The sequence below is a fragment of the Aedes aegypti genome, chromosome 1 (assembly GCF_002204515.2).
Source record: "Aedes aegypti strain LVP_AGWG chromosome 1, AaegL5.0 Primary Assembly, whole genome shotgun sequence".
Taxonomy (NCBI): domain Eukaryota; kingdom Metazoa; phylum Arthropoda; class Insecta; order Diptera; family Culicidae; genus Aedes; species Aedes aegypti.
Window position 1 is genome coordinate 40,095,982 of NC_035107.1, and position 72,089 is coordinate 40,168,070.

General features: G+C 37.6%; 1 protein-coding gene across 2 annotated transcripts; it reads right to left on the bottom strand.

Annotated features, from left to right (window-relative positions):
- Positions 1-506: 506 nt before the first annotated feature.
- On the bottom strand, positions 507-29,438 carry LOC5572129 (transient receptor potential cation channel protein painless). Of its 2 annotated transcripts, XM_021839474.1 has the most exons (5): positions 29,284-29,438; positions 29,090-29,187; positions 10,021-10,698; positions 9,242-9,962; positions 507-2,728 (listed from the first exon to the last, which is right to left on the bottom strand). In XM_021839474.1, exons 1-5 carry the CDS (start codon positions 29,309-29,311, stop codon positions 954-956), a joined length of 3,300 nt encoding a protein of 1,099 aa, XP_021695166.1. In that variant the 5' UTR covers positions 29,312-29,438; the 3' UTR covers positions 507-953. The 2 variants fall into 2 exon arrangements, with proteins under 2 accessions (XP_021695166.1, XP_021695165.1); XM_021839473.1 differs by lacking the exon at positions 507-2,728 and having other exon boundaries at positions 7,020-9,962.
- Positions 29,439-72,089: the final 42,651 nt, after the last annotated feature.

Below are 72,089 nucleotides of genomic sequence, written 5' to 3' on the forward strand. Positions count from 1 at the left end.
TGTATTAAAAAAAATATTTGGATCCATTAGAGAACGTAATCCAATAACAATTTTATTAGTAAATTTTACACCAACTTGGGCTGCTTCAGTCATTGTGGTGATTTTGGTATCGCTGGGATTAGCTGGAATCCATTCACATGTTTTCGTCGATGCATGGCAATCAGTCGTCTATTGTACGTCATGTAATGATTAAGACCCGGTAGATCCGGAGGGGAAACATAAATTATAGGACAGGTCCTTACCTTGGACTCAAGGAATTTGGGCCTTGTATGATTTTATTGCTCTATCTGCTCCGCAATGGATCTGGACTCTCGGCTATCTGGGCCCCTTCTCACTTCTATCTAGGTTTGAATCTCACTCAATTCTTTATGTTAAATTTTTCAACCAATTTTATTGATTGCTAGACCCCAAGTTTTGACTGTTTTCGGATAGTTTGTGACAGTACTGACTGATGTGTGTTCAGTTTCTTTTTTGCCGGTATTTATTCAATCAAATACATCATATCATGGTTTTTGAAATAAACTATATTTTCTGTTTTGATTAAAGATAATTTGTCGTAAGTACGTTTTATTAAATTCAAATATTTTACAAATGCTTCATCCTGAGGTAGAATAAATATAATCTCAGTTAACCTAAATACGTTTTTAAGTTTATAAAATGTTTTGCTATGCAACACATCTCACATAGATGTTTATTGTGTTCATTAAATTACACTATGACAAGCATTTACGTTTGCTTCACTAAATGCAACCTTCTCCAAATTTTAACTTTTGCAATGCATATTGATCCTGATTTTGATTAATGTATGCTACAAAAATTTTACAATTAACAAGTTTCCCTAAGACTGACGAAGACCTCTATCGAAATTATACCTGCATGTGTAAATATCTAGTTGTACAAGTAAAAGCTATAGAACAGTTAGGGCTGGTTGCTCATATTTTGCTCCAATTTTCCTATACTGTCGACCTTCTAGGGTTGGTTCTTTGGTTGATGATAGTTGTATTCTGATTACCGATGAGCAGTAATTCTTCCGCTATAGAATCATTAAGTTTTGCCACAAAAGTATCCAGTCCCGGAATCCTTGGAAGGGTTTTCCAGCAATTTTTGGGCGATTCTTCCGATTCCTTCGCTGTATTGTTTAATGCTGCCGATGATTGAGTAGCATGTTTGTTCAATTTCGAATGTAAAGGTTTGATCATGATCTTTGCGCCGTCGTCAATGGATATCTTAATTTTACTTGAAAAGGTGCGGAAAAATTGAACCGGCGATAGTTTTTGCAACTGATCGAGGACCTTCCGAACAGGTTTGTATGTGGTACGTGATAAACCTGCTTCAAACTGAGCAAGGAGTTGAACTTTTTCCATCAGACTGATCGATTCGGATTGGCTCCGTATTTCGGCAACATCACTTATGGCCAAACCGTTGATCAGGTTCTGGATAACCATTGGTACGCAGAAGAGGAAGAGCAGGAAGATGATCATTGATTTTCCGTCGATGTTCATCTCGGCTGCTTCGAATTCTCCGGTGGCCATGACCAGTATTTTGACTCCGGCAGTAGAGGCCGAACCAAATTTATTGAATTGCGAATTGTCGCTTGCATTTCCAGTGGTTGAATTTTTGGAGGACTTGGTGTCGTTGTATGTCACATAAAAGCTATATGCAAATGCTATTAAGAGAGGGCAGAAGAGTGCCAAACTTTTGATAACGTTGAGAGCCACCATTCGGAACATGGTACGATAGGTAGAGATCGTATTGAAAGGCAGTGATCCGATTAGCTGTATTAATTGTATAGCAAGAATGATTATGGAAAGTGCTGAGACTACCGAACTACAGAAGAATGTTAGAACAAGGATCATCCCTAGAATGTTTGCAATATCCAACCAATTCTGAAGGGTCCAGAGGTACTGCTTGCCAAACACTGCCCACTGAAGTAATTCTCTTATGAATACGCAAGCAACACCACACCAACTGAAAACGTAGAAAAGTAATGAGAAATGGCCATTGCAAATGTAATCCAATGAATAGTAGCCAAATGTGATGCATGTTGAAAAAGTTAACAGTAGATTTGCAATGTGCCAGCTGCTATATCTGAACCATTCAATTAAGATAAAAGTGTAGATAACAGGGTGATACAGAAGTTGTCTGTGATCCTTAGAATCTGCGATGCTCTTGACACAGTCCATTGAGGAGAACGACCTTCTGTCACTGTCATGCGCTGCACCATGTTTTGGTAAAATCACATCTTTCTTTTCTTTAGATTTTTTAATTGCGAATGGATTGATTCCCTCCAAATCAATTAAAACATCTCCTTTAGGACCTGAGCCTGGCACAGTTTTGATACATCCGTCGAGATAGGCCTTGTAGAATTCGTAAGTCGCATAAGTCATCGGCGTCTCACTTTTATTGTTTCTAACTCCTAAGTATACAAACTTCGAGTTTGAAAGGAGCGACTTGGCCACATCTATGAATTCATATTTCAACGCTACATGCAGAGCTGTGTTTCCATAGCAATCCGTTCTGGACTGGAATACCCTTCTATCAGAAGCCATCCATTGAGCACATTCTAGCAAGTTGCTCTTTGTTTTATCATCGGACAGAGTTTTACATCGGTTTAGTGTGTACACTAGGATACACTCATCGTTGATCAGCATCCTGTCTTTATCCATACAGTTCACTAGCCGTGCAAGTGTATCTTTGTTTGCACTATCACAAGCTTTGTGTAGTAGACCTTAGCTTTCCAAGACGGTGTCCAAGAAGTATTACCACCGCTAGCTTTCGCCAACCGACTTTCAACTTCCAAAAGCAAAAAGAATTCGTGTACGCACAGCACGAAGGTACGATGCGCACTATATGATTCTGGTATTACGCTGGACAAATAAAGATCTTGAGAACTCTGAAAAAAACCTCTTATCGTAATTTTCAGATATCTCCATGAATACTGAACCGATTTGTATGATTTTTCAGAGTAGCTCCTTGTTACCTGGCATTGTATAGTACACATTTTATTTTTGATAATTTGACCAAAAACGAAATGGCCAGCGATAACATTTTTTATCAAGTTTTTTATGAAGAATGTCGGTCCCCGGTCGGTTGTTCAACATAGCGTTAGAAGGAGCGATAAGGAGAGCTTGCGTGCATAGGAATGGCACTATTATCACACGTTCGTATATGCTCCTTGGTTTTGCGGACGATATCGACATAATCGGGATTGATTGCCGAGCCGTGGAAGAGGCATACGTGCCTTTTAAAAGGGAGACAACGCGAATTGGGCTCATTATCAATACCACGAAGACATGGTCGCTGGTAGACATCGTGGACCCATAGGTGATGTTGGTAGTGAGGTGGTGATAGGTGGTGATATTTTTGAAGTAGTTGAAGAATTTGTGTACCTTGGGACTCTAGTAACTTGCGATAATGATGTTACCCGCGAGGTTAAAAGGCGTATTGCAGCTGCGAGTCGGGCTTTTTACGGACTTCGTAATCAGCTAAAGTCCCGCAGCTTACAGACGAAGACCAAACTCGTGTTGTACAAGACTCTAATTCTTCCGGTAGCTCTGTACGGCCACGAATCTTGGACTTTGAAAGAGGTCGACCGGAGAGCTTTTGGGGTCTTTGAACGTAAAGTGCTGCGAACAATACTCGGCGGTAAATTGGACAATGGCATCTGGCGGCGTCGCATGAATCACGAGTTATACCAAGTCTATAATGAAATGGATATTGTTAAGCGTATAAAACACGGCAGGCTGCGGTGGGCTGGACATGTAGCTCGCATGTCGGAGGAACGTCAAGCTAAACTAATATTCAGCAGAGAACCAGGGAGAGGCCGTCACCTCCGTGGAAGGCCGCGTACCTGATGGATTTTTGCAGTTGAGGAGGATTTAAGGTCGCTTAACGTTCAGGGCGACTGGAAGCGATTGGCCCAGGACCGGGTCCAATGGAGAAGGCTTCTTCATTCGGCGTAGATTCAACGCAATAGCAAGGAATTGTTGCCCATCAAGTATCAAGTAAGTCGGTCCCCAAGGAACATCAGAATATCTTCAAAACTAGTTCTTCTTCTTCTTCTTCTTGGCATTTACGTCCTCACTTGGACAGAGCCTGCTTCTCAGCGTAGTGTTCTTATGAGCATTTCCACAGTTATTAACTGAAAGCTTTCTTTGCCTAAGTTGCCATTTTCGCATTTCTATATCGTGTGGCAGGTACGATGATACTCTATGCCCAGGGAAGTCAAGGAAATTTCCTTTACGAAAAGATCATGGACCGACAGGGATTCGAACCCAGACACCTTCAGCATGGCTTTGCTTTGTGGCCGCGGACTCTAACCACTCGGCTAAGGCAGGCCCCTAGATCATCAATGATTAATATCGACAAGGATTCTTAAACTAGAACAGTTTTTTGAGATTTTGAGAAAAAAACGGTGCAAAAATATCGAAAAACAAAAAATGTTATCGCGATTTGATTTATTTTTAGCTGTAAAAAATAAAGCTGGCGATAGAGGGGTTAAGCGTGCAGCCGAACAGTTTACAGCTAGGGTTTTTATCTACTTCGTCTTAACCGCTATTATTCGTCACAACGGCGGATATTCAAATTTACCTGCAACATAGATTCATTATCCAAGTGTAATTTTGTGAAAGCTGTTATGGTTCGTACAATTGTACACCAAAAATGCAATAAAACTACTGTATTTCGGTAAATAACTTCAGTTCAATTATCCACTTTGCACTTTTTCACCGAAATCGCATGGACAAACACGATTTGAGAGAAATGCTTAGCGATCAACTGAGCCACAACACTTTCCAACATAAGTTTCTTCCCGCCTCCGTGGGTGACTTACTTCACCGGGCACTTATTTTCACTATGGAAAACCTTCGTACCTCTTCACTGAAGGATTTCATTCCAAACACTCGCCGTAAAACTTCAATATACCATGCCCACACAGTTACGGATCACTTTGGCGTTCAATATCGGATAACTCGCTCAAAACATAAACGTTGACGTGAAACATATTTTTCCCATGTTATACTATTCGTCTTCTACCATTTGTAATGTTGTGCACAACATTCAACCACTAAATAACGGTGTATTTGACAAATGTTTAGTTGGTATCACACAGCTACCATTATATGGTCGTTTTCTGTAAGAAGTGCCGTCAGCATTCATAAGCTCCAACAAGTGGTAAAATTCAAATGTTATAGCATAACACATGCTCGTTCACTTCGATTTAGTATGAATTCATCTTTAGAAAACATTTTTCTTGATTGTTGATTCTAAATAACGAATACGAGCACTTCTAACTAGTGATCCATAATATGGACCATGAAATGATTGTTTACCACAGTTATGGATCACTTCCAAAGAATGTAGATTTCTTATATTTTAAGCATTGAATTCGACATTTTCAAACAATAGCACTAAAAATAAAACTCATAAAACATCAAGGATTGTAAATTTCATTTTTAGCAGGCAAAAATGGGTGGAAAACTTGATGTGTAGTGAAAACAGTTCATGTCTCAGTTACTACAATGCAGTATCACACAAAAAAGGGCATTTACCCTTGTTTCCAGCTCTAACACTGCTGTTTTTTGCAGTAATATGTGACACATTGTTAACTTTCGCCAAATCATGCAATACAGATGCATTGAGTTGAAAATCTCTCGATTTTGCGCACTGATCCGTAATATGTCACAATTTGATCCATAATATGAAAATTGATCCATAATATGGTTTTCAGAAACCGATACAATTTTTAATTTTTATGCAATCCTATGTAAATATTACACTCAAAACAGTTTGCTAGCCAAAGTTCCAATTTGAAACTATTCAAATCGTGCTTTTAAATTACAATTTTATGTTTTCCATGTCGTTTTATTGAATTTTATAGGTTGGACACCACACTATTTGATCCATAACTGTGGAGTCATGGTATCACCAAATTTTACGAAATTTCCTCAATCGCCGCGTATAATTGAGAATGTAAACAAAGTTCAATCCGTCGTACTGAGAAAAAAAGCTTGTGCGTATCAATGTGTGTGCGATGCTCGACGTAAATATACGGTTCCTTTGATTGTGTTGTTTTCGCTGTACTGTGAGCAAATGCCATAATTGTACGGTCAAAAAGAATTGTGTTCATATGTTTGGGCTGAATTTTGATGACGAACAATCAATTTTAAAGGAAATTAGTATATTTCATCATGCTGAAGGAATGGAGGGAGATGCCCATAGATCTATATATTCTAGTAAAACATTTTATTATAGCGTTGATATGTTGTGTTTTAATTACTCAATACAACACGGTGAGCCGTAAGTTGTGAGACGAATCTGAAAACTGATTGCAACGGAGTTTAAAACGATACGACGGATTGAGAATACGGTAAGATGCATTTTCTTTGTATTATTTCCGAAAAGAGATCAAGATTTATCAAAATGTTATTGATCATTTATAAAACCGGTCGTTAATCTGAATTTCGGTCGCAAAAAAGTGGTCGTAAAAGGATCCATCGTAAAAATAGGCTGGAGTGTATTAAAAAAAATATTTGGATCCATTAGAGAACGTAATCCAATAACAATTTTATTAGTAAATTTTACACCAACTTGGGCTGCTTCAGTCATTGTGGTGATTTTGGTATCGCTGGGATTAGCTGGAATCCATTCACATGTTTTCGTCGATGCATGGCAATCAGTCGTCTATTGTACGTCATGTAATGATTAAGACCCGGTAGATCCGGAGGGGAAACATAAATTATAGGACAGGTCCTTACCTTGGACTCAAGGAATTTGGGCCTTGTATGATTTTATTGCTCTATCTGCTCCGCAATGGATCTGGACTCTCGGCTATCTGGGCCCCTTCTCACTTCTATCTAGGTTTGAATCTCACTCAATTCTTTATGTTAAATTTTTCAACCAATTTTATTGATTGCTAGACCCCAAGTTTTGACTGTTTTCGGATAGTTTGTGACAGTACTGACTGATGTGTGTTCAGTTTCTTTTTTGCCGGTATTTATTCAATCAAATACATCATATCATGGTTTTTGAAATAAACTATATTTTCTGTTTTGATTAAAGATAATTTGTCGTAAGTACGTTTTATTAAATTCAAATATTTTACAAATGCTTCATCCTGAGGTAGAATAAATATAATCTCAGTTAACCTAAATACGTTTTTAAGTTTATAAAATGTTTTGCTATGCAACACATCTCACATAGATGTTTATTGTGTTCATTAAATTACACTATGACAAGCATTTACGTTTGCTTCACTAAATGCAACCTTCTCCAAATTTTAACTTTTGCAATGCATATTGATCCTGATTTTGATTAATGTATGCTACAAAAATTTTACAATTAACAAGTTTCCCTAAGACTGACGAAGACCTCTATCGAAATTATACCTGCATGTGTAAATATCTAGTTGTACAAGTAAAAGCTATAGAACAGTTAGGGCTGGTTGCTCATATTTTGCTCCAATTTTCCTATACTGTCGACCTTCTAGGGTTGGTTCTTTGGTTGATGATAGTTGTATTCTGATTACCGATGAGCAGTAATTCTTCCGCTATAGAATCATTAAGTTTTGCCACAAAAGTATCCAGTCCCGGAATCCTTGGAAGGGTTTTCCAGCAATTTTTGGGCGATTCTTCCGATTCCTTCGCTGTATTGTTTAATGCTGCCGATGATTGAGTAGCATGTTTGTTCAATTTCGAATGTAAAGGTTTGATCATGATCTTTGCGCCGTCGTCAATGGATATCTTAATTTTACTTGAAAAGGTGCGGAAAAATTGAACCGGCGATAGTTTTTGCAACTGATCGAGGACCTTCCGAACAGGTTTGTATGTGGTACGTGATAAACCTGCTTCAAACTGAGCAAGGAGTTGAACTTTTTCCATCAGACTGATCGATTCGGATTGGCTCCGTATTTCGGCAACATCACTTATGGCCAAACCGTTGATCAGGTTCTGGATAACCATTGGTACGCAGAAGAGGAAGAGCAGGAAGATGATCATTGATTTTCCGTCGATGTTCATCTCGGCTGCTTCGAATTCTCCGGTGGCCATGACCAGTATTTTGACTCCGGCAGTAGAGGCCGAACCAAATTTATTGAATTGCGAATTGTCGCTTGCATTTCCAGTGGTTGAATTTTTGGAGGACTTGGTGTCGTTGTATGTCACATAAAAGCTATATGCAAATGCTATTAAGAGAGGGCAGAAGAGTGCCAAACTTTTGATAACGTTGAGAGCCACCATTCGGAACATGGTACGATAGGTAGAGATCGTATTGAAAGGCAGTGATCCGATTAGCTGTATTAATTGTATAGCAAGAATGATTATGGAAAGTGCTGAGACTACCGAACTACAGAAGAATGTTAGAACAAGGATCATCCCTAGAATGTTTGCAATATCCAACCAATTCTGAAGGGTCCAGAGGTACTGCTTGCCAAACACTGCCCACTGAAGTAATTCTCTTATGAATACGCAAGCAACACCACACCAACTGAAAACGTAGAAAAGTAATGAGAAATGGCCATTGCAAATGTAATCCAATGAATAGTAGCCAAATGTGATGCATGTTGAAAAAGTTAACAGTAGATTTGCAATGTGCCAGCTGCTATATCTGAACCATTCAATTAAGATAAAAGTGTAGATAACAGGGTGATACAGAAGTTGTCTGTGATCCTTAGAATCTGCGATGCTCTTGACACAGTCCATTGAGGAGAACGACCTTCTGTCACTGTCATGCGCTGCACCATGTTTTGGTAAAATCACATCTTTCTTTTCTTTAGATTTTTTAATTGCGAATGGATTGATTCCCTCCAAATCAATTAAAACATCTCCTTTAGGACCTGAGCCTGGCACAGTTTTGATACATCCGTCGAGATAGGCCTTGTAGAATTCGTAAGTCGCATAAGTCATCGGCGTCTCACTTTTATTGTTTCTAACTCCTAAGTATACAAACTTCGAGTTTGAAAGGAGCGACTTGGCCACATCTATGAATTCATATTTCAACGCTACATGCAGAGCTGTGTTTCCATAGCAATCCGTTCTGGACTGGAATACCCTTCTATCAGAAGCCATCCATTGAGCACATTCTAGCAAGTTGCTCTTTGTTTTATCATCGGACAGAGTTTTACATCGGTTTAGTGTGTACACTAGGATACACTCATCGTTGATCAGCATCCTGTCTTTATCCATACAGTTCACTAGCCGTGCAAGTGTATCTTTGTTTGCACTATCACAAGCTTTGTGTAGTAGACCTTTCAATTCGACACGATATTTCAGTTCCGATGATTTATCCTCTGCTGGTGCGAATATCTGTTTTCCACAGTGTTTCAATATTTCCTCAACGGATTTACTCATATTCTGTTCAACTGCTGGATGCAACAAAAATCTTATCACCTTCCTTTCATCGACTTCTTTCAGTTTCAATTCATGAAGTTGGTCTTTAAACAAAGCTTCCTCTTTGAATCGCAAGAAAATTTCCAGTAATTCAACCGTGATTTCTCCAAAATTTTCGATTGGAAACTCTTTGCTTTTACCAAATCTCTTCAAAACTACATGGTTGCCAGTCCGTTGCCAAAGTTGGTCACATCTTCTGAAAAATTCCTGCTCCTGAAGGACCAGTTGATTCCCTATGCTGGTCACACCAAAATTGCGACCAGTCAATAACTCGTACGGCAAAAGGGCCTTACTGCTGCAAATGTTCATATTCGCTCCGTGTTCAAGAAGGTTTTTAATAAAACTTCGGTATTTTAGTAGCGTTTCGTATAGCTTATCTTGGTCATCGTTTTTCCCATGGTTTTTAATCTTTTGTCTCACTGAATCGTACTGTTCACAAAGAAAGAACAGTACAGTTTTCTTTTGTTTGTTTCGGATGTTGATATCCAGGGATTGCTGCTTCAGTAGCCACTGTAAGAAACTGTCATCCAAATTCCGAACGGCGTAGTGAAGTGGACTATCCAAATCATGTTGAATTTGCTGTAAAAATAAATGGGAATCAATTCAGTTTTACGAAAACAAAAATGATCTTTTCAACCTCATTAAAAGCGTTGAACTGCTCTAGGATAACTTTTAAAAAGGGCCTGAAGATGTCACTCCTTTTTAGCATAATAGCGAGAGCTCCATGAGTTTTCGCATTTTGAAGCAACGTCTTCGGTTCGGCAATCGTTCGCGAATCATCTCTTTTGTTCAGCTCTTCAAACAATTCATGTACTTGAGTTATGTCTGAGCGAGCGCACCACTCTTCCAGGTGCTTTTGGAGGCTTACAATCAACCTATTGGCAGCTTCATGCCATTGTTCAACATCAGACACTTCCAGATCTTCTGAACCCAGTTGTATCCATGGTTTGAATGCTTCGATAATTAGTACAAATTTCGTTCTTAATTCGTTCAGCTCAGCTGGCTGATCTTCCTTTTTCTTCCTCAAAAAAGATGATGCCTGCTTCCGTAGTTCCTCAAGCTTTCTCTGTTGCATGGGTTGATCCTCATCGTTGGCCGCCCTGTTTGGATTCTGTCTGGAGAAATAATTCAACTTCGTCAAGATGGAGCCGGGAGTCTTTGGGCATTGTTGTGGAATCTTACAGCGCATAAAGGTTTTCAACAACTGCAACAGAGTGTCGAATGAACCGTTTTTGATAGCTCCATGAAGGTCGGCAAGGGTGACACATATGATGGGAGGCAGTACGATGCTGTGGAACGTTTCGAAGAGAACACCCTGAAAATAGAAATAAATAAAATGTTAAATATTAGTGCAACACCGAAGAGCTATCTGAAAGAAGCTTTCCAAGCTCCCTGGTAAAAGCATTGCAAACTTCCCAGAAGAAGATTTCCAAGGTTTTTGGAACAAATTTTCCAAGCTTCCTGAAAGAATCTTTCAAAGCTGCCATGGAAGAGGCTTTCCAAGCTCCTAGCGAAGAAGCTTTATAAGCTTCCGGGACGAAGCTTCCAGTGTGAAACCTTTCCAAGCTTCCAGGGAAAAATTTCTCCAAGCTTCTAGGGAATACAGGGGATAGGCAAAATGATTGAGATAGGTAAAATTTTGCCTAAATTCAAATGCTTATAACTTCATGAAAAATGGATGAAATTGAATGCATCTGAAAGCATTCTACGGCAAATTTGGTCTAGTTTCAGGAACTTGCTTGGGCATGCCTATTGGCCACCGGACACCGGAGATATTCCGGACTTTCCGAGGTCATGTCCAAATGTCATTTTTTCTGTCGCTTGTATTTTTGTGCGATGTGAAGTTGTATAGAAGTTTACAATTTTCCTAGAAACTAGAACTAATAGGCAGTTGAATCCCGGTCAACGCATTAAGATTCGTTAAAAATCTTCAGAAATATGGCCATTTCCGTAAAACTGGTTACGGAAAAAATGGTCAGTCATGTTTGTATTACCAATCATGTCAATATTATTCGGAGCTTTAGCCAAGTGGCATCAATCTTCATAATGATGCTTCCAGAAGTATTTTCAGAACTATTAGAGGCACTGACCACTCTATAGTAGGTTCCACGTGCCTTTGAGAAAGTGGCCAATTAGGTCCATATCTGGAACCATATCAATATGGGCATCAAACTTCAATATTTTCAAAGATGATGCTTCTGGAAGTATTTTCAGTACCACTGGTAGCCATGACCACTCTTAAGTAGGTTTCATGTGCCCCTGGGGATGTGGCCAATTCAAAACTTTCCCGGAAACACATCAATACAGTGGTGCGGGAAGTGCGTAGGACAGGTAGGACATATACTACGCACAAAAACATCTGGGTCGGGCAGTCAAAGGATTGTCCTACCCATGATCCAACAAAAACTAATAAAAAAATCAGCAGAATGCTTGAAAAATCATCTCAAGCGTGTGCTAGAATTAGGCCGAATGTAACATGATCAATTTTCTAACAATCAATCCTCTCTTCTGTAAAAAAAAGGTGACAAGATGCAATTTTGTTGACATGTTTCCACCTCAGGATGCAAGATTACTTCGCTGACTAGTGTCTGAAATGAAAAAAAAAATCTAAGAGACTTGCATCTCGCAGAAGAAAAAATCGACGAAGAAAAACCGATCATATTACTTACGCCCTTATTTTAGCACACGCTTGATCTGTTCAATAAACATATAGACTCGATCTAGGTCGTACTTATCCTATGCGGGATGGAAGACACGATACGGTTTTTCATGGGTTTCTTTAGAGTGCCTATAAATAAGAGTGATGTCATGTTCCAGTTTTGATAGGTCTTCTGCTCGATGGGAACGCGGATTTGTATGGAAATGACAGCTCGCCGGTGTTCCAATTTGGACTTTGACGCCGCTCTTATTTAAATCCACTCTGGTTTTCTCCAACGTTAACGCCCAAGGTATCCCACAATTGTGCTTTAATCCCGAAATTGTTATCAATAGTAATTTTCCCATAAAGTAAACACAGTTTCAGCAAAAAAAAAATAAAGTCTATGGTAAGGATCAAAAAAAAAAAACTTAGGAAGTGTGTCGTCGATATCTGATAGCTCTATTCAAAATGTATTTAAAAAGATAGAAAACCCTATTTTTTGAGCAAAAGATGCTTCTTAGTATTATCTTTTACGGATTTGTGGCACAAATTAGGCAATGTAACAATATTTAGGCTTAATCTTAATTTTCCGGCAACGCAGTCTTTATTAAGATAAAACTAGGTGCTTAACAAATTTTATAACACAAATAGTATAATAATTAAATTACAGTACCCCCTGAGGAATACGCAATACCCGTGTCGAAACGTCGGGCAAATAAGCACCTTGTTTTATCTTAATAAAGACTGCGTTGCCGGAAAATTAAGATTAAAACATACAGTTGATACTTAAAAAAGCAATATATGAGGTGATAAATTATGGTTTTCTTGGTAAAAAATATGTCCCGGAACCACAATTCACATGTTTGGGTTGAATTATAAATTTTTGATTACACTCAAAATTTAATATACTCAAAAAACCTCGAAAACCCCTATTTTTTAAACTTTTTTTCCTTTAAATCAAAATTTAACCCGGTGACATGTAGGTTTTTCTAGATGCATTTGATTACAGAAGCCCTGCAAACATGTTTGGGCAGAAATATAAAATTTTGATTACACTCAAAATATCTTTTTTTTAACACTGATTGCCTATGAAGCGAAATTCAAAGCAATAACTGGTGGATTTATTGACTTAAACTGAATATATTTGGGCAGAAATATGTTTTTTTTTTTATTACTGTGACGCCCCTCGGACGATGCGCACCTACCATATCAACACCATGCTTCGGTCGACCTAGTCATAGTCGACGAATGGTTTGACATTGAAGCGACAGACGTTGTGTTTTATTGGCACAATAGATTGCAAATTGCTGATTCATCAAAAGCGAGCCTATTTGCAAATGAATTATTGTAGAATTATCGTGATACAAGTGAACTATTAAATATCCATTTTCAACATAAATAATAATAATAATTGATTACACTAGTAATCAACCAGCAGTGAAGTAATTATAGTGGTTATAGAAAGTAGAAAGTTTAAAACTAATCGTTTTCATCCAATTTAGATTATAAACATACCTATCTCTATTGTTATGAGTGAGTGCAGCTCTGAAAGTTATAATACTTAAATTGATTATCCTAAGGGTAAGAATTAAAACCTAAACATGCAACGAATTAGTTAAAACCTATCCTTAATTTGTTAAAACTACAGGTCTATGTGCAAGCAAATTTTTACCGAAACCAGAAAATATCAGGATAGTGGTAAACGAAGTCGAAGGAGGCACTAAACGTAAGAGAGTTGTTGTATAATTTGGTTCTTATTACTAATTGTGTTCTCATTAAAGGAAATTTTTACCAACCAAAAAATCCTTGCGGTGGTTCATCATTTCGGAAACCTTTACCTCCAGTTGGCGTGGCCAATATATTAAAATTTCGTTTACCTCGGAGCGATGTCAGATCCAGGTATGAACGTGGCGAGTAAGGCCAAAGGTACCTCAGGTAAGCTACACAAGACACCTCCTAGTACAAAATCAGACAATATAGAACCCCCTGAAGATCCATCTAAGCAGACCCATAATAAATGCACCAAAAGCGACATCGTCGCTAGTTCAAATCCCAATCTCTTAAATCCCCCCAATCTCGTGCACCAATGCAAACCTGTGGCACGAACGGGTTGTGTGTTATGCGGTAACCCTGCACGGCGTGTATATGGGAAAGGTTTATCACAAAAAAATAGGCATCGCTAAATCTTTCACCAATCGAAAGTATAGGTTTTCAGCTTTCATTTGACGGGTTCCCCAAAAAAATCCACCGAGGGATCCCGAACATTTTTTTTATATACAATTTTTGTTCTTTAGAGTACATTATTTTTAAATGTAATCATTGCAAAAGACAGTAATCGTTTTATCGTTGGATAAAAGTTTTATTTCCATATAAAAGTTCATAAAATAAATATATATATATACAAATCTATTGAGTTTCATTTTGTAAAAAACAAAACGGTCCTATGTGATTTTGAGGATTTATTGAGCTATAGGGCACTTATTCGGATAGATATGTTGTAAGTTCGACTGTTCACTTATTCATACTGTGAAAGTATATCTAACCGAGCACTGTTTCTTTTCATGGTTAGAATACATTAAATTTATTCTTCTTCTGTCTGGCATTACACCTCTGCTGGGACATAGCCAGCTTCCCAGCTTACAGTTCGTTGAGTACTTAGGTATTGATTGAGAATTTTCTTTGCCAATCAACCGTTAAAGATCAAAAGTAGAATGGATCAACATTACAACGGCCTACGAAAGTAAATGGAATATGTTTAAACGCCCTGTTACCCAAGCCTTAGCAAAAAGCTTAAATAATCCTCATTAAGAATATTATCCAGGCACCCGGAGTAAGTGACACTACACAGTCTTTTTTTATAGTATTGAAGTTATTTTGATGTTTTTAGCTTGGAATTTCAAAATTTAATAAGAATATAGTGGAAGATATTTCCTGTTAAATCAAATCATGAAAATAATTCCACCGTGAAAGTGGTTTTCTGACAAGCAGAACAACAATAATACAATTTTCACAATTACTGCTGTAATTAAAACACGTAAGTAGCTTACAAACAAGAAAGTTTTACCATTTTATACTCCTTTTAGATTGACATCATACTCATATAATATATGTTTTCAACATGAAATATGGTTAATTATGTGATTATTGGCAACGGTAAGTGTTATGAGGAAGAATAAAAAGTGAAATTTCATGTGCCCACTTGCCCCGTAGAGTTGAGTAACTGCAATTTACAGTAGATTTTTATGACTTTCTTCTAAGGGTTTCAATATCTCGAAAAGATACCTTCCCATTCGTGCGGACATCAGCGAATACAGGGTGCAACTTTTGCAATTTTTTGGGCCATTTCATGAAAGGAACATCAATCAAGTGGCTGCATTTATTGGTCGTAGTAAAATGAGCTCCATACAGCATGTATTTTACATTACCTTTTGGAGCTTTTTGGGGGGTTTTGCCGCTATCATCGGCAAGAGTCTGCCTTGAGCTCTGCCTCTGTTTTTACAGTAGCTCCATAAACTTAAGTCAGGAGGAGTCAAATTAGGATCTCCAAATTCAAATCATGTGTCCCTTTTTTATGTCAGATGTCCATGGAATTTCCGTTGCAGAGACATAATGAACAAACTTCCAAAGATATCGAATTTATCGACAGTTTCGTACTGATTGAAAAAAAATTGACTCAATGATTCTTTTGGTCTGGTCCAAACTGTTAGTACTTACTTGGTCATGGAATGGCGTTTCTTGAATCTTGAATAGATTTTCTGTTCCTCAAATGTGGCATTTTTGCTTATTTATGAAGCCAGATTGTGCCTGTTGACCACGATATTTTCAAGGATTTAACAGTTGAGTTAACACAACTGCAAGACTTTTTTCAATTCAAAGAGTCACTATTTTGGCATGTTGTTTTTTTATATCATATTAATTGTGTAAAATATGACAATATTAACCCAGCAGCAAGTGATATTGATTTGTAAAAATGGTTCAAAAGAGCTCTATTTCGTATCAATCGTTTGGCAGCGTCCATTTATTACGTAACGCTGAAATCGGAAATTTTTGACCACCTCACCCCATCCCCCTCCGTAACTTTTTTTTGTATGGAAAAAATAAACGCAATTTCCCCCTCCCCCTAGAGCGTTACGTAGTTTGTGGAATTTTCAGGATGGTTGATTAGATCTCATCGGTCGAGTATATTTTTCTACACACAATATAAAAAAATTAAACCATCATGATAGGCGAATCAAATTCTCAGTTAATGAGTAACCGAAGAACTCTTATTTGAGAACTTGGCTTTGTCTCAATAGGGGTGTAATTCCAGAAAGAAGAAAAAGAAAATTAATCTTTTCTAAATATGAACAGAAACAGTTATATACTAGAATCAAATACACACTTAAATCCGAATGCCGATCTCAGCTGTGCAAATCTCGGTAAAAGGTCGTTTGTTGACATCTTAGTAAAAGTGACGTTTGGTAACGGCACCCAAAGGTGCTGTTTTAAGTAAACTTGATGTTGGGCTGACATATCAGTTAAAATTAATTTGCTTACCGCTCAGCTGTGCGGATATTGGTAAAAGAATGAAAATTAGTTGAACTCAACTGAGTGTGTCCTCCACTGTACGAGTAAGTGTCGTATCCCCAAGATCACATAGGACAGTTGTGTCTATTACAATATGTAATCTTATATATCTATGTTATATCAACTTTCATTTGAAATTTGGACTACCATCGAGCTTGAGAGAAAAAAAAAACTGTCTTTTACCATGATTATATTTGAAAATATTGTACTTCAAGGAACAAAAATTTAAAATAAAAAAAAAAATGTTCGGGATCCCTCGGTGGATTTTTTTTGGGGAACCCGTCAAATGAAAGCTAAAAACCTATATTTTCGAATGCTGAAAGATTTAGCGATGCCTATTTTTTTGTGATAATATTGTTCTACCCGACACGCCGTGCCTGACGATGATTATATGGTGCAGTGCGATACTTGTGACGAGTGGTACCATTACTCGTGCGCGGGTGTATCCGAGGGCTTCAAGGACTATAGTTGGACCTGCTTGAAATGCGTGAATGTGGAGGCGACCAAAGGTGCAACTGTACGAAAGATGACGACTCGAGCTGCAGCGGCAAAAGGTGCAAAGAGGGCGACATCCAGGACAACGAAGAAAAAGAACGTTGAAGATTCCATCAAGAAGGATGTCGTGGAGGCTGAAGGGCGCGTAAAAGATGCAAAGTCAACGGTGGACGCAAAGTTTAGCAAGGCCGCTTCCGTAACATCGGGAGCGACGCGAAGGCACGATTGGACGTTGAGCTACAGCAGATCGAGGCTGAAGAGGCATTAATGCGCGAACAAATGCAACGAAAGAGAGAACTAGCGAAGAAGAAGTTTGAGGTTCTTAAAGAGATGGCTGACTTGCAAGGTAGTGGAGAATCCGCCGTCGATCAGCCGTATGCTGTTCATAAAGTGGAACATTGGTTGAAGCATCATGGCGAAGATCACACAAAAAGCAAGCGATTGCCAAATAAGGAAGCAAGTTCGTCTGACTCCGACGACGAAGTAGACACGGAAACGTCGAGCGAAGGAACCGAAAACGAATTGGATAGCGAAGAAGAAACATCATCCGAAAGCGAAGTTTACTGCGACAGAGTGGAAGAGCGATCCGTCGGAGAGCTTGAAGCGCGCAGACACTATGGGATGAAGATGACCACGACCAGCAAGTGTGGAAGCAGCAAACCGTCCGGTACAGAGCGGCAACAGTCTTTTCGGAGCGATAAGAGACTTTCTAAGGATGAGTTAGCAGCACGTCAGGTTGTCCCCCGCGAGCTGCCGAAAATCAGTGGTAATCCAGAGGAATGGCCCATGTCCCTGTCGACGTATGAAGACACCTCGGCTATGTGTGGATACACCGACGCCGAAAACATGATTCGGCTGAGAAATTGTTTGAAGGGAGATGCGTTTAATGCTGTTCGGAGTTTTTTAATGCGGCCTGAAACCGTAGGAAGGGCAATTCGTGCTTTGAAACTGAGGTTTGGCAGACCGGAGACCATCATCGAGTATTTGAAGGAGAAAATCATAGCGATGCCATTCATTAGACCAGACGCAATGGACAAGCTGGTGGACTTTGCACTGGAAGTGCAAAACCTTTGTGCCACCATAGAAGCTTGTGGTGAAAAGCAGTATATGTGCGATACGACACTACTGAAGGAGTTTGAGAAGAAGTTGCCGCCACAAATCAGGCTTGACTGGGCGCGATACAAAAGGAAGTTGTCTACCTTTAGTCGGTGGATATACAATCTAGCAGAGGATGTGAACGTGGTTTTCGAGCCGCAGAACCGTGGAAGTAAGGCTCCGGAATTTCGAGGACTTCGGAAGGAGAAATATGTGAATACTCATGCAGAAGTTGCCGTCAAGGATAGGAGTCAGCAAGTTTACCCAGCTCAGAATAGTCTGTCGGTGACTGTAACGAGTGGAGAGAGCAAGCCATGCCCGGCCTGTAAAGGTGATTGCAAATTTCTGGGAAAATGCAAGCGATTTCTAGATTTGTCGTATGAAGCGAGATGGGCGACAGTTCGTGGCTTCAATTTCTGCCGTAAATGCCTTCGGCAACACAGACGTGGCTGTAATTCAGGAGAATGCGGAAAGAACGGGTGCACATTCAAGCATCATGTGCTGCTCCACAAAGATATGGCTGCACCAACTGCTTCGAGCAGTGGCGTGTCCAACAAAGGAGGATTTCCGAAGCAGAATGAGAAACGCAACGTTAATACTCACCAATCTGCAACTGGTCCCGGTTCGTTTCGCTATCTGCCTGTGACGTTGTTTGGCGATGGAATACAAGTGAATTGGCACGCCTTTTTAGACGACGGATCAGAGCTAACACTCATCGATCAGCAGCTTGCGGAAGACCTGAAGCTTTCTGGACCGGTTCTCCCGCTTTGCATGGGCGTAAATAGCCATCAGACTTGAGGGGGGCCAATGCCCCTTCTCATGAGAGATAAAAGTCGTAAAGGATTTAGATAACTTAACAATGCTTGTTTCGATAATATTTGTGAACCGATTTTAGTAGCGCACTTTCATACAGAGGTAGATCAAAACCTAAAAATCGCCCAAAACCGACTGATCAACTTTCTTAGATACCAAATGTTTTATGGAAAAATAGTAAAAATTTATTTAAAAATCTATGTTTACATTTTATATTGCCAAGATGACGTATTCAACCCAATCTTATAGATCTCGAATAGAATACAATAATTGAAAAGCAGATTATAACCAGGATTTACCTTTCCAATTCGATTTAAGCTAGATGTTTGCAAAGTTATAAAACAAGGTAAAGATTTAATTGTATCACCCAAGCCTTTAAAAAAATGCTTGCTAGTTTGAAAATATGAATTATTGTTGCTCAGCATTTCTGTTGCAAATGATTCATTTCTCTAAACCCCTCGAAACCAAAATTTGTACATAGGATTGAATAATACCTTTTTTGTTAGATTTAAATCCTATTTTAAATCCTAAAGCTGCTTGGCTACCATCATATTGAACGAATGAAGTTTTTTTTGTATTCAAATAAAGCTGTCATCAGCAAATTCGTTCGATAACAGTTGTTTGAAGAAAACAGGATGGAAGGTATTTTGCTCATGGATTTATTAATATCCAATCATAGTAAGGCAGTTCGACCTTAGTGGTATAATCAAAATTTTTATAAAAACAATAGAAATTGAAAATAAAAACCTACCTTCAACATATTTGCTATTATTTCGCTGATTGTCTTTTACAAACTTTTGCGCCATCGGTGGGGTTCGACACTTTTACGACAGACATACTTTATATAAACTTATGTTTACAGATAAAAACACTCTAATTTTTCATGAAAAAATTGCCCAAAGCAAAAAAAATCGTTGTTCGCAAAACTAGGTGAAAATGTGAAATGTTGGTGACTTTTTTCGCACGATCAGGCAAATTTCGCCAAACTTGAAGACAATATGTGAATTTGGGGTAATTTGTAAATTTCTCTGCTAGATTATATTTGCCGCACTATGGGCCAGAAATAGATTCCAAGCAATTATGTAGTAACTAATACACTTCAAAGCACCCTTATGATGCATAAAAACGCCATTACATAAACAAATCAAAGAAGTTTTTATCCTTATTTTTTTTCATGCAATGAAAGTTTGATCAAAAATTATAAATTTTACGTAAAAAAAAACAAATAGCAATTACTTTTCCAAATCTCAATCGATTCTTATGATATTTGTAATAAAAGTCTCTTACTTGAACACTATGGCATTTATAAGCTTTGATTTGATTTGAGCTAGAAATCCTAGACATTCGATATCTTATCATTTATCAAGAAACAAGTTTTATCTATTTTTTTACAAATAACGCAACGTCTTCTATTTACAGAAATTTTACACGAATGCATATATATTTATAACGAATAAAAAACATCTCTGAACCGAATTGATGTGACGGACCTGGTGTAGAACACACGTCGGGGACCTGGGATCGAATCCCATTCTGGAGGTAGTCACTAATGATTCAAAAAGTTCTAGTGGCGACTTCATTTGGAAGGGAAGTGAAGCTGTTGGTCTCGAAATGAACTAGCCCAGGGTAAGAAATCTCGTTAACAAAGACAGGGTATCAGAAGGCCGGCTCCAAAGGCACGTTCCCCACCAGTTGGGAGATTTGTGCCATTGCCATATTTGAGCCTATTTCATCATCTACCCGATGGGAGAGGAAAGGAAAGGGAAAGATGGGAGGAAATAGGAGTGGGGTCCCTTGAAGAGGGAAAATCGCATAAGCGAAATGAGAGCATGTAGCTCCATACCACAATGGGTTCGAACAGCGCCCTAAAAAGGGCACTGCAAAACGCATGAGCGTAAAGAGAGCCTATAGCTCATTACCACAGCTGGTTAAAAATAACAGAATGTCCTGAAGATTCAGGCTTCTGTATTCAGTTTCACTTAATAAGTGTTTACCAAGTAATTGGAATCGCATTTGCGCAAAAACTGGACAGTTACATATCAGGTGATACGAAGTTCCATAATCGGAGTCACAACTATCACACACAAATGAGTCAGCACGCTCTGACCAAGAGACTGCAATTCTGCTTTGACAGATTTGTTAGATACTTCGCCACCTTTGGAGATGGCTCAGTAACGTACAATTTTGTTTGACGACACGACTCCAAACTATTCCAATATTGCTTGTGCTGAGTTGCCGCCCAAGAGTTTATCTGAAGCTTCACCCAGCACTTCGAAATTGGAATAGCCGGCTCAGGACCAATGAAGTCATGCGATGCTCCATCGCGAGCTAGCTCATCAGCCAATTCATTTCCAGCGATGGAAGAATGGCCAGGTACCCATACAAGGTTTACAGAGTTGACTGAATTCAGTTCCTCAATTTGAGTTCGACATGCGATAACAAGCTTCGACCTTGAGTTGGCCGAAGCGACAGCTTTTATGGCAGCCTGACTATCTGAACAGAAGTATATGACTTTACCCATTACGCGCTGTTGAAGTGCTGATTGCACTCCACACATAAGAGCAAATATTTCCGCCTGAAAAACGGTGCAGTTTCTACCAAGTGAGTAAAACTGAGATGGCCCAATTTTGATTGGATTATTCTCACTTCGCCCTTTTGCCACCACACAAGACATCCATATGCCAATATTGGTCGAACAACTGTTGTGTAAATCCATTTGATATATTTGGGTTTGAGGCCCCAAGTTTTACCAAAGGTTCGCCGGCATTGACCGAAGGCCATACAAGCTTTTTTGACTCTGAAATCAATGTGAGCTGTCCATAAAAGTTTGGAATCTAGAATGACTCCGACATACTTTACTTGATCAGTCACATTAATCTCAGTGCCAAAAAGACGTAAAGGTCGAATTCCATCGCGGTTTCGTCTTTCCGTAAAAAGAACAATAGATGTTTTACTCGGGTTAACCGAAAGGCCATATTGGCGACATCAACTCTCGACTACCTGAAGAGCACTTTGCATCAGGTCGAATAGGGTGCTTATGCACATACCAACTATCAGAGCTAGATAGTCGTCGGCAAATCCATATGTTGGAAAACCGCTATTATTGAGTTGCCTCAATAGCGTATCTGCTACGAGATTCCACAAAAGTGGTGACAAGACTCCCCCTTGGGGGTATCCGCAAACACTCAATTTTCGAATCGCTGCTTGACGCAATGTCGAGAACAGATGTCGGTTTTTGAGCATTTGATGAATCCAATTGGTAATCATTGTAGGTAGCCCATGGTTTCGTGCGGCTTCCAATATGGCATCGAAAGACACGTTATCAAAGGCACCCTCAATATCCAAGAAAACACCCAAGCACGATTGCTTCTGAGCGAATGCTTTCTCGATATTGTATACAACTTTGTGTAAAAGAGTCACAGTGGACTTTCCAGATTGGTAAGCATGTTGATTCACATGAAGAGGCATGTTTGCCAAATAAACATCACGGATGTGATGATCGATAATGCGTTCCAGACATTTCAGAAGAAAAGAGGTCAGACTGATTGGTCTAAAACTCTTCGCTTCCTCATACGACGCACGTCCTCCTTTTGGGATAAACTTTACAGTAATATCACGCCAGGATTTGGGAATGTACCCGGTAGCAAAACTGCTTACAAGTAGCTTTTTCAAAACATGTTTGATAGACTCAAATCCCTTTTGGAGCAGAACAGGATAAATCCCATCCGCTCCTGGAGATTTGAAAGGAGCAAAACTATTAAGTGCCCATTGAATCGATTCAGTAGTTACGATACTGCGAGCCGAGGCCAGAGACTCGTAACTACATGAAAAGACATTTGGTTCATCCGTAGATGCTATGTCCACACATCCGGGGAAGTGTGTATTGAATAAACATTCTAAAACTTCTTCATCGGAAGAAGTAAAGTCACCATTAGGTAAGCGAATTTCGTTCACTTGGAAATCCTTAGATTTTGCAAGAATTTTGTTCAACCGACTGACTTCACTCAAACTGGAAACATTTGTACAAAGGTTTTTCCAGCCGGATCGTTCAGCAGAACGAAGAGCCTTCTTGTAAGCCTTGCGAGCCGACTTGAACGACTCTGATCCAGCTGAACGGCGTCTGTTCCAACTCCTTCTACATTGTTTCCTGAGTCTAGTCAGATCGGAATTCCACCATGGGGTCCCTCTTGTAGTCTTTACAAACCGCAGAGGACATGCTTCTTCAAAAGCTTCCATAATGTAGGATGTTGTAGTATCAACGGCATCATCTAGATCACTTGGATTTTCAATGGACGGAGAATATCCATGAAATTTGGTCGCAACCAATTCAATATAGAGTTCCCAGTTTGTTGACCGGGGATTCCTAAAACGCAAAGTCTGCGCAGTTACATTTGAATGTTCAAAGAAGATGTAGCGATGATCAGATAATGATTCCTCATCTGATACATGCCAATTCGTCAACTCGTGACTGATTCTATTCGAGCAGAGCGTTATGTCTAACACTTCTTCTCTATTAGAAACCATGAAGGTTGGGCGATTGCCTATGTTAAGTAATCCAAGGTCTGTACTACTTAAGTATTCCATCAGACTGGAGCCTCTCAAATTGATATCCGAGCTGCCCCAGATGATGTGATGAGCATTGGCATCACTGCCTACAATCAGCGGAAGGCCTTTTGTTACGCAGTGTATGACAACTCGTTTGAAGTCATCCGTTGGGGATGGTTTATCATGTGGTAAATATACCGAACAATAGACGTATTTCCTGTTGAGGTCACCAACAGAAACATCGATTGTGACAGCACATACATCTCTGGTAGTTAACTCAGAAATGAGTGTAGCAACGATTGCTTTATTAACGAGCACGCATGCGCGGGGCATGGAGCGCGAGTTTGCCATTTCAAGTTTGCTAAAAGTAGCAAAAACTGGGTCCACAAGGTTACCTAGATAGAAGTTCCCTCTACGAAAGTAGGGTTCTTGAACTAGCGCCACTTGGGCTGCACCATTTTGCATGAGTCTGCAAAGATTGATCGTTGCTGTTCTTTTATGCTGAAGATTGATCTGAGCTAACCTAACCGTAGCCACTACCCAAACTAGGCAGGATTAAGCTTTTTGCAATCTCAGCACGAAAAAGACCAGCAACGAAAAAACCAGATCGGTATCTATTTAAAGTCGCCAAAGGCGAAAGAGCACAGAATACACTGTGTAAAATGCATAATGCGAATCCATATAGGTGATAATTTAAATTAAATGTCAACATATTCATAATCCCACCCTTATTAAGCCTCAGGATAGAGACTGAAGAAGGGCAGCCGATTATCTCGGAGAAACACAAGGTCACCTGCACCATTGCTCCGGGTAGCACAGGAAGGACTCAATACTGTGGAGGGCGCCCTGGTACCCCACAGGCTCCGTTTGCGGTTAGGTTTTATTTAGACCCCCCTAACCATTCATTCTTAGGCACGGTACGCATCACACCATAAATTAGGGGTCACCTGTGAGGTGGACTTTTACCACCGGAACAGGCAGTCCGTAGTGTTAATTCTTAGCCAGTTGAAACAACCGCTACCGACACTACGCGGCTATCTAGGCTGCTCGGGAAAAGGAGGTTAATATTGATGATTAACTCCTGACGTGCCCAAGCAGCCGTTCTAGTGGCGACTTCATTTGGAAGGGAAGTGAAGCTGTTGGTCTCGAAATGAACTAGCCCAGGGTAAGAAATCTCGTTAACAAAGACAAACAAAAATAATTGATGTAATATCCATATAAACTACGTAAGACGCCAAAAAATTTGGCGCAAGAAAAAATAATAAAATAAATAAAATAAAGGGTCTAATTATAAACACTTATAGAAGAATTAAAAACGTGTCTTAAAACAATCTTCAGAATGAATAAAGTTTTACGTTTATTCTACAGAAACAAATAGCAACATGGTCTTATTATCTTTTCAATCTAAAAACTTTAGAAAATTAGTGTCAACATAACATTGAAAAAAATGGTTTATATCTGTTCCCGACTTCCCGGAGACAAATTTATCGAATGGCTCATAAATTTGAATACGAAACATTAGAAAGTTCGTGAAAAATGTATGCAAACAAAAGTTCGCTTACTGCACCATTGTTTATCTACGAGTTTTTTGTAAAACTTCACCATAACTCTCATACAGAAACATTTCCCAGTAAGTATTCGTTCTAGATAATTGATCACAAAATATCGCAGCTTGTTTTAAAATATGAAAAAACTTTGGTTTTCTAATTAACAATACCACTACAAATGGACCAAGCCAGTTCTTCTAATTCTAAAACATGCTTCAATTAATTTCAATATCGGGAAAAGCAAAAAGGAAACAGTATGGCAGTATGTAACATTTTAAAATTACATGTTGCTTTTGCCTCTCAAACAATGATCATCCATAAATTTATATTCAAAATGCATTCAATGCATCCAGTATCATATGTGTTTGATACTAAAAACTAGTCATTTCTTCTCAATTTTTTTTCGGGGGGGCCAAGCCCATAGTTCGGGGGGCCAGGCCCCCCCTGGCCCCTCCCTATTTACGCCAATGCAGCTCTGTTTAAAGTGGACGGAAGGGACCCATCGCTACGAATCTGATTCACAGAGCATCAATGTTGAAATATCCGGACAGGATGGGAAACGAACTTTGCTTCAGGATGTAAGAACAGTTGAAGAGCTACAATTACCCTTCCAGTCACTGGATATGGACCATCTGGTAGAAAAGCATAAATACCTGCATGGACTGCCCGTGGAATCATACCATAACGTTCGCCCACGAATACTGATTGGTTTCAAGCATGCGAACCTCATGCTGGTGCGCAAAAGTCGCGAAGGAAAGATGGGCGAGCCGATCGCCGTTAAAACCAATCTCGGCTGGACTGTATACGGTGGCTGGACATCACAAACTTTTTCGAGTACAGCCAGTCACACGTATCACATTTGTTCATGCAATGAAAAGGATTCTGTTCATCTGAACCAGATGGTAAAAGACTACTTTTCCATCGATAGTTTAGTGGTTCAGTAAAACCAGATCGAAAAGCTTTCTAAGGATGATGAGCGAGCAATGTCTCTACTTCAATCTCGAACATACTTCGACGGCGAGCGGTCTGCAACAGGACTATTGTGGCGGTCTGATAAAATCCGTCTACCGGACAACAAAGCAGTTGCAGTTCGTCCTTGGAGATGCTTGGAGAAGCGCATGGGGAAAGATCCTGAGTTGTCAAGGACTTTGAACGACAAGATCGCGGAATACAGGTCAAAGAACTACCTCCGTAAACTGACGTCAGATGAGTTGTCACAAAGACGCGAACGAATATGGTTTCTGCCTATTTTCCCGGTGTACAACCCAAATAAACCAGGGAAGATCAGAATTGTGTGGGATGCTGCTGCCGAAGCGTATGGTGTATCCTTGAGCTCCGCATTACTGACCAGTCCTGATCAGTTGGCATCACTAGTAGGTATACTGTACCAGTTTCGTGAGCATCGAATAGGCCTGTGTGCTGACATGCGAGAGATGTTTCACCAGGTCAGGATTGTTCCTGAAGACCAGCATTGTCAGCGATTTCTATGGCACGATCGCGATGAGCATGGTGAGCCGAACACTTATATAATGCAGGTAATGACGTTCGGAGCAAGCTGTTCTCCTGCAACTGCTCAATTTGTGAAGAACAGGAACGCCGATAGATTCGAAGAAGAATCTCCAGCTGCGGTGGCGATCATGTCGATGACATGGTATTTAGCGTTGAAACGGAAGCAGAAGCAGTCGAACTGGCTGAGTCAGTGCGTTTTATCCACATGCAGGGAGGATTTGAAATCCGCAATTGGGTGTCTAACTCTCCAATGGTGTTTTCAAAAATGAGCGGAGAAGTTACGTCAGAAAAGGACCTGAACATTACAGCGGAGCTAGCGAATCAATAACTGATTAATCTCGAGTTGCAACAATTTTGCCTGTGATTGTTATGACATTTGTTTTTATTGTATCCCAATCCGCAAAAGTTGGGACAAACGATTGTGAGCGCGCTTGCTGTATATATGGCAGCCCTGACACTCATATTCGGCTGTATACAATAATAAACGATTTCTGAGAAACTGCCCGAGATAATTTCGTCTCTCTCCCCTTTATTAGAGTGGTATTTCGTACACGCTTAAATTGGCGTCTAAATTCCGACTCGACTTAGTGATATTCGTACTGCGTTCAGCTGGTACTCTCGTATTACAGAATATGTGTTCCGTTTTGGTTTTTCTCAAGAGATCTATCGTTAAATGAATTTCCCTCTGAGAGTATTAACATCTCGCGAGAATATGCTATGGAGAGAACGAGCCACTTGCTTTCGACGCTTAGTTCTGCAATACAGTTGGAGAGTGGTGATTCATGATTTTTCTTTCAAAAAGGTACGCTCGGTCTTATCGGGGAATCCCGAAGCAGTAACCGATTAGAATTAACTACTACTATTTATAGATTGATATGTTGGTTCCATACCATATTAGATCAATGGAATGGTCTTAACTCAAGATCAGCATCACTTTTCTGGTTCTCAAATATCGAATTTTTTCGCCAATATGATCGACTACAAATTTATTTTTAGAATCAAAACACAGTCAAAATTTGCGATGTTCAAAGCTGCAGGGCTGGTAGCGAATCACTTTTAAGTGATTCGGTATTTTTTGGAGCCATTATAAAGTCAATGTTTAAGGTATTTTAAATAAAATTTCTTTTCACAAATGCTTACTGCTTCTAACTACCCAAGTAACAATAAGTGCTAGTAAAAAGCATCATTAATGCATATAGGCATTATAACAGCACTACAATTCACGTGCATGGTCTACAATATGATTTTTGTGTATGTGCTCTTGAAGACATCATTTCTAAAAGTTGAAAAGTCGGTTCAACAATGACTTAATAAGTTAATAATGAAAGCGTTAAACCTAATAGCAAAACAGTTTGCAGGCAATATCTAGAAATTTAGATGGTGCAACATATTGAATCTAAAGATCATTTCAATTTTTTTATCATAACACAGTGAAATCAAACTGTTAAGTTTTGAATCTTAAGCCACTATTAGTCATTCGACTTATGCGAATCGTTAGTCACTATTCTCACAATTCTGGTCACTACAATAACTTTTTGTGGCAACACTTTACGCTACCAGCCCTGAAGCTGGTTTATCAATGAAATGACTTGGGTGGTGCAGATAAATGAATGAACCTAGTACCACAGACGAGCAGATGTTACGTTGTTTTAAATTATCCACTAAAATTTCGCTCAATTCTAACATTTCTCGAAAACTTATTCAAACAGACTTAAGTCAGAAAAGTAAACAAAGCAATTTTATCAATCCTACGTGTTTCACAGACGAAATTCTAAACATTCCGCGCTAAAGCAACTCGATTTTTACTTTTAGACCGTTCATTTTCAGGATTTACAAAACGACGTAAGATTATCAACTTTCGCAACCTAACCATTACTTTCATTGCTCTGTTAAATGGAGAGACAAAGTGACTTAACCACGGATCAATACAAAACACTACTTGAGCCGATTTTGCACTGGTACAAAAACACCGTAGGTAACTGAATCAAACGGTTTACCCTTTTGTCATTCAATTTTTGTGGGAAACGATGAGAACTAGGTACCTAGTATTGAAACGCGAGCTGATCGCAGAAGTTTAGAAGACAGGTTGTGATTCTTCTTAATAAATTTTCTCAAAATCGTATGAAAGTTACTTTCGTCGATTTGAAAAAATAATTAAGATTTGGTAGTTGACTAACGGCTCACTCGTGGCGCTCGCATCGCGTTTGCCCGAGTTTGACGTTTGCACACTACTGTCGCCTAGTCCGCGGTTGGCCAAATGCAATGTTTTTTTTTGCAGTGGGCGTAAATATTCACTTTGCTATGTTTTCAATTGATAATTGTTCTAACTGTATGCGTCTGTTTGTCTGTGGTTTTGTGTTCTTGATGTCTTTTAACGTAAACGAACTTGTTTACAAAGCACTTCATTATAAATAGGTTATACTCGATATACTTTTCACGCAATTAGTTAGATATCACAATCTTCAGCTATGGAACACTACCTAAAAACTGGCACTAACCTGTTGTTTGAAGAACTTTGCCTTCAGTATGTGTAACTCTTCCCGTTTTGAGGATTTTTTCGTCGCATTGTCTGCTACAGCAACAGTCTGCAGTAGTCCTGAAAAATAAAACAAAAACGTGTTAAAAATTACTCTATTTAACTCTACTGAAAGACGATATAAAGCTGAGTACTACAATTTAGGCCAAAGCTCACCTTCTTCGATTTCTTCAGTAGAGTCCATGGCGGTCGAATGCTATCACGGCGATAATCGAATCACCCCTAATCTAGCCGGAACCGAAGCGAGTTTGCCGATTGACCTTGAAAAACTGCGAGGATGATTTGACTAAGACGTCCGCGACACGACTAGTGGTACGTGCAAAACTTACGAGTGACTTTATTATGACGAGGAGAGACTCGCTCAGAGTACAATATTGGCAAATGGAATAATTCTACTCTTCTCTCGCTTAAGCCTTTGCTTTGTATGATTGGCTGTTCGTCGCGAGCGATAAGAAGCGGTAGGTATCTGCCTTTCACTTTGATCGAACACGATTGAAGATTTCGCCTGCGTAAGTTTCTTAGAGTAATTTAAAAAAATATTTATATTGCGTATATTTTGTGTAAATATCGAATACTACACTGGGGTTTGAAGTTGTTGATTTTGGACATCATGTCTCTTGTGTGAAAGTAACTGTAGGGTTCAACCCTGGGTTTCATTAACGATTAGATTATGATACGATCAGAGTAGGCATAGACTGGGCAAAGGGGGAGTTTAGTTAGAAACAGTGTACGACAGGACAGAACATGGCAGCAAGAGTAAAGCGTAGTGCGTTGTTTAGCAGTGAAACCAGTGGCTATCCTGCATGCTCCAAATCTCCAAATACCCATATTCTACAACTGGCAGTGAGGATAAAGGTAGAAGAACAGAAAAAAAAGATAAAAACAGTGAACGGATGAAGTGCAGATAAATTGTGGAATTTTGGAGCGAATTTTACCTGAATTATGAATAATTAATTGATCAATGTTACTAAAATGTAATATTCCCAAATGCAGCAGTACTATGCATAGAATTAAAAAAAAATGAAGAGGCCAAATTGGTGATTGAGCAGCACAAAATCAGCTGTTCCTATGGTAATAGAATCACCCTCTACCTCCCGCTTACGTACCAGAAAAAAAAACTTGCCGTCGTCTTCCCCGCACTTTACAGAGTTGGCTATTTTTGTTCACTTAGTATTCCTTTTCAAGAGCAACACCAAAGACAAATTAAAGACCCCCATGTCCCTTGCAGTTGCCCAAAATTTTATGGCTCATAAGGTAATCTAGAATGCCGTTCAAAGTGTACTGCGATCTGTCAAACTTGGGTACCTTTTGTACTACCGACCGAGGGATCAAATGCAGTACTAGAAGTGGTACCTAATCTGAGCTCGAGTGGGACGGACCTGGCAACACCTCACGCTTAGAACTGTATTATTCAGTAGAAAAATATTCAAAAAAATGTTGTAGTCTATTATTGATTGACGAAAATTGTTTATAAATTTCAAGGAGGCGAACGGCAAGTCGACAGCGTTCGTGTTTTTTCTGGATATATGTGATGTATGTTTCTCCTCGATCTGTCATATATGGACTTGATTGTGTTGATGGTTTCTAAACAACGCATCAGAAACTGCCATTCATATAAAATACTCAAAACAAAACAGATTCGGCTCAGAATTTTCTATGGAAAATTAAGATGGATAGAATCATGAATGAAAGGTCCCGCTAGTTGACACCAAGTTATGTTTGGAAAATAGTGATAGAAAACTATACAGAACAAATGTCGCTGGTGTTCCCTTTGTTCTCGCTCGGGAACATGTCGGGTACATAACTGTTAAACTGCATACATTTTTGCGTTGACATTTATAGTCCCGCCTATATCTGCCAGCAAGAGATGTTCCGACAGCGACGCCAGCGACATTCTTCCTCTATGGTTTATTACCTCTACCTCTATTGCTTGGAAGAATAACGCTCGATAACTTATTCAAATTCGGGACTACGAAGCTGCTGATGTTTTCTTCGGTTTTCTGTGAGAAAAACAAGGAGAGATATATTTTTTGCTTTTTTTCACGCACACGATGACAGTTCCTTACGCGGTTTTCCCTAAGTGCTAGTGCTTTGTAAATCTCTTTTTGTTTCGTAGTCGCGAATAGTGTCAAGTCATATAAGTAATCAAACTTACTTTATCGATTCTACTTGTTTTGCAGACGAAATTCTACATGTTTCGCTCTGAACCAACTCAATTTTTCACTTCAGAACGTTTAATTTCCGGATTTACAAAACGACGGAAGTAAGATTTTCAACTTTCGAAACCTTACCATTACTTTCGCCGCTCCGCTGTATTGAGAGACAAAGTGACTTAACCACGAATCAACACAAAACACTACTTGAGTCGATTTTACACTGGTACAAAAACGTCGCAAGTAACTGAATGAAACGGCTTATCAATTTGTCATTTTGTTGGAAATAATAGGAACTCCCTAGTTTTTGAACGCGAACTCATTGTGTGCAAAATTAAAGCAATGTACACGGCGAAAAAATGTTAAAAATGTGATTCATTTTAAAACAGTTTAGAAGACAGCTTGTTATACTTATGAATTAATTTTCTCAAAACCGTACACGCAAAAAAATTGTGCGGTAAGAACTACTATTTTAGGGGGTTAACTTAAGCGCTCGCACCGGCAATTTTCAGAAGACCAGAAACGCGCTTGATTTTACCATGTTTGTAGTCGAAATCAGATTGTTGTAAATTATTTCTGCCGAATGTACCAGTTATATGGTGGGATGTACCGAAAACATAGTAAATTTGTCTAAAATTCCATGGTAGTTTCAAGAATGGGCGTAGTCAGCTACAATAGTAATTATTACCATAGAATTTTTTCCCGTGTATGGGAGTTACTTACGTCGATTAGAAAAAGTAATCGAGATTCGTTATTCTCATGAGCTGTTCGCAGCTCGAATCAAAGTGCCCGGAATATGAGACAAAAATAAGGAAGCGTCCGGAATAAGCATCATGAATGTCGGAGGTTAGGGCAGTGAAATCCGCTTAACAGAATGATAATGTATCGGGAAAACGTTCGATAAAACAACTTTAAAAAAGTTGAAAAAGGCACTTTAAAAAAACTTTAAAAAAGTTGAAAAAGGCACATCGACATTAGTACACAATGGGTTTGCAAGCCGCTGTTGAGCCCCATTCAACTCGATCTTGCTCACCAATACCACTATCAAGAAAAGTTAACATTGATCTTGATCAAGACCTTTTGGGCCCTTTTCTAATGTTTGTCCAGTTTTCTACAAGCAAATGGGCCAGCGCTGTAGCATCGCACTATATGCCCAGTAGTGTGGGACAAAATTTAGATTCTCGCTCCAGTCCACTTTTTGGATTGCATTTAGGTCCCATAATAACTGTGCAAAATTTCAGCTCGATCGGAGAAACTATATTTTAGCGCCAGCCGTTTAAGGTTTGTATGGGATTTACTATGGAGCGGTTCCATTTGAATTCGAATGTCGGTTTACTTTTGTAAATTTTGATTTGGCTGATATTTGACATATGCTTTCTTTATACCCAAAAATGCCTATTTGCATCATCGATTCGCCATTTTTACCCTAGCGAGAGAAGGGCCTAAGAAAATAAGCCTTAACAATTTTCAAAAAATTAAAACTCAGAAACTTTGTCCAATCGGTTTGGTGTCTTACGCAAAGTTCTAGGTTATTGTTGGAACTATCTGGAAAAAATATACACTGTAAAAAAAAGGTTGTAATTTTTTATTATTTCGAAAATAAAGCTTAAAAATTCATTTTTTTAAAAATCGTTTTTTGATTTTTTTTATTTTTTTATATTTTTAAGTAGACAAAAAATGGAGTTTTTTGCACAGTGGATCAAGATGGAGAAATCATGGACAAAAAAGTTATGATTTTTTTTTAAAAATGGTTGATTTTTCAATATGGTCTAAATAAACTTTTTGAATGCTTTTCGACGCGATTTTATGAAAGTACGCAAAATTTGCAACAAAAAAGGTACATGAGAAAATTTTGCTAATTGCTACCGTTTCCGAGATACAGTGTTTTTAGAATTAAATTTACTGAAAATTCACAACTTTAGGTTGTTTTCGGATGTTTTTCGAGATGATAAAATAAAGAATATTTTTTTTTCTGAGAGCATTTTATTTCATGTTCTTATACAATGATGGAGCGTCCTATTTTGATACATATTTCTTACTTTTTCATAATGTTAACAATTTTTTACTATCATTACAGTTTGAAAATAGCCTAACTTCTATTTTATCTACGGAAACTGAAATAAATGAATGGTATTTTTGTGTTCCCTGAATAGTTATTGCTTTCGAATATTGTTCATTAAGCTGCTCTTTGATATGCTCATAGTCTGTTACAGTTACATAAAAATAGAAAATTTGTGTTAGTTGCTCCTCCTTTCGCTTTTGAGCCCAAACAAATAATTCCTTGGCATTTTTGATGGGATGTTCACGTTCTTTAGTCCTTGTAGCCATGCGTTTTATTGTTCCCCCTAATGCATCGCAGGGCCCTTTGCCATGCGATGTTGCGAAAAAATGCCATTCAACATCTATGTCATAGTTTTTCTTAAATTGGCAAAGACTAGAAAAGTTCTTTCTATTTTTATATTGTGATGCAGCTCCATCGGACATGAAATAAATTTTGTTCAAATTTAAGTGCTTTTCTTGGCGTATAAAATTAATCATTTTTGAGATAAATAAGTTAACGGATATAGAATCATGCCGCAAATCTTCGGAAATAACTACAAAGCTCAAATGATTGAGCATGCCATTTTCCTTAAAATAAATCGCAAATGGATGAATAGTTGCTTGCTGCGCATTCCAGTGATGACTTTGAACTTCATCCTGAAGTACAAAAGTGTAATTTTCTGAAAAATCACATATAGCTACAAATTCTCCTTCCTGCAAGTTATTTTTTTTATTTTTCAAAAATGTAGACTGCTCTTTTTTAATTAAATCATGTGGCATCAATTTTTCTAACTTTTGAATGAAATAGGAAACAAACTCCTCCTTCTGTTTTGTGAACGTCTCTATATCGCATTGCTCAAAAATAATTTCATCAACAAATTTGTCATCCATTTCTTCTAATAACTTTTTTTCTAAGGAAGTTGTGTCAATGCAATTTTCACATCGGCGTAAAAAACAATCTACTGTTGCATTTTCACATGTCAAACTATCTGTAAACATTTTTAATTCATTAGATAAACCGTATTTTTTTAAGCTGTGGGTTATGAGATTCACATTTTCGTGAATGGTACATACACAAACGTTGTGAGTTCCCGAGCTAGTTAAGAGTTTACAGTTTTTAGGCCGAAGTTTAGCAAAGGATGAAAATCCGATTTGTATTTCAGTGTTCAATTCCTGGAATCGATTGTAGGCCTCTCGCAATGTGGTAGTGATGAGCCTTTTCTGAACAGCTTGGCGTTTTCCGTCCTTCCTAATTGTTACACAATCACGCTGACCAGGCTGTCCATGATTTAGGCAATACAGTTAAGAGTTGAAATTGCTCTGCTTTTGTCGTCCGTTCACTTGTAAACTTTTCTTTGAGCTGCTCAATTATTTCATAGAATTCGCCGGTTCTATTTTCATCCAATTTAGCTTCCTTATTTAGTGCAAAGATGTTTTGTCTAATGCTGTTCACTATCTCGTGATATTTTTTCGTGACATATTTAGTAGAACTAATTTTTCTCTCATCGATCAGCGCTACGAGTATACTTGATATTGACTCATTGAAAATATCGATATTCACTTTTTGGATGTATTCAGGGACGTTGGAATCCGTTGTCTCAATCGATGTTGCTGACGTTGCTTCTATTTGTGATTCTATTGAAGTTGCTGACGTTGCTTCCAATGACTCCTGACTAGGAATATTCATATTGGAATCCGTTGACTGTATTGAAGTTGCTGATGCTTCTATTGTTTCCTCTTCTATGCAAACATCTTCCTCTTCACTACTTGATAAGTCATCACTGCTTATTTATTTATTTATTTATTTATTTATTTTTAACTAATAATTTTGAAAGAGGGAAAAGCCCCTTTGAGTGATTTAAAGTAAAAATCTTCTCAAAAAGGCACAAAACCTCTTTATCTTTTCTAAAACATTATAAAATAAGAAATTTAAAACTAAAGGTTCATCCGGAATGGATCCATTACAGAACCGAAATTGCCAATACAAGGATCATCACGTAGAATGCCAGTTCCAAAGTGAGGTCAATCTGAAATTAAAAACAAAAAATATACAAAAAACGAGAGTATCAAACATGATAAGAGATTTCATTTAGGAATTCAAAGAAAATTTTCATCAAGGGAAAACATTTCTGGGCCAAAATATCTCTAATTGAAATTGGAATTTCATAATTCAAGCTAATTATTTTATTGAAAAGTTTGTTTCTGGGTACAATAAAACGAGAACATTTTAATAAAATGTGATCAATATCTTCATAAAATGAACCGCATTCACAAAGATTGGTATCTTTTAAATTCATACGATATAAATAACAATTACAAATACAATGATTGGATATTAATCTAGAAAAAAATACATATGAAATTTCGTTCAACAGATAAATTTTTGAACCAGGGGATAGTATTAACCCTAGGACAAATAGAATAACAGTATCTTCCTTTATCACTTGTATCCCATGAAGTTTGCCAACTGTTTATGGAATCTCTTTTTAATTTAGAAAAATATTCGGAAGGACAAATGATACGTTTATATATTCTACCACGAATAGCACCAAATTTTGCTAAAGAATCAGCTTGTTCATTACCGTAAATGTTGCAATGAGCTGGAACCCAAACTAATTTTATGAAATAACTCTTGCTATGTAATTCATGTAATAAGCTTTTTAACATTAATATAGTATGATGTGATTTAAAATAAAGTTTGACAGAGTTTAAAGCTTGAAGGCAGCTTAAACTGTCAGTACATACAAAATATACATTAGGAATGCACGATTTAATCAAATTACACGCAAAATATAAAGCAGTCAATTCAGCTATGAAAACAGAGCAAGGGAATTCCAACTTTAAGAAATGAGCCAAATGTATATTATACACGCCGAACCCTGCAGTATTGTTAATTAAAGAACCATCTGTAAAATAAATTTTCTCAGGGTCAACTCCAACAAATTTACGTTTAAATAAGTTATCAGCAAAATGAAAATGTAAATGATGAGGAATATGATTCAGTTCTGCATGTAATGATAAATCGATACATGGGCGAAATGCATGAACATTTATATTATGATTATAAAAACCATTGTTAGATGGGATGAAATTTTCAGTATTAAAATATGTGAAAGAATTTAAAAGTCTACAAGTAGGATTAATTTGATATAAAGAATACAAATTATTGATTATTGGATGATTATTTGAAAAACATTGTACTAAAAATTTAGAATTTAGCTCATGAAATCTATTTTTAAGTGGAATTATACCTGCCAAAACTTCTACAGATTTTGAATGAGTAGAATTCAACAATTTTAAACAAATTTTCAAACTACGGAATTGTATCTTTTCAAGTTTTGAAAAATGTGTTTGAACAGCACTTGAAAAGGTTAAACAACCATATTCCATTACTGAAAGTATTGTTGTTTTATAAAGTGTTATCATATCATGAGGATGAGCTCCCCACCAAGTACCTGCAATCGTACGAAGAAAGTTAATTCTTTTAAAACGAATTATTTGGATATATTTAATGTGATTATTCCACTTCAATTTTGAATCAAACCATATGCCAAGGTATTTATAATCAAATACTTGTTCAATTTGATGGTTATTGAGATATAAATTGATGTCAATGGGAGAATGTTTTCGGGAAAATAAAATAAATTTGGTTTTTTCAACTGAAAAGGTAAATCCATTATTATGAGCCCATGTATGAATATTATCCAAAGAACATTGCATGAAATGACGAATAACTTCTCGATTCTTTCCACTAACAGAAATTACTTTATCATCAGCAAACTGGATAAAATAAGTTCCATTAGGAATTATAGAAGTTATGTCTCTTGTAAATAAATTGTATAAAAAAGGGCTTAAACAAGAACCCTGCGGTAGTCCAAAATAACTATAACGTATCATTTTTGAAGAACCATTATGATAAAAATGCATTATTTTGAATGAAAATAAATTACATATAAAATTGGAAATTAATGAAGGAATTTTACAATCATTCATTTTTTCAAAGAGTAAATCTATGAGAACTGAATCATATGCACCAGAAACATCAAGAAACGTAGAAACAACATCTTGTTTTCTATTGAATGATAGTTCAATTTGTGAAGCTAAAAGCGCAATACAATCACGAGATCCACGACCTTTTCTAAAACCATATTGAGATGAAGGAAAAATATTATTTTTTTCAGCCCAAAATTCAAGACGATTTAATATCATTCTCTCCATTAATTTACGAAGACATGATAATAAGCTAATTGGTCTTCTACTATTGACTAATGATGGATCTTTACCAGGTTTAATGATACTAACTACTTTAATGAACCGCCATTCAGTAGGAAATACGTTCTGTAAAATAAATTCATTATATACAGAAAGTAAATATAATTTCCCTTCTAAAGGTAAATTTTTCAAAATAATACATTTTATATTGTCAATACCAGGAGCAGTATTTTTGGTACTTGACAAAGCTAAATCCATTTCTTCAATCGAAAATTTTGCACAAAGTTCAGGAAAATAATTGTATGATGTTGTATTTTTAAAAGGAATATAACGAGGTACAAAATCAGGACAAATTTTAGAAGCAAATTGACTAATCCAATCTTCCGAATATTCTGAAAAGATTGGAGAAGAGGCATCAAAATTTTTCAAATTTCGTGCTACAGTCCATTATGTTGATAATGAAGTCTGAGAGTCAAGATTTTCGATGAAAGTTCTCCAATAATTTCTTTTCTTATATTTGATAGTTCTAGTGAATTGTGCCTCAGCTTTACAATATAAGAAATAATGATCTCTAGATCCAGAACGACGAAAATTTTTGAAGGCATTAGATTTATGTTTTAGAGCTATACTACAATCATTGTCCCACCAAAGAGTTGAATTATGTTTTTTATGCGGACTGTAATTATTTGTTTTTAGTTGAGATTTACATAAACAGTCGATTAATAACTTTGAAAAAAAAAATCATAATTATTGATTGGAGAAAGTGAATTATCATAATTAATTAAGGCAAAAGAAATTAAATCAGAAAATTTGGACCAGTCAACATTTTTTGTCAAATCAGGAATAATGGATTCATTAGAAAATTTCTTACGGATGGGATTTTTAATTTCAATTATTATTGGTAAATGATCACTTCCGTTAGGATCATCAATAGTATTCCAAACAGTTTTTTTGATAAATTATTTGAACATAGAGATAAATCAATACACGAATGACAAGCAGGTGGTATAGCAATCCTAGTAAAAGATCCATCATTAAGTATATTTAGATTTAATTCATCAATTAAATCCATTACTAAGAAACCTCTACCATCAGTTTTATCACTACCCCATGCTAAATTATGTGCATTTAAATCTCCAAGTATGTAAAAAGGAGGTGGGATATTTTCTAAAACTGATTTAATATCATTTACTGAAAATTTCACATTGGGAGGAATGTATATACAAACAATAGAAAATTGTAAATCATTATATTTTACTAAAACAGCAACACATTCAATTTGTGAATTGGAAGTTAAATTCAAAGATTTGAACTCAATATTATTACGAACTCCAATTAAAACACCTCCATATGAAATATTTCTATCCTTCCGAATAATATTAAACGATGGAATACGAAATGATTTTGAATCTTCTAACCATGTTTCATTAAGACAAAAAATGTCAAAATTATGATTAGTAATCAATGCTTTCAGTCTGTCAGTTTTTGGAATGATACTACGACAGTTCCACTGTAAAATTTTCAAATTATTAAAATTAAATTTAGCCATTACAAGGCAAAAAAGGAACTGATGAGGGGTCCAAATGAGTTTAACTTTTCAAGAATAGAAGCTAAAAATGGTAAAAACTTTTTAATTATTTTTTTCCAAAAGTCACTCAAACCTAAAAACTCTAATATATCTTCCAAAATGCTCAAAATAGAATTTTCGGATTTATTACTAGAATTAGTGTTATTTGTATCATCATTCTTATTTTTAGTGTATTCATTATCTTTCTTGAAACCAGGTATATTTTGAGAAGATTTAGTTTTACTCAAAGGGGGAAAATTAATATCGAAAGACGTTGATGGCTGAGGATCATGATTTTGATATGACTTGTGAATCCTTTTTCTTTTACTGGGAGGTTTATAAATGAAGTTGTTTTCCTCATGATTTAGATCATTATCATCAATACTAGATAAAGGTACAAAAATATTAGGAGAACTAAAATTTTCAGAAGACTTAGTCACATCTGAATATGATAATTTATTTTCATTTTTAATAGATTGATAGCATTTTTGTTGATGAGCAATATGAACAGAACATTCTTTTAATGAATTATGTTTTCCCCTGCAATAAAAACAAACATCAGAATTTTTTCACAATCTGAGGATGAATGATTTTCATTACATTTTGAGCATTTAGGTTTGTTAGAGCAAAAGTTAGCTGTATGTCCAAAAAGAAGGCATCGATTACAATGCATTATTTTTGGAAAATAAAGCCTCACATTAAATTTAACATTATCAATTATAACATAATCTGGTAAAATTGACCCTTCAAATGTAATTTTAATACAATTAGAATGGGTATAAAAAGAATCCTTGTCAGTAAAAGTTAATTTGGATAAACGATTACATTCTAGAATTTTAACTGACGAAATTGATTTATTTTTAAAAGATCCTAAACCATGATTCAAAATATCTTCACAGTTTAGGTCTTCATCATAAATTACGCCGCTTATTTCACATGAATCTGAAGGGGCATAAACTCTATATAAATTAAAAAATAATTTAGATTCCAATAAAGAGTTGGCATCTTCACGGGATCCAAATATAACCCTAAGTTTGTCAAGAGAAATATTTTAATTTCCTTGACAGACTTATAAATTTTATAAATTTCTTAAGAAATTAATAAAACATTAATTGGTTTATCCTTTTTACGGAAATAAACAACAAAAGGACCAAGAAATGTTGAAGGATATGTTTTAATTCGAAACGATTTATCTGATGAACTCGATTCCTTGAGAACCGAATTTTCTGCAGATTTGTCTCCATTCCCGTCAGTCTCCATAATAGGAAAACGACGGGGGTGAAAATAAAGAACTATGTATAAGAATTAAATTACGATAGAAAAGACATTAACAAATAAAAATTATACTTAACGAACACCAATCCACTAGAATTAGATGGATAAAACCAGCAGGAAATCAACATAATACTCCACTTCTTTCTTCTCCTCCTGAGTCACCGGGCACCAAAATCGTCGAGTACCAGAATCGTCGAACACCAAAATCATCGGGCACCAGAATAGTATTGATTGTCACACCAGCTGCTACGGAAAACTTCTGTTTTGATGACTATTCTATCGATCCTTCCCTTCTTTCTCCAGATTAGCTCTCCTACATACGGAAATTACTGCTTCAAATCCAATTCTTCAATTCTTCAGAGATCACCTGAAAAACAACATCACTGCTTGATAATGCTGTTCTTTTGGCCAATTGTAAACGACACGAATCGCAAATTTTAAATTGTTTATTAAGCTGATTTTCATCTGCAAATCCTAGTTCAACTAATTTGGCAATATTACTTCCCGTGAGATTTCGGTAACTTTTTGAACACTTTTTTGAAAACACATTTACACAACCTTTGTTGATGGTGTTCATTTTATACTTCATTGTTCTAAGCTATCTTTTACTTTTCACTTGATTATCACTTGCTTATGTCTTTGCTGCATCAGCTCTTTTTATACCAACATGGGTACTTGAATCAACTATTAGGTACGTTTCTGTCCGACCACAAAAATATCCCAACGTGCTGTACTTTATGAAAACATCAGGTATATTTGTGTGAGACAACTGGGCACGTTACTCCTCTACTCATAAAGCTTTTGTTTTCGAAAGGAAATATTTCATTACCTTAAATCGATATAAATGCATTTCACGTATTGATTGCTTTATATTCGTTATTTTGTTATTTTTTAACTTTTAACATTCTGTTCCATATTTTCTTGATAATTACATAGGGGTCGTCCATAAATGACGTAGCTTTTTATGGGGGAGGGGGGTCTTCACGAATTTGTGACGAAGTGTGACGAGGGGGAGGGAGGGGTCCTAGCTAGTGGACGTAGCATTTTGAATCAAGTCCGTAAAAAGAAAGGCGCTGATAAAAAATTGCATACAATTATTTTTTATGAAACTACTTTTTTTTACTTGTAAACTTGGGTTATAAAATTATGATTAAGCTTCAAAACATTCATATGACAAGATTGAAAAAATATCTATGTAACTTTAGATTTTCTTGATAAATGCAATCAAACAGATGTTTTGAAGCTTTAAATAATTATGTGAATATTATATTATATTCGTGTCCAAATCAATAAATTTATAGATAAACAAAATAAGTTAAATGAATTGATTAAAAATCAATGCTCTAACTACTTGGAGTACATTTTTTTGCCATTTGACATAAAGTCAGCCGTTTTAGTTTTATCCATATTTTCTTTTGGGGCTTTATTTCTTCAAGAAAATAAAATATGCTCTTCTTGGCAAATATTACATTTAAAGCAAGATATTTATTCCATGAATTATGCCTTCAATGTTGCAGGAGATCTCCACCCAATCAACTCATCATTTGTTTTGATATATCAATGCTCTTGATGGAATAGCCTGAATATTAATGAGGATAATAGATTCGAGTGTTAACAAATTTACCCTATCATTAAATTTTGGTAATAACTCGGTAATTTGAAGAATTTTTATTATTTAACGGTTTCATTATAGGTTGTGTAAGATTATTTCAGTATGGAAACGATAATGAAAATCAACTGAAATATTAATAGAGATTATTGTATTTGTATAATAATCGCTAAAATTTTCTAAACATTCCAAATATTTCAAGTGTAATCTTTTATGTATCTGGCCACTGTTTGCTAAAATGATTTGAAATTGGATAATATTAACGATGATTCATTTCAAATCAATATATTTTCTTGATCATCTTCATTGAAATCTATTTCCTAACAACGAATAATTAAAAAAAAAATCCTCTGATAAAACGAAATTTTTGTTCAATATATTATAAAATATATTGGACACTAACTCGACAGTAACGAGCTTCATCAATCCAATCAATTTTTTTTCACATTTTTTATAGTAAACTTGTTTTTATGGTAAGAACAGCAATAGTAATATAATTTAGTCTATAAGAAACAGGAAACCAAAACCAAGAAAATGTTTATTTAAAACTTTTCCAAATTACTTTTGAGCGCTATTGTAAATCAAACTGTTAGAATAGACTATCTTCTTATTTCAGTCAGTGATTAATATCAAACAAATATATATGGGGGGGGGGTGCTCGATATGCTACGTATTTTCCAGGGGGAGTACCAGCATTTGTGACGAAATGCTACGAGGGGGGAGGGGGTGTAAAAAATCAGTGAAAAGATGCTACGTCATTTATGGACGGCCCCATATCAAAATATCACAATGTTGAATGTTGAAGTTGTATTTCGTTAAAACAAATAAATAAATCATTTTTACAGGGCACATTTTTTATTTCGCCTCATACCATGAAAAATTACCAAATCAATATTTTTTCAAACATTTTAGTCAAAAATTATCTGCTCTTTCAGACAATGAACAAATTTCTAGGCTAATGAGCCTCGAAAAACATTCGAAAATTGAAAATTATATCATAATCTATATAAATAAAAATGGAATAGTGTTTGTATGTCACGAAATGGCTTACGAATGGGTCAACGGATTTGAATGATTCTTTCTCAGTTTTGTCGTCCGACGTGTTTGTGTGTATAAAAATTCCAAGATATTCACCGGGAAAGTTGAAAAAACGAGCGCGAACGAAACTGTCATTTTATATGGGATGATCAAAAGCGTTTTTCAACAGCCTACTTGATGGCAAGACGAAGTTTGCCGGGACCACTAGTTTTGTAATAAAATTGCTGTATCTTTAAAACGGTAAAAGTTAGCCTGATTTTTCCGTATACCTTTTTTGTTGTAAATTTTGCGTACTTTCATAAAATCGAGTTGAAAAACATTTAAAAAGTTTATTATGACCATTTTCAAAAATTCACCTTTTATTAAAAAATCATAACTTTTTTGTCCATGATTTCTCCATCTTGACCCACTGTGCAAAAGACTTCATTTTATAAAAAAATAGAAAAAATCAAAAATACGATTTTTGAGAAAATTGATTTTTAAGCTTCATTTTCGAAATATAAAAATTTACAACATTCTTTTTTACAGTGTATATTTTTTCAGATAGTCTCAACAATAACCTTAAACTTTGCGGAAGACACCAAACTGATCGGACGAACCGTTTCTAAGTTTTAATTTTTTGAAAATTATTAAGGAATTTTTTCTTAGGCCCTTCTCAAAAGTAAGGCTAGAGTCAAAATGGCGAACCGATGATGCAAAAAGGCATTTTTTGGCATAAAGAAAGCATGTGCAAAATTTCATCCAAATCAAAAAATATAAAAATGAAACTTGGGAAAAAAGTCGTCATTTTCTGTGGAACCGCTCTATGGGCAAACTTACTCTTGCAAAGAAAAATCGCCAGAGGTCGCCCATTAACCTCTATAAAAATTCTGAACACGGACCTCGATATGTATTTTTACGATGAGGAATATTGCCGACTGAGAGTTTTTTTTTGCCAAATTTGCCATTTTCGCATTCATATATCGTGTGTCAAGTACGATGATACTCTATGCCTAGGGAAGTCAAGGAAATTTCGTTTACGAAAAGATCCTGGACTGACCGGGAATCGAACCCAGCCACCTTCAGCATGGCATTCATTTGTAGCTGCGGACTCAAACTACTCGGTTTGTTGATGTTGTATACATCATAATTTGATAAATCCATCAAAATCAAGTTAACCCTATAATACTCAACCCCGCCTTTAGACGGGGTACACTTTAGAATTTTGTGTATTTTTTCGTAGCTCGGAAATCAAAATGATTTTATTTTTGGCTTAAACCTTGACTCATAACACGCATATGAGAAAAGTTTTTAATGACTTTTGGAACTTTTTTGTATTTTTGAAAATTGTTTGAAAAATTGTATTCTTATATAACCTACAAATGCCTGGGGTTTATTTAACGTGTAATATAAAAATCGTACCTTTTATATTTTTTTATTATTAACCTATAACAGATGGTATTAAAATAATTCCTTACCTGTGTTTCCGTTAATTACACGGAAAATAAAAATATTTTCAGAAAAATATTTGAAATTTATTATTTTTAAAAGTACCGTGAAAACTTGAATTGTTGCCAAAAATCAGTAACTAGAAGAGGCTTCAAGAAAAAATTAAAAAGGATAGGGATTTTCAAAAATAAAAATTATAAAAATAAAAAACCAAAATTCATAGATTTGCGAATAAAAATAAATCATTGCCCAAAACGTGTTTAGAACGAATTTAGATAACTAAAAATTATATTTAGATCGAAAATAAAAATTTGGGTATTAGAGGGTTAATATTGATTGGTCAACGTAAATGTTAAGAAAATTCAATCGTGGTGCTTCAAAAAGAACAATTTTGATAAAACTCGTCTTTTCAACAACTTAACCAGCATTTTTTTTATGATTCTATTAGTATCTTTCCAAACAATACATTCAGTTCCATTTCATTTATACATTGTTTGCATTTACACTCCAGCCTAGTCGATAGCCAATCGTTCCACGTACAAATCAGCTTCCAGATTTGCTACACGAAATCGGAAGCAAATTTCACGGTCACAGTCAATGGCACAGCGCACTCCATCGTGATTTCCGATCTTGAGTCGCATTTCCCCTCTATTGAGCACGTGCACCACACCCTTCACCATCATCATCGCCGGTTCCGAGCCCGAATCAAATTTATGAGCCCAAAATCCTTGACGCGTGTGACAACTTAATCGTCTCCCAGAGGACCACAACCGGTCAACTCCGTTCGGACACTCGAAAGTAATTAAAATGTCGATTACAAATCAATTCCGCACAACTTGGGACTGCAGCAGCTGCAGGCCGCTTGCTGTATCAATCGTTCTTTTCTCATCGCCTTTCGTGGTTGACCCTCTGGTGGTAGCTAGGGTCATGCATCGCACGGTGGTCCAGATTTAAAAAATAATGGCGAAAATTTCGCATTCTTGATGTTTCACAAGTACAACTCGTAGTTTGTATTCCATGATTGAGCAGAATAATCCAAATTGTACAAGGACCCAAAAGACGGAGCCCGGGAGAAGCTTACCATCTTCAGGAATGGACGAAATGTTAGTGTGACATTCACTATTACTAAAGACCGAATAAACCTCTGCATCTTCATTGTTGTCACGGGAAGGAGTTTTTGTTGATGGGAAGAATTCAGAAGCTACACAAACTGGATTCACCTTGGTAAGTTATGCGATTCATGTAAGTGATTCAATTCATGGAACATGAATCAAAATAATCTTTTATCAGTCCATGAAAAAAATGTCGACACTTCTTGCGCAGAATGAAAAATAGATAAGGAACAAAACATATTATCGTCTTCTTATTTCAATTTTGTTGTAAGAAACGTGACGAAGAAGTAACGTTTATTCCTTCCTTAGCTGAGTGGTTAGAGTTCACAGCTACAAAACGTGCTGAAGTTGTCTGGGTTCGATTCCCGATCGGTCCACGATGTTTTCGTAATGGAAATTTTCTTGACTTTCCTGGGCATAGAGTATCATCGTACATGCCACACGATATACAAATGCGAAAATGGCAACTTTGGCAAAGAATGTTCTCAGTGAACTGTGTTAATTGTGGAAGTGCTCATAAGAACACTAAGCTGAGAAGCATGCTCTCTCCCAAAGAGGACGTAATGCCAAGTAGTAGAAGAAGAAGTACGCCGACACTTGGAGTGTCTAACCAATAATAGTTTTTTGAATAAAATGCATAAATGCATACCATTCTTCCGATTATGATTTGGGAAAACATATATCACTCATTTGGAATTGAAGAATGAAACGAGCTCACCAATTGATAATCCATAGTTGACAGGGCTCCTTTTTCAACTTTGTCACAAAGACACGTAAAACATACGGGCTAAACTAAACTAAACGGTCTTATCCGTTGAAGATTCATGATTAAATTAGTTTTTCAACTTAAACCATGCTTCGAAATCGGGTTTTTGCCAGCTTTGTAGAAAACTGGACCCCTGTGCATCGGAGAAATTCTCCCTCGCTTTGCGTTCCTTTTGTGTGAATCGATCATGAGATAAATCAATCACGGCCAGAAGTTTCGGACGGTGGTCAATGGAGCGTTGTTGTTTGTCTCCGCAAAATTTGAAAATTTAATTAATGCCGATCTGACCACCACCAGCCAGCCAGCCCAGTAGTAAGAACCGTGTGACATCGGTTGACGGAGGGCTTTTTCGGGAATTATCCTTGTAATTGATACACGTGTGGCCTTTTCTGAAGTTAGGGATGGTGGGAAGCTATCGATCTATCGACCACGAAAGTGGCCACTTACCAGTGTCATTACAAGGGTGCTGATTACCCAAGCAACCAATAGTTCGGATTGTACTTAAGCAGTGAACTCCGTAGTTCACTTTTGGTATACATCTAGTTTCAGTGAAACTTTCTCGCTGATTAAGAGTTCACTGCGGACATTAAATGAACTTGATTCTCAAAAAAAGTAACTCTTGAACTCATCAACAACTTGAAAGTTCAGAACAAGGTCGAATTGAACTTATTTGGTACTTGAAGGTAAAAATCAAACTTAAACGAACTTTATACGAACTGTAAAGTCCGGTTAATTACTTAAAAAGTAAGCTGATTAAGCCAAAACATGCCCTTTTATCCGAACTTTTGGTTGCTTGGGTAGGGAACAATTGGACACACTTTCATCGAGTGGGAAAGTTGGATTGATTTTTCGTCGTAAATTGAAGGATAATCCATATGCCATGGTAACAAAAAATCAAATGACTTCATCTGCTTAAAAGCATTTCCAACTCGTTACTTTTTACTGTTATTGTATCGATTTGAAGAAAGCGTCAGACATGGTCTGCTGAAAGTATAATAAACATGAGAATTGATGGCACTTACCAAGCAATTGCCGCACATTCTTGGTCGCCAATCCGCATCCATGCGTGAAAATTGCATCCTTACAGTACTCGAGGGACCACTTACGATCCCCATCCCCAAAATCCACAAACACATTCGAGCAACATTGTTGGCATCCAAACCCGGTACAATGTACAACGGCCTGGAGGCTTTTCCAATATAAATTGTAATTTATTGCATAACTGCAGGCGAGAGTATTCCACAGAACGGAAACCGTCCGTCGTCACCGTTTAATATGCACTGTAACACCGCGTTGACAGGTGGTTAAATCAGGATAAATAAATGTCCATCGCCCACCCCCGCAATCGCCGAAACAATGGGCTTGCGAGTGGCAAATGGGCCCCCCGGAAAACCACAACCGGGAACATCGTCGGGGGGTAAATAACTCATCCGTTTAATGCCGATGGACACACCAATCCAATGGATGGATGCAGCGAGTTATTTAGGTCCATTTCGGATGCCAGTTCACACTGAGTTGATGAGGTACGAGCCTCTCATTCCGACCGAAACCGGACGAGGGAAAGTTTATTTGAAATATCAAAATAAATGTTCGACTAATTTACGGTTGCTTGCGGGGCCAGGGATGACGTCGAGGGGAGATTTAAAAGAGATGGCGATAGGCTTTCAGTTTGATCTTGATTTACTCATAAGCCGAAATCGCGGCTGCCGTTCATAAGATTTACTTGCACCGAATTCCAACTTCTCAAGTTTTATACATTTATTTAACATCTAATGATAACACTGAACCATGATACTGTTCTGCCCACGCTCGCCAAATCATTGTGCACTTGGTCTGCCCACTGGCCCTTGAAGATCGTCCCAAGCATCCGATGATTTATAACTCCTCATCTTGAAGGTCCTCATCGAGCATGGTCCACGTTTTATGCCCTCAGATGACTACAAATCTTATAAGCATTTTGTACATCCACCGATAATGCGCTTCCGTATTTCATGGCTAACGTTATTATCAGCTGTCAGCTAGGATCCTAGTTAGACGAACTCGTTGACCACCTCGAACGTATCTCCGAGCGCGACAAGGTTCGCCTAGGTAGCAGTGTTACGATAGACTAACACTGCTACCTAGGCGAACCTTGTCGCGGTCGGCTCCACCTACTAGCACGTACTTTTTCTTGGACGCATTCACCACCAGTCCAACTTTCGCTGTCTCTCGTTTCAGGCGGGTGTACAGGTCTGCCACCTTTTCAAATGTTCGGCCGACAATGACCATATCATCCGCGAAACAAACAAATTGACGGGATCTTGTGAAAATTGTACCCCGTCTATTAGGCCCGACTCTCTGCGTAACATCTTTTAGCGCTATACTGAACAACCTTGTCGTAGTCCTCGGCGGGATTCAAACGAACTGGAATGTTTGCCAAAACCTTCACACAATCTTGCACATCTTCCATCGTCGTTCTTATTAGTCTTGTGAGCTTCCTGGGAAAGCTGTACTCGTCCATGATTTTCCATAGCTCTACGCGGTCGATACTATCGTATGCTGCCTTGGAATCGATGAAAATGTGATGCATTATGACTTGGTTTCACGAAATTTTTGGAGGATTTGCCGTATAGTAAAGATCCGGTCCGTTGTCGATTGACCGTCAACGAAGCCGGCTTGATAACTTCCCACGAACACGTTTACTACACGGAAGATGGTCTAGTACTTTGTCGGCCGCTTTTAGAATGGTGATCGCTCGCTCGAAAGTTCTCACAATCTAACTTGTCGCCTTTCTTGTAGATGGGGCATATTACCCCTTCCTTCCGCTCCTCCGGTAGCTATTCTGTTACCTATCAGACGGTGCAGACAATTGGCAAGCCTCTCCGGGCCCATCTTTATGAGTTCAGCTCCGATACCATCCTTACCAGCAGCTTTATTGTTCTTGAGCTGGTGAATGACATCCTTAACCTCCCTTTAAAGTGGGGGCTGATTGGTTTCCATCATCCGCAGTACTGATGAAGGCATTTCCTCCGTTGTCCCGTCTTTCATTGGCTGTGCTCTCAGCGCCATTCAGGTGTTCGTCGAAGTGCTGCTTCAACAAAAATAGTCGGCCAACCAGAGCGTTCAGATCTCCTATGATGAATTTGACGTCGTTGCTTGGGCAGCTGTCGTACTCACGGTCGACCTGCGCGTGAAAAGCGGCCACTTCAAACTTCTCCACCGTTTAGCCGTTGAGAGTGATTTAACAATCCTCAGCCAGAATAAATCTGGGGGATTGAGAATAAGGAAAGAGGATTACCTGGGTCTTCGTAGCGTTGAAATAAGATCCTTCAGCTGTTTAAATGACGAAACGTACAGACCTTGCTGAATCCGAGATGTTATCGCTTTAGTGTAAGTACATACCGATAACACTAGACAACGAAAATGAGCTACCTTTGGGGAACAGGTTGCAAAGTAGGGAACCTTAAGAATTCAAGCAATTCTATTCGATAAAAATTGATTGTTTTTAATAACAGTTTTCGATTGTTTCCAACAGGTAGGCAATAAGATTGGATCGAAACATTATTCTAAACATCGAGCAACGCTATGGTAGAGTATTTGACGAACTTGTTTCGCCTGAGGATGTTGCTTACTCTAGTTAATGGTTCACGGGTAAACAACAGCATTGCAAACCGAACAGTTCCTCGAGCAGAATATTATTTTGTTTAATTGAAGCAAGCAACCGGTGGTTTTCGATTTACTTCGCCAACTTTCGTCGTATCGAATTCCCTCAAACTGCATATAATTGAGAAAGTAGAAACGTCAGGACTGAGAAAAAAACTTGTGTGCATCAATCTGTGCGTGATGTTCGGTGTAGAAAACGATTCTTTTGATTTGATCGGATTCGCTGCACTGTGAGCTGTCATTCATTTGTTCTGTCAAAATTAATTGTACTTATTAGGGTTGTAATTTGATGGAGCCAATGAATTTTAAGGGAAATCCACATATTTCATCATGCTGTAGGAATGGAGTCAGATGTTCGAAGATTTAAATAATCTAGTTGAATATTCTATTGTTGCTTTGAAAAGGTGTATTTTGACCAACTATTATATCATAGTCGGGTTTATTCTACGACTGGCGTGAGGTGACATTTGTCGGTCTCGTATAGCGAGGTGACAATTCTCGACTCGAGTGAAGTGACTCTCCATTTGATTTACACGGCGAGTCACTTCACTCGAGTCGAGAATTGTCACCTCGCTATACGAGACCGACAATTGTCACCTCACGCCAGTCGTAGAATAAACCCAAGTGAATCGTTAGTTGCGTGACGAGACGAGACGAGACGAGACAAGACGAGACGAGACGAGACGAGACGAGATGGAGACGGAGACGGAGACGGAGAGACGGAGACGGAGAGACGGAGACGGAGAGACGGAGAGACGGAGAGACGGAGAGACGGAGAGACGGAGAGACGGAGAGACGGAGAGACGGAGAGACGGAGAGACGGAGAGACGGAGAGACGGAGGGACCACGTATATGGCAACCCAAATCCCACCTAATGGATTTGACAGCAGCCAAGATCTTTTGAATATCAGCATTGAAATGCATTTGGGTATCCAACGGTTGCTTAGACCATGTTGGATTCAAAAAGATGGCGGCGCCGCATACTGCTGGGAGAGACGGAGAGACGGAGAGACGGAGAGACGGAGAGACGGAGAGATGGAGAGACGGAGAGACGGTGAGACGGAGAGACGGAGAGACGGAGACGGAGAGACGGAGAGACGGAGAGACGGAGAGACGGAGAGACGGAGAGACGGAGAGACGGAGAGACGGAGAGACGGAGAGACGGAGAGACGGAGAGACGGAGAGACGGAGAGACGGGGAGACGGGGAGACGGAGAGACGGAGAGACGGAGAGACGGAGAGACGGAGAGACGGAGAGACGGAGAGACGGAGAGACGGAGAGACGGAGAGACGGAGAGACGGAGAGACGGAGAGACGGAGAGACGGAGAGACGGAGAGACGGAGAGACGGAGAGACGGAGAGACGGAGAGACGAAGAGACGGAGAGACGGAGAGACGAAGAGACAGAGAGACGGAGAGACGGAGAGACGGAGAGACGGTGACGGAGAGACGGAGAGACGGAGACGGAGACGGAGAGACGGAGACGGAGAGACGGAGACGGAGAGACGGAGATAGAGAGACGGAGACGGAGAGACGGAGACGGAGAGACGGAGATGGAGGTGGAGAGACGGAGACGGAGAGACGGAGACGGAGAGACGGAGACGGAGAGACGGAGATAGAGAGACGGAGACGGTGAGACGGAGACGGAGAGACGGAGAGACGGAGAGACGGAGAGACGGAGAGACGGAGAGACGAAGAGACGGAGAGACGGAGAGACGAAGAGACGGAGAGACGGAGAGACGGAGAGACGGAGACGGAGACGGAGAGACGGAGACGGAGAGACGGAGACGGAGAAACGGAGACGGACGAGACGAGACAAGATGAGACGAGACGAGACGACGCCTCATACTCTGTTTCATATTATCTTCAAATACTAGAGATGGTCGGGTTTGACTTTTTTCAAACCCGAACCCGACCCGTACCCGACTTATTATATTTCTTCAAACCCGGACCCGACCCGAACCCGAGACAATAATTGTAAAGCAAACCCGGAACCGACCCCAACCCGAAAATTTTATGCTGTTCAAACCCGAACCCGACCCGAAACCCGAAAAAGTTTTCTAAGGAAAACCCGAATAAAACCCGTGTTCGAAATAATGATAAATCCATCGTTTCTGATGCATACGAAAGCTTCCAGATTGTTACTCTGTTCACAATTGTCATCAAACCCGACCCAAACCCGACTTTTTTCAAGCCCGAACCCGACCCGTACCCGATTATTTTGTAGCCTTCAAGCCCGACCCGAACCCGAACTCGAAATATTTTGAATTTTCAAACCCGAACCCGACCCGAACACGTCGTCTTAAACGAACTTTTGCCCCACCGATGGGGCAAGAGTTTGAATCTAGTGTGGGGCAAAAGTTCGCTGGCTAAAACACAAAATATCGACCCCTTTATGACAGGCATACTTTACACCAGCCGTAAACTTAAGTTTGTCGAAAAATACATACTAAATTTTCATCAAAAAATTAAACCTTATGATAGACCTAGAAACGCCCAAACAAAAAATATTGAAAAAGGTTTTATCTTCAATTGGTTCCATGCAACGAAAGTATGACCAAAAATTACAATATTCACGTCAAAAACTCAGCGCCATTCAGGTGTTCGTCGAAGTGCTGCTTCAACCTTTCGATCACCTCACGCTCGTCCGTCAAAATGCTTTCATCCTTATCCCTGCACATCTCGGTTACGGCACGAAGCCGTTGCGGGATGCGTTGAGCTTCTGATAGACCTTACGTGTTTCTTAAGACGTAAGACGGCTTTTTTTCTACCAAAAGAGGCGGGTCTGCTTTTACCGTATCCGTCTATGACTTTCTACGTTCTGCCGGGTCCCTTGCCCAGTTTTACCATCACCAGATAATGGTCAGAGTTAATGCTAGCGCCACGATAGGTCCTGACGTCAATAATGTCGGAGTAGTGCCATCCATTAAACAGAATGTGGTTGATTCTGTATGCTGTGGTGATCTCCAGGTGTATCGGTATGGAAGGCTGTTCTGGAAGTAGGTACTGCGAACGGCCAAATTCTTGGTTGTGGCGAAGGAAATCAGATCGTTCTCGTTTGTCAGCCAGTGGACGTTGAACTTCCAAATAGTCGGCCAACCAGAGCGTTCAGATCTCCTATGAAGAATTTGACGTCGTGGCTTGGGCAGCTGTCGTACTCACGGTTGACCTGCGCGTGAAAAGTGGCCACTTCAAACTGCTCCACCGTTTAGCCGTTGAGAGTGATTTAACAATCCTCAGCCAGAATAAATCTGGGGGATTGAGAATAAGGAAAGAGGATTACCTGGGTCTTCGTAGCGTTGAAATAAGATCCTTCAGCTGTTCAAATGACGAAACGTACAGGCCTTGCTGAATTCGAGATGTAATCGCTTTAGTGTAAGTACTTACCGATACCACTAGACAACGAAAATGAGCTGCCTTTGGGGAGCTGAGGCATCTCCGAGGTGAACAGGTTGCAAAGTAGGGACCCTTAAGACTTCAAGCAATTCTATTCGATAAAAATTGATTGTTTTTAATAGCAGATATTCGATTGTTTCCAACAGGTAGGCAATAAGATTGGACCGAAACATTATTCCAAACATCGAGCAACGCTATGGTAGAGTATTTGACGAACTTGTTTCGCCGGAGGATGTTGCTTACTCGAGTTAATGGTTCACGGGTAAACAACAGCATTGAAAACCGAACGGTTCCTGGAGCAGAAGACGGAGACGGAGCCGGAGATGGACGAGACGGACGAGACGAGACGACGTCTCGTATTCTGTTCCATATTATCTTCAAATACACATACATTTCTGTTTTCGGCATTACTACAAATTACCTTTGAATATTTCGACATTATTAATGTCGAGTTATATAAACTTCTATCTATATATTTTTACCGTGAGGCAAAGCAACAAAAATAGTAACAGTCGTTTTTTATCCTTATCCATGGACATTGGCGTAGCTAGGATTTTTTTCTGGAGGGGCCTAGCAAATACTTGTTTTACAGAAGTATTGTCGGTCGCAATAATCAAGATTTTCACAAATTTCGTAATTTTAACAGATTTGTATTGTTTTATTCATTTGTTTCATTTCGTGGTACATCATTCATATTTGTAAATTTCAATTTTCGCTACGGAAAAGATTCATTATTGCTATAATCCAGTTTAAAATCCTTTAGGAATTCTAACCAAAAAAAAAACTCTCAAGGAATGTCCTTTGTGATGCTTCCACGATTTTTTCAGATATTCAACCATGCGCTTTGAAATAATTCCTCTGTGAATTTCTTACGGGAATTTCTTCATGAATTATTTTCGTACTTTTCAGTGCTTTCTTCATGACTCCTTTACCAGTTTTCACTGAGTTCGCCTGAGATTCCCACAGAAAATTATTCCCAGGCTTTCTGATCACCATAAAATTTGTCGAAGAATCTCTATCGAATTGCTTAAAAATCTGTTGAAAAATTCCACCAAAAATTCGTTAGAAATTCTTTTAATATTTTCGACTGGAAGGTCCTCTACGTACTTGTTACAATTTACTTTTTATCAATTGTTTCTTTAAAGTATCCTCCAGTTGTTCATTATTAATTTGTTAATGATTTTCAGGAATTGCTGAGGATTTCTCCAAACAAAATAGTATACCGTAAATCGGGGTATAGTTGATCAGTGGGGAGAAGTTGATCATCCACGTACCCACATGTGTAAACTGTCAATAGAACTATGATTTGATTTCAATTAGCCCAATTTCTATGACATCGTATTACCTGATGGCTGCTTTTGATGTTCCTAAGTTCGGTTTGACATTCAAGATAATTATACCATGGAAAAACAGATTTTTTATGAAATGTTTGATGAGCCGTTGAAGGGTTCTTCTCCAAACAATCGACTTTTGACAAGGCTATATAAATACACCATTTAAATAAACTATTTCTTACATTGCAGATAGGTTCTGTAAATCCAGTTTTAAATTTGCATTGTGGATAAACAATCATTTTCTGAGTAAAAAGTATTTTTTGTGCGCGAGTTGCCAATGTCAAGGAAAATTGCATACCTTTAGGCGTTTAATGTGGTGTGTACTGAAATTTGAAACATTCAAATTAATTGTAAGAGTTCATTAAGTTGTAAGATTTTTGGCACTCAGATTCAGTGACCCCAAATTTAGTGAATAGCATATCTCTTTATTTTAGGAAACTTATCGCAATAAATGATCAACTTCACCCCGGAATCAAAAACTTCCATTTTTGATTTAAAATAAATGTTTTTGCAATCAAGTGAACATTTCGTAAAAAAATCGTTTGTATAATTCGATAGATATCCAACCAGTACGTGTTTTAAAAATATTTGGATAGTAAAACATGAATTCTACTAGGAGTTATAGAACAGAATCGCTCGAAAGTGATCAACTTCACCCCATTTTACGGTACTAAATTCTAGAAGTCTCACCAAAAATGTCATCAATATCACCAAGCAAGGATTCATTCCACAAATTCTTCAAAGAGTTTGCCAAAAGTTTTTCCAACTTTGGTTTTGAACTTCATGCCTCTACAGGAGTGTTTGAAAAAATCGCAGAAAAAATTATCCAGACTTCGTGCAAAAAAAATGATTCTTCCAGATGTTAATCCAAGGATTCCTTGTAAAATTCCACAAGTATTTTATGAGTAATTAAAATGAATTCGATTGGGAACATGTTTCTCAAAGAAGTTGTCCGCAGATCTATCAGCGTTTTTTCACAGATAATTATTTTTTTAGATTTCTCTAACATCAATGAGCAACATCCCGCATTCCTTCAAACCCCTCGCGAAAACTCTGACTAAGAAATATTTATAGAATTCTAACTTTCCTATAAAATTTCTAGCTGAAAACGTTCAACAGTTCTTTCGAAAACTCTTCTGTGAAAATACTCAAAGATTTCCGGAGTAGTTTGTTCAGGGATTTCTTAGAAAACTACACTTTTGTTTCCTAAGATTCTCCCGAAAAAAATACCAGAGATTTATCTAAGTATTTTCCAGTGAGTTTCAAATCACACTAACGATTCTTTTGGGAATTTTTGAAGAAATTTTTCATCAAATTCACTAAGATTTCGCAATTCATTCTTGAACTTCTTAAAAAACATCTCCAGAACTTTCGTCGGGAATTCTATCAGGTTCAATAAATAAGCCTAATGGTAATCTCAGGATTCTTCAATAAATATTATTTAAACATGTTTACACTCTTAATTTTTTGGTTCAAAAACTACTCCAGGAAATTATCAATATTTTAAGGGAACGCTTTAAAAAATTCCTCTACGAATCACTCCATACCAGATTTCCAGGGAAATAAATGTAAAAAAAAAAAAATAAAAAAACAATTGTTGGTTAATTTGTTGAAGTTTCATGAACATATTGGTGTGGAAACAACCATACCTTTAGAAATTTCAAACAAACTTTTTCAAAGTGTCTATTTTCGATTATTTTGTAGTACTATAGAAGTTCAACGCGAAAATATTGCCGTTTTTTTAAAAACATCATCAAAAATGTATTGAGATTATATCTGTAGTGTAAGATGTTAATGAATTTAAATCTTAGGAGAAACTTTTGCATTACTTTGCAAAATTGTTGAGGAATTCATGAAGGACTTTCAAAAACAGGAACCATACTATTAGAATTCGGTAGTTTTTCAAAACTGCTATAATTAAGCTTATTTTTAAATTCTTTAAAATGATGCTTTTTGAAGTATGGAAAGCTTTTTGTACAAGGTTCCTCAAAGCGTCATGCGAAGGAAGGAGAAGCAACGAAATGTTGAAGCAAGAACAAAAGATAACAATGAAAAATAATTTATAATCTTTTCTCTAGAGGTAAATTACATGACTGTTAAACCTCTGTAATGAATTTACAAATAAAACAATTTCCTCAAGAAGTTCCATCAGAATCTTTTTGAGAATTTATCCTTGAAATCTATCCTTCCTTGACCGCTGGTTTTCTAGAATCCTGCCAGAAAGCCTCTAGAAATTCTGCCCTCGTATCGCACAAAAATTCAAACCAAGAATATGGATTCTAACAATAATTGGTAACATTTTTTCTAGAGAAGTGTTTTAAGGAAGATCAATACAAATTTCTTTATGAATATCTTGATAAATCGTTTCCCTCTTCCCAGTTATTTCGGTACACGTTTCTCTACAGATTCCTTTATCGCTATGCTAATTTCGGAAGCAAAAGTTTTCCTGGGGGTTCTCAACAAATTTCCTCTGAAGATTCGAAGGCAAGAGATATTTCAAAAACATTTTTCTTTCAAATTTTTTAATGAACCTGAAAAAAGCAAAAAAAAAGTAGACATAGTTGGAATGGACGTCCACCAGGAGGAATTGAAGCTTTGAAAGTATGAACATGTCCCACAATATTATTTGACTAAGTTCCAAGAGATTTGCAAAACTTCTGAAGCCACCTTTCAATATTCCTTGAGGATTTTGATTATACATAAATTCTATTGAGAATATCGAAAAGTTTTACGACAAAGTTTTGCTACAAATCTGCTGAAAATCATTCAAATAATCTATGAAATAATAAGTTTTTTTTAAATTGAGTTGAGCAATAAATTTATTCTTGCGAAAAAACTTCAAACATTGAATCGAAAAGAATTTATCGTTGGAATAAAACACTATGGTCGATTTTGTTAAATTTTTTTCGCACCAGGTTAATTTAATGCCATTTATCTGAAGAAAACTTGGCCATGTCGAAATTCCTTAAAGGTTAAGCCTCATTTTTCGACAAAAAATCCCGCTATGTATTGTCTAAAAAATTCCTTTAGTAGTTTTGTCTATTTTTTCGGACAATTTATGAGTTGAAGTTAATGTTCTTGTATTTGTAATCTTAGTAATATATATTCATCAGTGAATTCTCATAGGGGAAATCATCATCACCGAACACATGAGAAAACACAATGCAGTGAATATGCTGCTTAATGCTTGAACAGGATTATTTGGATTATTCAAAAAAAAAAAAAAAAAAAAATTAAGAAATCAAATTTACAGGATATTGACGCTTTTTTGTACCACGGTATTTTAGCAACGGAGATGTCCAAAAAATGTGCTTATCGCACAGAATAAGAAGCTACTTCCAACAGTAACTAATCGATCGACAGTCGGACGATTAAGCTTTCGGTTGTCGCGCGATTCACCGAAGTCAGAACCGCCACGCTGATGTTGTGTAAGACAAGCGTGGTTTTCTCTAAAATAACTACTTACAGAAGAGATTTTTGACAGTAACATCTTTTGATTCAAAAGTTTTTGGTTCGTGTTATGTTGTTATTTTTTTTAATTTCAATTTTTATTGTTATCAAAAATTCTGGGGGGGGGGGGGGGGCTGGATGATGCTTGAGGGGGCCAGGGCCCCTAGCCCCCCCTGTTCCTACGCCAATGTCCGTGGATCACATCTCCGATCAAAGGTCTCTCTACCCTCGCACTAATAAACGCCCTTCCCGTAATGATGCAGGGGTATTCTCGGTCTCTAGAAACAACGTACACAATAACTTTCCTTCCCCATCACAATGGACTTGCCCAGCGCCATCATTGATCAATAATACTGCAGAACACGGTTTTGTCTAAAGCATCAAAATACCGCTTTTTACTAAGTCTTAATTAAGGGTTGTTGAATCTATTGCCGTTTCGAAAAAAAAACATAGCGCGTCAGTTTTTGAGATATTGGCTGTTAAAAATGCCAAATTTGAATATATCACCCAACTTGTATTCAAGTTTCCCAGCTTGTATGGCAATTTTTTGGCTTAATTTGCCACAGAATTCAAACTTCATGTATAAAACAGTTCATATAAGCAAACTTCATAATGCTTTCGACGCTCAAAAGTAATTTTTTGGTGATTTAGGCAAGTTTTTTATTTTGCTTTATAACAAAATCAAAGAGTTTTGCATGGAGACTGCAAGCATGTTGAAAAAAAAATCAATTTAATCTAAATTTGATCGTGTAATTTCAACTAAATTATATCTGAAATGAAAGTACAATTCCTATTTTGTATGCTTGCTGGATTAGATCACAAAAAAAGGTTTGATAAGTCATACCTTAAATTTCATGTCAACATCAACTAAACACAGTGTTTATACAACTTTGGCGAACTGTTGCTTAAAAATTGTAACGTACAGGGACATTTCTGAGAACGTCATCATATTATGCTTCTCGAGAATTTTTAGCATTTCGATCACTTTCACTTTACTTCTTGTGTTACGCGCCAGGGTCTGGTACTAGTTGGGCACTTTGCGAATCTTTTCTGAAAACCGCAGACTCTCGAAAAAGTTGCGCGCCGATCGATCATGCGCCGAGTTGTGATTAGTCGAAACGATTTAAAATGCTTGCAACTTTAAAACAAGAAGGTACGAACATTTTCATTTCATATATTTTTTATCGATTAAACAATTATGCTCGCTGTCCAGTTTAGAACTAGACCCCTAAAAGTAATTCACTTCATCGGCAAGATATTTTGACATTTCTTTATTTACTTTTTGGCTGGCGCACAATCCGGCGCATGGGCCACCGGCGCGCAACTTGTTGGACAGTCTGCGGATTAAAGTAAAGATTCGCAATATTCTGCGACCCCAAATCTACTAGAAACACAGTCTCGAAAGGGATATGGCCAAATAAGGAACCACCAATCAAGCTGCATAGCTGCAAAAATGCTCTTCTTTCCGAACTTTTGGTTACTTATTAATATTTGTAAACCGATACAGATCCATCCCAACTGTCGCGGCAAGGCAAATGACCAGATTCATCCCTGTCCATTTCATTGTTGCCCGGTGAGAAGATCCCCATCGCCAACCACCCACATTATTGGTCCAGCGGAAAAGGACTAAACGGCCGCATCTGCCATGCGAGTGGTGGTCGTGTATTCTGCTGACTGACGTTCGAACACACGCTTACGCTCGTCCGGAATAAAATTTACGATCTCTCACCGAAAGCCTTATACCTTTCCAAAGCGTAAGGGCTGTATCGTAAAGTAATTGGCAACAATTTAATTATACCAAAGAAGTTGGGTCGATCTTATCAACTTTTGAATGGTTCTAAAGTGCTGTATATATTGTATACACGATACTACGGTATAATTATTCCATAATCATTCTGAATTTTCAAAATAACTGTCCAATATTTTTTCGTGTAAATTATATTTGCATTTTTTTGATAAATTGCCTAAAATGGTTCGAAAATCTGATTTAAAATATATTTAAATGAAGAAAGTTGGCAAATCTGGCTACGGCTTCTGGTTCATAAGTAGAAGGTCATGGGTTCAATCCCAGACCCGTTCCATTCCTCGTACTTTGTAGTTGTATCTTTTACTTTCCATTCTTAATCTATCACACTTAAACTATTCGTTTATAGTAATCCTAAAACCAGAGACGAACAAGAAACCGTTTTCCTTCGCATACACTTTCCCATACTTGTAGCATGCTTTTCCTTACCCCTGATAGATAGGCAGTCTGCTAACCGAACCCCTATAGCTTCCCGCATGTACTGGTGTAGATGCAGGGGTATATTCGGTCCACTGCGGGCTAGTTTTAAATGCAACATCAAGTCCTTGTCCTTCCCCTCATTGATATGCATTCTGACGTGGCAGGCGCCATTGTTGCCTAAAAATAGAAAATCTCCAGCACTTATACACTGTCTAGTGCTAATGCTAGTCTCAAGCATTCGTTTGGTTGATTCCTTGCGTAACTGCAGCTGATTTGGTTAACCTGGAGTAGCAACCACTAGCGGCCAATCAAACTGAAGCTCAAATTTTAATTAATTTTTAATACAACAAACCTTTGCAGAAAAACTTTTTACTATATCTTAAACTAAGTGTAATATTGAAGGTTGGTCAGAAATTTTGTTGCGGAAAGATGCGTTAAGCTTGGATAACAATCATCACTTTAATTTCTTTTCGGTACAGCCTTTATGCTCACCGTTCCGGTGCACCGACATGCATTGTGGTGCAGCTGTTAAAATAAATTTAAATTATTTTGCATTTAAATCATCGTTTTGCCACGTTTTTCATCCTACCTGAGGAGTGGGTGGGGGTCGAAAGCATGAAAATCAGTAAAATGTTGTTGGTTTTCGGGGATAATGCAGTTTTCCTCTGGTTCTGGATGAAGGATGGAGGTGATGGCTTTTTCGATGAGATTCGGTTGTCCTGTCCAGGCCGAGGAAACCAAGAGGAGGAGGATGGAGCGAACTGCAATTTAAATTAGTTCAATTCAAAATCCGTGCGAGTGGCGGTGAGGTTTCATTTACAGCGTAGGGATTCGGATAATTACTTTCTGCACTTGAGGGATTTTTCGGATTATTGGTGGAGCATGAAAGCTAATTGCAAAACAACGATGATGACTGCAGTGACGTCGGCCAAATGGAGGTGGATTTTAGTTTGGGAAAAGTTGTTCTTAGTTGGATGGATAGATGGAAGTTTATGTTTTCTCTTCGATAAATTTTATGCTAATTTTCTGCGTTTGTTTATAGATCGCAGCTTACAGTTCTGACAAAATTGAATTCTGTTGGCATCCTTAACAGATTTCTGATGGAATAATGAACATGTTTCCTTAACACTGAGAAACCTAACCAGGATTCCATCAGAATCCTGACCAGGATTCCAACTCATAAACATCATTTCCATTCCATTTCCATTCCATTTCCATTCCATTTCCATTCCATTTCCATTCCATTTCCATTCCATTTCCATTCCATTTCCATTCCATTTCCATTCCATTTCCATTCCATTTCCATTCCATTTCCATTCCATTTCCATTCCATTTCCATTCCATTTCCATTCCATTTCCATTCCATTTCCATTCCATTTCCATTCCATTTCCATTCCATTTCCATTCCATTTCCATTCCATTTCCATTCCATTTCCATTCCATTTCCATTCCATTCCATTTCCATTCCATTTCCATTCCATTTCCATTCCATTTCCATTCCATTTCCATTTCCATTCCATTTCCATTTCCATTTCCATTCCATTTCCATTCCATTTCCATTCCATTTCCATTCCATTTCCATTCCATTTCCATTCCATTTCCATTCCATTTCCATTCCATTTCCATTCCATTTCCATTCCATTTCCATTCCATTTCCATTCCATTTCCATTCCATTTCCATTCCATTTCCATTCCATTTCCATTCCATTTCCATTCCATTTCCATTCCATTTCCATTCCATTTCCATTCCATTTCCATTCCATTTCCATTCCATTTCCATTCCATTTCCATTCCATTTCCATTCCATTTCCATTCCATTTCCATTCCATTTCCATTCCATTTCCATTCCATTTCCATTCCATTTCCATTCCATTTCCATTCCATTTCCATTCCATTTCCATTCCATTTCCATTCCATTTCCATTCCATTTCCATTCCATTTCCATTCCATTTCCATTCCATTTCCATTCCATTTCCATTCCATTTCCATTCCATTTCCATTCCATTTCCATTCCATTTCCATTCCATTTCCATTCCATTTCCATTCCATTTCCATTCCATTTCCATTCCATTTCCATTCCATTTCCATTCCATTTCCATTCCATTTCCATTCCATTTCCATTCCATTTCCATTCCATTTCCATTCCATTTCCATTCCATTTCCATTCCATTTCCATTCCATTTCCATTCCATTTCCATTCCATTTCCATTCCATTTCCATTCCATTTCCATTCCATTTCCATTCCATTTCCATTCCATTTCCATTCCATTTCCATTCCATTTCCATTCCATTTCCATTCCATTTCCATTCCATTTCCATTCCATTTCCATTCCATTTCCATTCCATTTCCATTCCATTTCCATTCCATTTCCATTCCATTTCCATTCCATTTCCATTCCATTTCCATTCCATTTCCATTCCATTTCCATTCCATTTCCATTCCATTTCCATTCCATTTCCATTCCATTTCCATTCCATTTCCATTCCATTTCCATTCCATTTCCATTCCATTTCCATTCCATTTCCATTCCATTTCCATTCCATTTCCATTCCATTTCCATTCCATTTCCATTCCATTTCCATTCCATTTCCATTCCATTTCCATTCCATTTCCATTCCATTTCCATTCCATTTCCATTCCATTTCCATTTCCATTTCCATTCCATTTCCATTCCATTCCATTTCCATTCCATTTCCATTCCATTTCCATTCCATTTCCATTCCATTTCCATTCCATTTCCATTCTGCTACACACTTAAACGGTTTCGCCGAGAACCCAACAGCTGATATCTCGGTAATAATTTGACGATTCTCGGTAAAAAATTTACCGAGATTCGGTAAACGTTTAAAAAAACGTTTAAAAAAAAAACGTTTTAAACATTCGCCGAGATCTCGGCAAAAAATTCGGATTGCCGAAATCTCGGTAAAATAAGTACCGAGATTCAGCGTTAAAATTTACCGAGCTCTCAGCTGTTGGGTTCTCGGCGAAAAATTTTACTGAGGTCGGTGAAATAATTTAAGTGTGTAGAATCCTGCTCAAGATTCTGCTTCAATCCTGCTCAGGATTCTGCTAGAATCCTGTTCTGGATTCTGCTAGATTATTCTGCTAGAACCCTGCTCAAGATTTTGCTAGAATCCTGCTTGAGATTGTGCTAGAATCCAGCTCTGGATTCTGCTAGAATCCTGCTCAGGAATTCTGTCAGAATCTTGCTCAGAATTTTGTCGGGATCTTGCTCAGGGTTCTGTCAGAATCTTGCTCAGGATTCTGTCGGAATCCTGTTCAAAATTTTGTCGGAATCGTGAACAAGATTCTGTCAGAATCCTGAGCAGGATTTTGTCGGAATCGTGCGCACAAATCTGTGGGAATTCTGAGCAGGGTTCTGTCGGAATCCCGAGCAGGGTTTTGACGGAATCTTGAGCAGGATTTGGTCGGAATCCTGAGCAGGATTCTGTCGGAATCATGAGCAGAATCCTGTCGGAATCCTGAGCAGGATTCTGTCGAAATCCTGAGCGGGATTTTGTCGGAATCCTGAGCAGGATTCTTTCGGAATCCTGAGCAGGATTCTGTCGGAATCCTGAGCAGGATTCTGTCGGAATCCTGAGCAGGATTCTGTCGGAATCCTGAACAGGATTCTGTCGGAATCCTGAACAGGATTCAGTCAGAATCCTGAGCAAGCTTCTGTCGGGATCCTAAGCAGGCTTCAGTCGGAATCCTGAGCAAAATTTAGTCGGAATCCTGAACAAGATTCTATCGGAATTCTGAGCTGGATTTTGTCGGAATTATGAACAAGATTCTGTCAGAATCCTGAAAAGGATTCTGATAGAATCCTGAACAGTATTCTGATAGAATCTTGAACAGGATTCTGATAGAATCCTGAACAGGATTCTGTTGAAAATCTGAACAGGATTCAGTCACAATACTGAACTAGATTTTGTCGGAATCCTGAACAGGATTCTTTCAGAACCGTGAACAAGATTCAGTTGGAACCCTGAACAGGATTCTATCGGAATTCAGAAACAGTTTCTGTCGGAATCCTAAGCAGGAATCTGTCGGATTGCTGAGAATTTGTCACAGGAATTTGTCGGAGACTCTGTCGGAATGTTGAGCAGAATTTTCTCGGATTCCTGAACAGGATTCTGTCGGAATTCAGAAACAGATTCTGTCAAAATCCTTAGTAGGCATCTGTCGGGATCCTAAGCAGTCTTCAGTCGGAATCCTGAGCAGAATTCAGTCGGAATCATGAACAGGATTCTGTCGGAATTATGAGCAGGATTTTGTCGTAATTATGGAAAGGATTCTGTCAGAGTCCTGAACAGGGCTCTGTCAAAATCCTGAACATGATTCCAATTGAATTCTTCTTCTTCTTTCTGGCGTTACGTCCCTACTGGGACAGAGCCTGCTTCTCAGCTTAGTGTTCTTATGAGCACTTCCACAGTTATTAACTGAGAGCTTACCATGCCAATGACCATTTTTGCATGCGTAATATCGTGTGGCAGGTACGATGATACTCTATGCCCTGGGAAGTCGAGAAAATTTCCAACCCGAAAAGATCCTCGACCGGTGGGATTCGAACCCACGACCCTCAGCTTGGTCTTGCTGAATAGCTGCGCGTTTACCGCTACGGCTATCTGGGCCCCTTGAATCCTGAACATGATTCTAATTGAATCCTGAACAGAATACCAATTTAATCTTGAATAGGAATCCAATTGAATCCTGAACAGGTTCCTAACACAATCCTGAGCAGGATTCCCACAAAATTCTGAAAAGTATTCCCACAGAATCTTGGGTATGATTTATTCGAAACCCTGGTCAGTATTCTATCAGATTTATTGTAAGGATTCTTTCGGCCACCTTTCTATTTTTTCAATAAAATCCTTGTCAGGATTTCAATATGCTTCTGCTTATCTTGCATGTGCTAAGAAATTGCGATCTATTCATTAGTTACGTTACAACTCATCATTAATGATACTCAAAGTCGTTGCAAATACGTGGCAAATATATCGACCACCCATCCTTCCCGAATTGATAAAAATGTTTCGACCATTTGTCAAAATGATAACTGAGACATCCAATCTCCGAAATTGACTGCCATTCCAGTGGTGGACAACCGGAACAAGATTAATGATTTGTCTCCCGGCTAAAACTCTAAGCTCGTCGCCAAAACGAAAATATGTGTGTATCAACAAAACTACTTAGCCAAATTGGTTCCGATGGGTGGACCGACGATGAACGACTACGCGATGACGGTGTAAGTAAAAGTGCCATCCGTAACTGCTAACAAGTTCCCTCCCTCCTGGCACACATGTCAAACCGTACAAAAATTATAAATATCTTCATTTAAAATCATAATACATGAATTTATTCACTTCCCCCCACCCTGACACATTGTCTCTTTACTGAGCATCCCAAACACACATATGGGATGATCGCTGGTTAGCACTGGTTTCCCTCCTCCACTTTCACGCTGCTTGTAAACTACACCCACTCACAGGGCAATCATTAATCAAGTTCAACCCGAAAAACTATTATTTATCCCCCTCCCAGTTGTTCCCCAGCTAGGGCCGAAACGCTGACAAATGCGGGAAGAAAGTAACTTCTGAGGATGATGACTGGTGCACGCCTCCCTCTGCCATCCCAAAGCCATCATAACACATCGTAAAGGTGCACGTGTAGTTTCAGTTTGTCGAAAATAATCCATTATCACTCATTAGACTAAAAGCAGCCGCACCATATCGGCATCGCCAAGGACGACGAGGAAGAATCTCCACCGAAAAGTGGTTTCGGAAGGATGTGGATAAATTTTCGCAGATGAGCAATCGAGATTTTGCTGAGCTCTGCTGGAAGTGTTATTAATTTTTCATTCAAAGGAAAATAAATGCTTTCAGCGACAGGCGGAACCATCATCCAGCGGAGAAGGGTCCTTTGCGTGTCTTCTACGAGATTTTGGTTGCATACTTTTCGGGGCGGGAATGTAGAGCTTAGTGCTTAATTAATTGTGATTTGAGAAGCAGTTGATGATAGTTTGCATTGTTTAGCAAATTTCTGGGGAATGGGTTGGATAATAAATCACAGTGATCTAATGCTGTAACTTGGAAGATTTGTTCAGTGGAATTGCGTTGTAATAATAATAAAGTAAAATCAATGTTTATGCATTTGAATCCTGAAAAAGATTCACGTAGAATTCTGGACATGATTCTATCGGTATCTTATAAACGATCAGATTCGAGTACTATTCTGGGTTCAGATTTGAGTACTATTCAGGATTCTGTCAGAATTGTGTTCAAGATTCTTTAGGAATTCTGGTCAGGGTTCTGTCGAAATCCTGACCAGGATTCTGTCGGAATTATGTTCAGGATTCTGTCGGAATCATATTTAGGTTCCTTTCGGAATCCTTTTCAGGATTCTGTTGGAATCCTGTTAACCATTCTGTCGGAATCCTGTTAAAAATTCTGTCGGAATCCTGTTCAGGATTCTGTCGGAATCCTGTTCAGGATTCTGTCGGAATCTTGTTCAAGATTCTGTCGGAATCCTGTTCAGGATTCTGTCGGAATCTTGTTCAGGATACTGCTAGAATCCTGTTCATGATTCTTTCGGACTCCTGTTCAGGATTCGGCTAGAAATCTGACCCGTATTCTGCTCGAAGCCTGTTGAAAATTCTACTGAAACCCTGATCCGAATTCTGCTTAAAGTTTGTTCAGGATTCTACTGGAACCCTGTTCAGGATTCTATTGGAATTCCCAACTAACATTCACTCATTTAACAAACACCATTATGGCAGTTTTATCCAGCTTCATGTTTTATAACATTTTAATAATTTCCATGGCCAATCTTTGTTAAAGCATTGTTCACACAAATTTGGAGAAACTTTAAAGCATGTCGTTGAATACCAACTTTATTTTTAAAAATGTTTTACAAGCATTTAGTTCAGCTTTTATACGGCTGGTCTAAAAATAATCATAGACTAATAAAAACAAAAAAAATATTTTTCTAGGCACTTTACTTTATAAATGTAGTGTGCACTATTATTATGATAGTATAACAATCCTATTTAAAAATTGCCTGTAAGTATTCGAACTTGAGACCTTCCAATCGTCAGCGGTATGCCTTGCCATCTGCGCCATTCTAGAAATGATGATTATACCGTCCAGTGTAAAATATAAACTTCTCATAGCTGAATATTGACCATGTTCGAGCTTCTATTCGACAACATCTAATCAACACATGGTACGCTAATCTACAACTGAACAAGCATGGTCTTATCCACTGGTGTACTAAACTGACTCGGTCGTAGAATTTTGACACTAGAGCGGGTCCAGATCACGTGGAGATCATACAGGAGCGTGCCCCGCTCAAGTGTCACAATTCTCAGACCGAGTGAATTTAGTACACCGGTGGATTAGACCATATTATTCAGCTGCGGTTTAGTGCTGATCCAAGCTGAGTTCAGTCTGCTATTTTTAGTACACAGTGAGAAAATTTATGTCGATGTTGGTCAAAATAATGTTTATTTACACAAAGTAAAAACAGTCTGAAATGATTAATCTAATTTCATAATAAGTTTTAGTTTGTTCAAAACTGATTAATTAACTTGAATAATTTTATAAATTATAGTTTGATTATTTTTTTATTTGTATTTTTCATAAACCTATTACATATGCATTGAAGTAAAAGTTCTCTGTGTGAATATATTTGAATCATTTGAAGGGTTAGTTCTCAGAACCCACCTGAAAAAAAAATATTCGAATATCTTGATGCGATTTTCATTTTCGGAAATGGCCAAGTAAATCATTTTTCTTAGAGCGCAGTATTTATTCAGTTGTGAAGAAATGTAATTTTAAATGTAGCTGGCTATAGAAATTTATTTAATCAATTCTGTCAAAGAAATTTCCATTTTTCTTGTACGGAAAAACATCCCGAGCAGGTGAAAAGAGCTTAGCAATAGAAAGTATAATATGGATAGCCAAAAGTGATATTTACTTGATAGATATATGATATAAAATATCTGGAAATTATATCTAAAATAAACTACTAGAACAAAATTGGCATGTCATATTTAGATTCTGCAAGATTTTACCAATAGCTGCGAGCTATTCATTAGATCTGCGTACATCAAATTTTTCATAGGTTTAGTAGTTCCAGGAACAAAATTTTGATATTGTTTTCAGATATTTTATCTCTTATGTCAATCAAGTCAATATCACGCTTTGTTTGTCAGTACTTTGCTCCTACTCGGAATACTTAGCTTAAATGTTTATTTTTGTTTTTCACAATAATTCTGCATTTCTGGAGACTGACCATGTTTATTTTCTGAACAGCTATTTTAAAAATTTTAAGATAGCATAATTTATGAGCTTTGAAATGCATTCGGTACTCAACACGAATTTCGGATATTTTGTCCATTTTATGAAATTTAGCTATAGTGTGATCGCTTTTACAAGGCTTATTTATTGCTAAACAATGCGATTGTTAAACGTCATTTTGGCCTCTATTGGATCAACTGTTCTTATAATATACTGAAACTGAATTAGGATTTTATAAGATATTTATTCAGCTCTTATTCATGCTTATGTTAAACATGTGGAAATAGCTGAAGTGCGACGCAAGTAAAACGTTAGTTCGTCTTCTGAATATCCTTTTATACATATACATTTGTTTAGTGGAATATTGGCTTTTTAATTGGGGGAAACACGTCTTGTTCAGCTCATTTGTAGAACAATCTTGACTAGTCGAATGAGAATCTTTGGAAACGTTTAATAAGTGGCGATTCAACTTTTGTTCATTGTAATGCATAACGTTGAACATTGATCTAAGTTTGTGTTAAAAAAGCACCTTCTCAGCTCTTTATAGAGCAAATTTTTTATTCAGCTGCCATTACCATTATTGAACATGCATGCTTGTTTGTGGCTCTGAATTGTTAGTTGGGTTCTGTTCAGGATTCCGTTGGAATTCTGTTCCGGATTTTGCAGGAATCTTGTTCAGGGTTCTGCTGGAATCCTGTTCAGGATTCTGTTGGAAACCTGTTTAGGATTCTTGTTTTCTCTTTCTCCCACACGAATGTTGTCAAAAATAGAGAGAGCTGCATCTATCCAATGAGGGTACTTTGGCCCAATAAGCCAAATTTGGGTAAATTCAACTTTTCTTATGTTTGCATCGAAAGAACTCAATTTTGCGTTAAATCAACCCAAAATTGAGTATATTTTTCTAGTGGAATTAAAGCCAAACTACCTAGTGGGGACCTTGGAAATTTAGCCAAAATTGAGTTATTGGGCTCAACTACGGAATTGCGTTGAAACAACCCAAAATTGAGTTGAATTCCGTCTCCGTGTACATTCTCGGAGTTCTTTCAACAGGCTTTTGATTGTCAGCCATCATAACAGGGTTGGAAAATAAGATCAATGACAATGTTCATTCAGTACCACACATCCTTCCTCTTCTCAGGAAAAAAAGGTTTGAAGTGATGAGTTTTTACATCGTTTTCGGCATCACGAAAGCTTTCAGGAATTCTGGATATATATATTTCACATCGCTAAGAACTTCACCGATGTATACTGTCTCATATCTCAACTGTTCACTTGTACATGCGACTTTGAAACATTTTTCCGCTGTAGGATACTCACAATCACAACGGCGTTGAAATTATTGATCGGTTGAATGTCATTCCATACATTAGAAACGGTAAGCTAATTCTATGAAATGACATATTAAAGACGAATTTTGGACAAAATATTGCTATTAATAAACTGACATATATGTGTTCAACAGAGTAGCATCAGTGTTTGACTCTCATCTTGTTGTACATTCAATCCACCGTACTTTCACGGAAATACTCTTTCAAAAACTTGTTTGACTGTTGTTACTTGTTTTGATATAACATATCTTGATCTACTAAGTTACTAGACATCATTGGGCTTACATACATTATTCTATAGATACATTTTCGACCGCCAGTCGCGCATGCAAGTGTACACCACCATTGCTTAGAGCAAATATACGACCACTAGTCGAGCTAACAAAATCAATGATACTTGCTAGGAACAAGTATACGACCACCAGTCGAGTTAACAACATCAATAGCAGTTACTAAGAATAAATATGCGACCACCAGTCGCGGTAGTAAGTGTACACCACCATTGCTTAGAACAAATATGCGACCACCAGTCGCACTAGCAATATCAATAAGATTGATTGCTAGGAACAAGTATGCGACCACCAGTCGAGTTAACAAACGTCAATAGCACTTCATAGGAACAAGCATGTGACCACCAGTCGCGATTGCAAGTGTACACCACCATTGCTTAGAACAAATATGTGACCACCAATCGCGCTAGCAATATCAAGTTGATTGATAGGAACAAGTTTGCGATCACCAGTCGCGTTAAGGACATATTCATTGCAACCATCTGCCGCGTTAAAGACATTACTTTTTTTTATTGCAACCACCAGTCGCTTTAAGGGATATTTTTTTCATAGCAACCACAAATCGCGAAAAAATTTTTTTATTGCACCCACCAGTCACGTAAAGGCCATTTTTTTTTGAATTGCATACACCAGTTGTATTTAGGACATTTTTTCCATTGCAACCACAAGTCGCGTTAAGGACATTTTTTTTCAAACATGTTATTATTTTTTTAACATGGCATTTATTTAGAAATAATAATGAATTAAGCAGATTTGAATAGTTTGGATCTCACCGGTTATCGACACACAATTCACAAATTTCACCGATTCAGTATCCTTCACACTTAACTTGTTTGGTAAACATTACGGGATACACAATGTACTGAAGCAAATAGGAAAGAAAACAATCATGTGCATTATTGGTCAAATTTGGCCAAAGCATCGATAATACTGAATCGATTAAAATTCGATTCGTCGAATCGATTCGTTTATTTAATCGAATCCTTTGTATCGATTTTTTTTTAAATCGATTCGATTTTTCCACTCGTAAGCAAATTTACAAGAACAACAAAATAAGACCAAATCCCTTGCATTAGGATTTCATGTTGTTTCAACACAAAAAAATCGTTTAATAGGAACGAAAAATCTACTTTTGGAACACCAATTTAAAATCGCCCATAACTAGGAATATTTGCACACACTAACATTCATTTTTCACTCTATTTTACTTTATTGAAATTATTTTGTTTTTATTTGAAAGCAGGAGAGATAAGATATAGAAATGTGTGTATCATCACAGAAGAAACAATGAAATGATCACATACAACCAAAGCGAAGTTTTGTGTGTTTTATTATTGTTTATATAGAAATTTGCACAGTTGATAAATGTTACGGGAGTTTTTTTTTCGATTGAAATTACTAATTGATAAGTTATACAAATTGAATAATATTCAAAAAAAAAAAAGCAACAAATAACTCTAACACTTCACTTCTCTTTTGCAAAATCACATTAGCTTAGCTTAGCTTAGCTTACACTCTTAAAAAAATCTAAATTTACACAAGACTTAAACATAATTGAACGCAAATAATCGAGGACTTAAACATAAATATCACTTATATTTACGTTTCATTTGATGCACACAGAAATCAACACTTGTTTTCATTCCACTTTCCTAAAAATAGATCATGTTTATAGTTTCAGATGAGTAAACCCCTAAAAAATAGACACTGTGCTCAGTTCTAAATGTTTAAAGGCGTAAATTTACATGCTGTTTGATTTTGTTGGTAGCGTCAGGCAGGCTATTTAGTCAAACATCAAA

What these genes read in the sequence shown, in the direction of transcription:
- LOC5572129 (XM_021839474.1), bottom strand. Translation starts at nt 29,311, where the DNA reads ATGGACTCTACTGAAGAAATCGAAGAAG. An exon ending in CAAAGTTCTTCAAACAACAG is followed by an intron (nt 10,699 to 29,089) that starts GTTAGTGCCAGT and finishes TTCTATTTTCAG; the next exon opens with GGTGTTCTCTTCGAAACGTT. An exon ending in ATATCGTGTCGAATTGAAAG is followed by an intron (nt 2,729 to 9,241) that starts GTCTACTACACA and finishes TGGAAAGCTAAG; the next exon opens with GTCTACTACACAAAGCTTGT.